Source organism: Salvia splendens, unplaced genomic scaffold (assembly GCF_004379255.2).
Source record: "Salvia splendens isolate huo1 unplaced genomic scaffold, SspV2 ctg232, whole genome shotgun sequence".
In the NCBI taxonomy this organism is placed as follows: Eukaryota; Viridiplantae; Streptophyta; class Magnoliopsida; order Lamiales; family Lamiaceae; genus Salvia; species Salvia splendens.
Window position 1 is genome coordinate 6,727 of NW_024598869.1, and position 72,089 is coordinate 78,815.

The window sequence follows — 72,089 nt, forward strand, 5'->3', positions numbered from 1 at the left end:
CTCTTTCGTGGTTCTCACCTTGATGACAAGGTGGATTTCAACGGCGGGGAATTGATACGTGTTAGAGTTTGTATACTATAAATCACCTTTCGAGTGATTGAATACTGTAAAACTTTATATCTTATTTTCCAATGGAATGAAACAGATTATTTTTGTCATAATGTTGTTATGTTTTACATTTAATGGATGTTTTATTGCATATTTAAATGTATAAGCAACATAACAAAATCTAAGTCTCTGTTTTAGTAGACCGGTTGTGGGCGTCGTCCACTTTAAGGTAACACGATCAGTTCTGAACAAAGAAAATAAGAATTCACAACCTAGATAGGCTAGACTACCTATCGTGAAAGGTTGCAATGTCAGTCCACATATTTCTAAGCCTTACTGAAATAAGATGACATTGGTGTGGTATAGCACTGAATTGGATCTAATGGCAAGACGAGTCTTTATGCTATCTACTGAAAGATGAGGTCTGATAATTAATTTCTTAATCAATGTACGTTAGCATTGAGCATACGATATTGATTATGCACTACTTTGACTTACCAATAGGTGCGGGTTTTTCGTAACCCAAGAATCCTGGTATATTGGGTAGTGGTGATTAATATCTAGCGGTGCTAGGATTGCTATTACATTGAATCGTGCACGAGGTGAGTCTCGTTCGATAACGTCCACAAGAGGGGCTCGAAACAAGGTTTTATTATTCGGAACCTAGCTAGTTGGAGTTTGATTACTCTATGAATAATAAATAAGCGTTTCTTGCTAAGTCCACTCTTGGAGTTAATGATATGTTAATTAATTAAGTCCACAGCAGACATTGATTAATTAATGGACGTTTCTATCTTAAGCGCGAGAAATAAATGACAAACAAATGGAAACCCGGAATACTTGTAATTTCGGATTTGATGGGCAGTGCAATATTACTTCTGTAGTGGCTGCTCGTAATATTCCAATATAAGCTTATATTTAAATCGGGTGGGTTTCAATTTAATTAGTAAAAAGCTAATTGGGGGAGGCCATATCCAATTCTTCCATAGATCTCAGACTGGGCCCAATATGTGACTAAATATAAATAGGAGAATAAAGGAGGACAGAAAATACACTTGTATTTTCTATCAAAATTTCGTCCCTCCCTTATCTCACATAGGGGACGATTTCTTCTCCGCCTCCGTGAGGGATTTTTGTCTTCTTTATTTAAGTCCTAGTATTCTGGTGAGATTAGCCCCCACTAATATCATATTACAATCCGGGAACCAGTCAGAAGATCCGTGGTTTAGTACTCAAGATCTTCACGAGGAGAAGACGCGAGTCCATCTTCGATTATTCAGTGAATCAACGAAGGTAAATTGGTATTATTTGAAACATGATCAATGTTCTTCATTGCAATCGCCTATGTTTATAAATTTTTCGCGGCTGAACAACTTAGGCAGTGACATGTTGAACCACTATCCTTGATGCTCAGATCCTTTCAATTTAATTGGACAACTTTACTGTCCTATTTGGCAGCCTACTATGAAAACTTACAGTTAATTCATTTCCATCCATTTTTCATGACCTATCGCATATTTTTCAAGCTCCCACCAGAAGCGCGTTCGCAAATTCTATGGGTCTAATTATTTGAAACCATTTGAACCATGTAGTTCTTTGAATGAACCCGATAAGTTCAATTGAATTTAGTAATTGCATTCAAAATCAATTGTCGTAAATTGATGATGAAAATTCAGAAGAGTCGAACAAGGGATGTTATTCTTGTCCCTTTGGATATTGTGGAGCCCTTCACATTTCCAGTCATGCTTCATTTGTGTGATGTCAATCCCTATCCAAGTTAAGACTGCTAGATTAATCTTCGAGTTCTCTATGTAAACTATCAGAAAAGATATAGTCTTAATCCCTTTCAGATACGCATGTTAGATAAGTCTTTTTTGGCACACGGGCAGAAAATGATACATCAACTAGAAGCGTCGACATAACCGACAACACGAAACGTTAAATATTTCATATCTACGTACCGCTTATAACAAGCTGGTAAAATATCGAATGTTATGCTATGTAGAAAGGTAACTAGCCTTAAGAAGAGAAATGTTAAGGAATATACATTGATCGAATGACTTTTGATGATATACAAGACTATATATATAAATGTTTGATCGATCGAAATGATTATTAAGAGTAAGTTAAGTGAGCCACAAGAAACGAAGACTAATCATTGAGAAAATGCGAGTACATTCGTAGAATGGCGAAACAAATTCCATCAACAAGTAGTATTCGTTTGAAAGGTGGCCAGCAAGAACCAAAGCTGAAGAGACATTCGGGAAAAGAACGCGTGATAGCATCGCTACCCTCACCATCCCTACTACGGAAGGAGAAATCGAAAAATCTTCTTTAAAGAGTTATCGCAAGAGAACGGATTTGGAGCCCTACAATATAGAGTAAGGACAGACGTTAACAACCAAATGTGAAGAAGTGTAGAGTTAGCAATGCCCGGAGAAAGAAGTCTACACATCCACATGCACTATTCTAGTATTCAAAGATAAACGCAAGTAGGACAAAATATGTGCAAAATCATGACAAAAAAGATCGCGGTGAGCACAAAAGTATCTTGAAAACTGTGAAAGTAGACCACCCCAGCTAAGCAAGAGATTCTGAGGTCAATCCGCTACCTCAATGGCTACAATTACGATCGATGCAAGCTTTAGAGCTCCATATCTGACGATAAAATCTAAGATAAGGAATGACTTCATCGGCCAGACGAAATAAGTTATTTAAATGGATGACTTGAATCAGTCATGTTATCTTAGTCACCATATAGAATGACGCTTAAGGGGTTTATTTTCTTCCTTTAATTAGCTCCCTTACTTTCTCTTGTACTTTAGTGATAAGTCCCTCCCCTTTTTGTGTCTAAATGCAGGTGGAAGCAACATGGGTTGCCAAAGCCACCCGCGAGACGGCTCGCTGCCTCGGCCCAGCGGCTGATCGGACCGTGGCTCGGTGTTGTGCGGTTTTTTTTTGGGCTCGGCAGGGGAGTCCAAAGTATAGCTTAGTAGTAACTTGTAGCTCTTAGCCTTTTTTGGATTTTTCTTGTAATAGAATACTATTCCATTTAGCAAAATTTCTATCATTCGAAAGGTGTACGAACATTTTAGTTTGGGATGAAGAAATCTTCTCTCACCGGTTCCCATATTTCAATAACATACTTTTGCGTGTTTTAGCTTGTTTGATTATTCTCCTTAAAATTTGTTTTGCGAACTAATAATGCTAAGCGTCGACAACAAGGTAACAAGTCCCATTAAAACATACGACGTAAATATTGACGGGAAGGGATAGGAAAGGAAGTGGGTATTACAGATCGTGAAGCTGGTCAGCATATTGGACACTCAGATTTTGTGGCACAATGGAGAGGCGGTGGAGCATGTTTTGGTCAAGTGGTCGGATAGGTCAGATTCGCCCTCGTGGGAGCCTCTATCAGAAGTTAAGCAACGGTTTCCGGACATTATCTTTGAGGACAAGGAGGTTACTATCCGGGGGGGAGTTGATACGAACCCACCAGCTCCATCAACAGAGAGTACTACCAGCCTACCCACGACACCGACAGAGAGCTCGGGAGATGATCAGGAGGAGCTATGCCAAGAAGAGTTGGGGACATCGGATAGGGACGAAGGAATAATGACGAGGACATTGAGACCAAGGGAGAACATCAAGCCGCCCGCACGTTATGGTGATCTCGCGTCCAAAATAGACGCGAGAACATTATTTAAATTTTAGTTAATTTCCTTTTATTAAGACTGATTTTTTCCTTTTGTCGAGTCTCTGTTTTATTTTTATTGCAAACATCATTAAGTTGGGCTTTTCTACGCCCCATTAAGTTTTCTTTGTTGGTTCTTTCCCGATGTCTAGGATAGGTTGAGCCAACCATAGAGTCCTTGGTTATATAAATAGGGCTATTCATTGATTTCGTTCTCAATTAATGAAGAAGTATTTGCCCACAATTCTTGTGTGAAACAAAAATAAACTTATTTTGTTGCCAACGGAACTTCAGCGCCAGCCGTCTTGTTAGCCGCCGACCCTTCCCGGGCAACGGTTTGCTTGTTTCTACAAACAGGGGACATATATTCGACATTAATTAAAGAGCGTTCTTAACATGGATAAACTCCTTCAACACAACATATGAAGCTGAAATCTTGCAATAGAGTTGTATTACTCCCTTCGTCCCCAATTAATTGTCACTCTTTGACCGGGCACCAGTTTTAAGAAATGTAAGAAATGAAAAAGTTAATGGAATGTGAGACTCACTTTTTTATATTGGTTTTATAATAAAATGTGAGTGGAGTGAGCTAGTGGAACGTGAAACTTATTTACCATTTATGGTAAAAATGAAGTGTGATAATTAGACATAATTTATTGATCACTTAAGGCGATCTTTATGCATTGAATCGTAGTACTAAATAAAATTGTGACACATAGATGGGTATTTATTATGCATGTCAAAAACAGAGAGACACGTCACTAAAATAGTGATATTTAAGGAGGTAGATAATTTTGTAGCACGTAAAAGTGTAATTATATTTGTAATATGTGAAAGTTTAGTTGTAACTAAAGGTATTACATGAGCAATAAAAAAGGCATAAGTTCAAAATTTTGTAGACATTAGAGGATGTGCATCTGATGTCGAGGCGACACTGTCACCACTTGTCCCAGTGTAATCAATGTTTGGAACCAAAACTGACTTCGCTTCATACATGTTTGCTTCTTCAATTTCATGTGTAACATTTGCAGAGAGTTGAGACGTAGACAAACTTTCCAATTCTCTTGCTACTTCCTTCATGTTTGGCCTCATTCTCCCTGTGATGTTCAAGCACCTTTTTGCAAGCCTTGCAACAGCAATCACCTCTTCATTCTTAGCTTGTTTGGAAACTTGGGTATCTATTATGGCATCAAGATTGTTTGCTTCCATACATGTAAGAAATCGTGTTGCTAGATTTCTATCTTCTTGTGATACATCTAACGATATGGCTCGTTGTCCTGATAGAAGCTCGACAAGAATTACTCCAAAGCTATAAACATCGCTCTTGTCTGTATATTGGCTCGTCTGGAAATACTCTGGGTCTAAATATCCGAATGTACCTTTCACCAGCGTGGTCAGGTGAGTTTGGTCTACTGCAACAAATTTGGATGTTCCAAAATCCGATACTTTGGCAACGTACTTTTCATCCATAAGGATGTTGGTGGACTTGATGTCTCTGTGATAGATGGGGACAGATGATGCAAAATGTAAGTAAGCCACTGCACCTGCTATATCGGCCGCAATTTTTATGCGCATGTTCCATGAGATTGGAAGTTCTGGTTGATGAATGAGATCAAAAAGTGTCCCATTAGGCACATACTCGTATACGAGGAGAGGAACCTCAAACGCCAAGCAACAGCCCAACAATTTGACGACATTCCTATGATTGATTTGTGATAATATCACAACCTCATTTATGAATTGCTCCACTTGATTCTCATCAACCTCCTTCAATTTCTTGATTGCTACAATTGTACCATTGGAAAGCATTCCTTTGTAGACTACACCTTGCCCTCCTCTTCCGAGAATTCGATTTTCGTTGAAGTTATCGGTAGCTTTCTCTAGCTCCTTGGCTAGAAAAAGCTTGGTTCTTCCAAATGTATCAGCATTGGTCTGATGTTGTAAGAGAAGGCTTTGGAAGAGATTTTCTTTGCGCCTTCTATTTTCTCTCTTTTTCAGCTCCTTGTGCAACCACAAACAAATTGGCAAGAGTAACAGAAATCCTAACCCACATGCCAGACCTGGGAATTAATGGGATACTCGTCAATTTCAGAAAATAACATCAAACTTATTACTACTCTCATTCCAATGTTTCTAATTCATTGTATTTCATTTCAAACTAAAAATCAAGATAGGGACTTGATGAAATTTTACCTATTAATAATTTGATGATCATTTCAGAAGGTGGCTCCCGAGTGCAGCCCTTACCATTGGACAATCCATCACCATGATATCCTTTTCGACACGTGCAATTAACAGAGCCACGAGTGTTTGTGCAAATTGAATTTGAATCGCATGGGTTAAGTGTATGATTTGAACATTCATCAATATCTGCCACAGAATCAAACATATAAAATAGAGTACTGATAGATATACATACGAAGTATTTTTATCACAAGCATAATGACAAACACATATATTATTTTAGATGAACGTGAAGCTTATCATTTTACTGCATAACGCAACTTGTGCTAACCTATTACTCCCTCCATCCCGGGCTACTCGCTCATTTCCTTTTCGGCTCGGAGATTAAGGAATGAGTGTATAGGAAAGTCAAAAATGACGGCTGTAGGTGAAATTTTTTACTAAAAATGGAAAGAGTGCAAGTAACTTGGGACGCCCAAAAAGGAAATAAGTGCGAGTAGTGCGGGACGGAGGGAGTACTACAAAAGATTTAAGTTTTAAAATGTTGAGACGGTGATGTGCTGAAAACCAAAATCATTTTACAAATATATCATTAAATAAAATAAGGGAGTATGGCAATTGAAGCAAAACGAATTAGGGAGTGTAGCAATTAAAACAAAACGCTGGCTTAAATGATAAAATAAGGGGAAGTAGCAATTGAATCAATACGGTGCCGTTTAACAGCCCAGCACCCCCTGTTGTGTTTCCACCACAGCAGGCGATCCACTCCCCAAAATGTTGTTCATGTTTGACTTGGCACATATTTTAAAAAATGTGAAGAAAAGTGAGTGAAAAAAGTTTGTGAAATGTAGGCCTCATATTTATATAATAGTTTTATAATAGAATGTGAATGTAATAAGTTAGTAGAAAGTTATGTCCATTTACCAAAAATGGGGGAAAAAAGTAAATGGACAACATTTCACGGACAGACCGAAATGGCAAAACTGGAAAATATTTCATGTACGAAGGGAATAAAAAAAACCTATTCACTATCCCAAATTATTATACTCGTAATGACTTTTGTATGTTTTATTTTTTTCAAAACTCTCGCTATGCATAGATATAGAAATGCAATTATGGGCGAAAAATGATGCACCAACCTTGACATCCAGGGGAGAGGTAAGGGTTGCCTTGAAATCCTTGTAAGCAGCGGCAGTTGTAGCCATCAGCATCAGAACCAAAATCAACACATTCGCTATTATCTGCACACACGTAAGTTGAACGACTCTGTTGTGCGCGGCTGCAACTCTCGCCTCCGATTCTCCAATCCAATACCACTCGTGGCGTATAATTCCCATACCAATTCTTACTCTCACCTCGTAATGACTTTGAATCATTCAGTTGGGTGAGGCGTCGATCTATGTCGCCCTTTTCTCCTAGAAACGCGTAGCTGCAGTTGAATAACTTTCTGTCTCGCCCCCATGTTTTGTGTAGATCAGTTAATATCAGTGTAACTCTAGTTGTGCCTGCAGTTATGTTTTATCTTCATTGCACAATAAAACTCTCCAGAGACAGATTTTAAGAAACGTATTCCATCCATTTAATTTCAATTCACTTTCTTTGAATAAAAAAGCATTTATGGCAGGGACGGAGCCAGGAATTCTATATAGGTGGGGCAAAAAATACATATAAAGATATTTTAAGAATTAGAGAAGGGGCCGATATAGAGGATATTTCAAAAAATTTAAAATTAATAATCAAAATAATATAAATAATTTTTTTCAGCTGGGGCAATTGGCCCCTGTGATGCTCATATGGATCCGTCCCTGATTTATGGGATTTCACCGAAAAATTGGTTAGTTTTTTGGGATGAGTCAAAAAGAAGTATGGTGCCGTAAATGTTACCTATATTTTTATTAAGTCCGATAAATGTTATTTTCATTATATTATTTTAATATTAAAATTCTGTAAATTTTATTTATATTTTTATTAACGTCCCATAAATTTTAATACTACTATATTAATTAAGTTAATTAGATTAACTATATATAATTAAGTGACTATTATATAATTAAATGCAAAACCCGTAGGCGACTTACCTTTAGGAATAGGCGTTTGGCAACAGCCGCTACCGAGCTCATTGGCGTCACTACCATCTGGACAAATCGCAGCTGAACCATTGTTGCTGTCACAAACAGCTGTGCACCCACCGGAGAAGTTCCGGCCGCTGGCTTTTCCGTTGAAGGCCACAGCGTCGTCGCAGCCGATAGCAATAACCCGGTTCCCATCAGAGAACGTGTACTGACCTTCACTAATATCGTAATTCACTATAAACCCTCCATCCAGCCAATCTATTCCAGTTTGGGTGTAGCAAGACCAAACCAGGTAGGCTAAATTAATCCGAACTTGAAATTCCTTTATTTCAATCAGCTCCGGCGGCCGTTCCGTGGGAAAACCAGTGAGGTAAGCTTTTGGAGAATTGGCAAGATTATCGCAACTTATGATGAATGATGGATCTAAAGAGCAATCCGACCCGACTCCGAACGGAAATGGTATCGGTAAATTTCCACACCGGTCGGGGCAGCCGGGCCGGCTGATTGAATTGGAAAGTGTGGGTTGTGGTGGAAGGAGGACCAAGATTATAGCCAGAGGGAGGACACAGACTTCACAAACCATACTTATCTTAAGCATTCAATTTGCTTGATTGCTTGCTTGCTTCAAGTATATATATTGCCATAGTGGTAGTACTACAGTAACGAAGGATTAATTAATCTTCACCAATTTTTCAACTGCAGTCTTCTATACGTAGTAGTTGTCCAGAGCGGTGTCCCATTATAAATAGTGGTGGGCCATACTAGTGTCCCACAAATTACACTAATACACTGTGTTATAGTATACTCTTCGTTCGCCGTTAAATGTTTCATTTTTCCTTTTTTGTCCGTCCGTCAATGAATGTCCTATTTCACTGGTAGATGATAGATCCCTTATTCTACAAACTCATTTCACTCACATTTTATTATAAAACTAATAAATAAAAGTAAGACTCATGTTCTACTAACTTTTCCATCCACTCCTCTTTTACAAAGTCAACCAATTTTTTAAAATTCTAAGTCCGTCAAATATGGAATATTTATGCATGGGCAGAGGGAGTAGCAATTTGAGAAATATGTTCGATTGTGAGAGAAAATTCATAAATGTTGTATGGACCTCTTGACCGGGTGTATCCCTTGAGTTGATTGAGTCAAAATACATTTATAAATGGGGAACGTGTCTCTTTACTTGGTGAATCCTTTGATCGGTTCAAAGTTTCTATGCTGTCGGTATATGGTGCCACGTAGTCGATGTATTAATAGAAATAATTATATATTGTACACCCTCCTATAATAAAAATAAAAACATTTTTCATTTTTAGATAATTGATAAAAATATTTCTTTTATTTTTAATAACTTTCTCCTCTAATAAGATGGGTCATATTCTTCCATAACAATACTATAAATACTTTTTATTTCTATTTGTCATATTTTACCAATTATCTATTAATTCTCGTGTCATCTCAAATGTTCATATTTTTATGGGAAGGGAGAAGTAATATTTATATCTCAAGTGTATAATAAGATTAAGAGTAGTTTGAATTGGGGTTCTCTTATAATGCTTATAGTATCATAATCCAAAACTAAGACTAAATCTACACCTTTAGAGTGTCCACAATAGGACCGTCGCGGCGGTCGCTGATACGTTTAATATTCATCCCTTCCATATCTTGCATTATTATTTATTTGCATTCTTTAGTTAGATAATATAGGGATTGTATATCTTTTCCATATCTTTTATCTTGCTCATTAAGTTAGTATTAGTATTATAAATAGGGCTATTGTTATTCTCTTCAATCAATCAATGAAATAATAATTATTTGTCTTTTATCTTTATTTAGATTTCTGTCTAGAATTCTAAAAGTATCGATTGTCGACAGAGCAACGTTTCTCCGCGACTTTCTTTATCTTCTTCACTTGATAAGGGTTTTTCCCTTATCAACTGGTGCTTTCATCGCGATCTCATCCTCCATCCATGACTTCCAACGAAGAAATCTATCTATTTTACCTATGTGACAGGATAATGGCTGTCTGCAACAGAATAAACAAGAAGTTGGACGTGATGGATGAACAACAACGCTTGTTCACCTACACGGATTCATAAGCACTGCCGCAATATTCGGCGCCAGCCTACGTTGTTGCACCCTACTTCCACAATCAGCCGCCGCCGTCGGCGCCTCTAAACACCTACCCGCCACCTCCACCGCCTCCAAATACCTGCCAGCAACATACCTTCAAGCAGCCGCCCTATCTGCTCGACACGGAGCCATACGGACAGTCACTGTATCCAACCTACACCGACCCATACAAGCAGTTGAAGTCTCAGCCTTACACTGATCCATGGCAGCAAGACCAGCTCGTCTACCGACCACCGCCCCCAACTGAATGGCCGTTGCCGCCACCGCAGCACCAACCCTGCTGGAGCTCGACGAGTCACTGCCGCACAGCAGCACCGCTGCCCGCAGCAGCTGTCGTCCAGCCTCTATAACTGCCTCCACGAGCCGAAAGCTCTCCACCATGCAGCCTAGCAACCTCAACCTTTGGATCTCCGCCAGACGCTGCATCGTATACCTACGGATCGTCGTTCAATTCACATCCAAGATTTCATCCTTGGCAGCCAAAAAACTAGGGGTGGGTAGGTACGGTATACCTTACCGAAACCATCATACTGTATACCTTACCGAAAATTCGGTATGAGAAAAAATCATACATTTACCTTACCAAAACTTTTAGTATACTGAACTTCGGTATACCTTATTTTCGGTATGACAAATTTTAATACCGATACCATACCTTATTTTCAGTATGGCATACCAAAATTCGGTATACCGTACTATACCAGAGTTTTACGGTATATCGGACTATGGTACGAGATACCAAAATATCATTATTTTGTAAATAACTCTCAATACAAAAACAATGAAAATAATATTTCAAAATACTTAGAAAACATGAAATTTAATCATACTCAAACATATTCAAATAATGTTAAAAAACACTGTAACAATTAAACTCCACGCAATCACACAATGTTCAACTATATTTGTTTGAAAATAATTTAACTAAAATCTTATATTTGTTTGAAACTAATTGATTCAACGATATCAAGTTTTCCTAATTGAGTTTACTTGATTTTATATTTACATGATTAGCCGACAACTATAATGAGGCAAGATTTGATTTCTACATGTAAATATTTATTTGTTTGGTAAAAAGTATGAATTTGCTGGATAAAATTTGGTATATATTGATATCGGTGTATATTAAAAATTACGATATATACCATATTTTCGGTATATACCTAAAATTACGGTATATATCATATTTTCGGTATATCCCGGTATACCTCGGTATATGAAAATTCATATTGTTAATAAATCGGTAAGGTATGATACCTTACCGAAAATTGCGGTATACCAAAAATTCGGTATTTTCGGTATTTTTTCGATACGATAAGGAAGGTATTTTTACTCAGCCCTACACAAAACTATGGGTGGTTCGGTACGGTATACCATACTTTGAGTGATATATTGTATACCATACCGAAAGTTACGGTATGACAAAACACCTTACCGATAAGGTACCAATTTTTTTGCATTACCGGAAATTTGGTATGGTAGTTTTTTATACCGTTACCATACCATATTTTCGGTATACCATACCGCATTCCGGTATACCGTACTTTTGCGGTATACCGAACTTCATTACGATATACCGTTATATGTGTTATACCTAAAAAATAATATATTTATACCCAAAATATTTAAAAAAATTATATTGTTCAATTACTTAAATTACAAAACATTTAAACTTCATACAATCATTCTAATATTCTAATTTATAAAAAACAAATTATAAAATCATGAACAACATTATCTTCATTTCTTGGAACCTTGTTGGTGAATTTGACAAAACACATTACCTATAGATATGATTTAAAATGGAGAATCCTATAAATATAAGGGTTTTATATATATAAAATAATTCTATAAATATAACATAAATATTATATACTCCGTTTATAGGTATAATGTATATATTTATATATTTAATAATCAACGGTATACCGGCATACCACGATATATCGAAGCGTCGATATATGCTGAATCTTCGGTATACCGCGGTATAGGAAATCTAACATTGTTATCGTACCGAATCTTTCCGTACGGTATGGTATACCAAAGAATCGGTATTTTCGGTATTTTTTCAGTACGGTGAGTCCGGTATTTCGATATTTCGGTATAATTCCCGACCCCTACACAAAACTGCCCCTCTCGACCGCTTCCACTGAATGAACGGTCGCCTTCCTACCAGCAATCAACCTCAATGTATACAACCTCGGCGAATTCCCCGACAACGACAACTCAAAGCCGCTCTTGCCATGAACAGCCTACTGTTGTGCTGTTGTTGTTGCTCCGTCCAAAGAGTCTCTGACACTCAGCAATACCGCCGATGGCCGCTTCTACTGTTGTCCCGCTGCCACCACAACCACCACCGTCCTCCTATAGGTGTCCTCTGCTCATCACGGACAAGAAAAATATTTGTGAAGTTCAGGTTCACGAATATGACGGTGTAAACATACACTACAAGGGAAAGTGGACAGATGGTACAATTTTCGATCCCATTTTTCAACGAGGGGATCCAATTGATATCGGAGTTGGTAGTGGACAAGTAATCAAACGATGGCTATGCTGGGGTTTGGAGCCCCTTGCACAGCGGAAGTCATGCATTCACAAATAAATCAGATCTACGGATCTATTTGACCGATTATGGGATTAATTAACTACATGTTAAACACAGAATTGCATCCAAGAACGCACATAATTCATGTAAAAGGAATTAAAACCTAAAACATGAATTCCTACGGTTTAGAATTACCGATCTGATTCTCCAAAGAATCGACGATTGCTTGCGCCTTCTCCACGTGATGTTCTTCGTACTCAACCACGAATCTTCTAATCTGTATCCCGAACTCAGAATCTGACCTTTGGGTGGGCAAAGCTTATCAGAATCGAAAAGGGCTTGATCAGAAAGAAGACAGAATATCAGTTTTCTCAAAAACCGATTTTTCGTCCACTCCCACAGGGGAGCACGAAAATTAATGATTAATTCACTAATAATCTCCTTTATAATCTCCTTTTATATTGAGTTATAATGAGCCAGATTAGGGATCCATGGAGGTTGGACTTGGGCCAAACCTGTTGGAGTTTTACTAATTAAATTGAGCCCCAATTTAATTTAAATCCAAACAGAATATTATTATCATCCACTATAGTATAATAATATTGACTGCCCGTCCAATCCCAAATTACGAGTAATCCGGGCTTTACCTCTTTAATTTATTATTTCCCGTGTTTAAGATATAAATATCCATTAATTAATTTAAGCCTGCTATTTGACTTTAATTAATTAATATCTTTTTCCAAGAGTTGTCTAGTTCAAAATCTTTATTTATTATTCTGGAATAAATTCCAACCGGCCGGGTTTCTGAATAATAAAACCTTTTTCGAACACCTCTTGAGGATATTATCAAACTGGACTCACCCAGCACACGATTCATTGCAATAACAATACTAGCACCTCTAGACATTAATCACCACTACCCAAGATATCAGGATTCTTGGATTGTGAAAAATCCGCACCATTTGATAAATCAAAGTAGTGCATAATCAATATCGTATGCTCAATGTTATATCAACAATGATTAAGAAATAACAATCACCGAGACCTCGTCTTTCAGTAAATAGCAAGAAAGACTTATCTCAACTGTTAGATCCTTCAGTGCTATACCACACCAGTGTCGTTTATTTCCTAAGGTAAGGAAACATGCGGACTGACACTGCAACCTTTCACGATAGGTAGCCGAAGCCTATCTAGGTTGTGAAATTCTATTTCTCTTCTACAAAGGACCGACTGCGTCACCTTCTGTGAACGTCGTTCACGACCAGTCTACTATGCAGAAGAATTAGGCTTATTTGCTTCTTATACATTTAAATGTTTGAGATACATCTTATAAATGCACAAGCAAACACCAATGCGATAAAATTAATTCTTCTCGCCTTGGGTTAAAAGTGGATTGTAGAGTTTATTGTATACAAGCAATTCTATCCGTGCAACATGCTCGAAATATGCTTTTCAGTATACCAATCCTAACAATCTCCCACTTATACTCAAAATCATGCTTTCGAGTATACCCACTGCCAAAACTCTCCCACTTATACTCTAAGCAGGTCTCGGGCCATGATACATCGAACTACCGTACTTTTCACCTCATGTGTAATACATGTTGCCATATAGGCTTTTTGTGAAAAGTTCTGCCAGGTTGTTCTCTGATGATATCTTGGAAACCATAACGTCTTGCTGCGCACTTAATCCTTAATTAATTTCATACTTCATCTCTATGTGATTGCTTAGCTTTATCAGATCGTGTTTCCCTCGAGTTAGACACTTGGCTAGAGTAATCATAACAAAATATAATACTCATAGGCATACTCGGATTCACGGTCAAAGCTATTAGGAAGTTACTGAGATTAACAACTACTTTAGTAGTTTATGATGAAACCACACTTGTAATTTTCATGATAGAGTCTGTGATGTAATCACACTCCTTCATGACTCAGTTTTCAACTCCTAACGTTAACACATAGTAAGAGGATAACTCGATCATCAATCAATTATAAAATCAAGTTGATGTAACCTAAAGGACATAACATGGATGTCTGGTAAACTAGAGCATACCATTTAGTCTTCTTCAAGTACTATAGTATATTCTTTACCCAATCCAATGTCCTTGGCCATGGTAAAAATGATATCATGCTTCTATGCCAACGGCAAAGCTAATATCTAACTTAATACACATCATAGCATATATGAGACTTCCAATTATGGAACTTGTCTCATTCTTCTTGATCTCATTCAATGTCGAAAAACACTTGACTAGAGACAAAATAATTCCATCTAGAAAAAGAAAAACCTTTTCTTAGGATTTTCAATGCTAAAGTGTTTAAGTATTGTGTAGATGTAGGATTATTTAAGAAAACATACATTCTTTTTCTAGCAATCTGATGACACAGATGCTTAGAATGTAACTAGATTATCTTAAATCCATCATCCTTAAACTGGGTTGACGACCAGTTTCCTACGCTAGATAACCCTCTTAGTTGTTTATCAACTTTTATAGATGTCGTCATCGTAGAGTACCATGAATACCAAATATAGGGCACTTTCAACTTTCTTGCCATGTATTACATAACCATTAAGATGTTCCATGCAGATGATCTCCTCAAGACTTCTACTTAAAGAAAACTGTCTTGACAATCATAGTACATACATCCTAATTTATGTAGGCTACAATAAACAATATACAGATCGACTTAGGCAAAAATGGCAGGCGAGAATATAATTCTCTCTGGGTATAACCCTTTGCCATTATTCTAGCCTTTTGAGATCCATGCTTACACTTGCAGGTACACTAGCTCCCACTGACTGAAATAGTCTATGGGTAGTATCGCAAGTCTTGCAAACATTCTTGTCTATTTAAGATTGTTATTCAGAATCTATCATCTTATCAAGAATGATTATCTGAAAAAGTCATTGCGTCCTTGTAGTTACAGGGATTATGTCCAAGTTGATCTAAGACTGAGTCTTAAGACTCTTTTAGACCCATGAACTTATTATGTTCGCTAAGAATGCTCCCACTACGACACGACTCTTACAATCTTAGGTACAAACGTTGATTTTCGTAGTGCATAAGTTTCTAATGGTATGACTTCTTGGTTAAGATGGAAAATAGATATTCTCATTATCTTGAGAATTATCATGTTTGTTAAGCTTGTAGTTCTCCTCATAATCTTCATCAAAGAATATAGTATTCGTGTAAACAAACACATATCTTGACGTGAAGATTATAGAACTTGTACCTTTTCTATCATTTGGGACAACCTTAAAACATACCTCAGTACACAACTCCAATTACTTGGATACCTTTTCCAAAACATGTCTTGGAATAACTCCACACCTTGAGATGTGTTGGACTAAACATACCTCTAGTCCACAACTCGTGTGTTGTAGAAGGTACTGATGTTATGGTAGTTTCTTTAAGGTATAACTCGTTGTTTCCAACGTATATCCCATCAATGATAAGGTGTTATTGAGTAAAACTGTTCACTTATCGAACTTGTCTTCGAGAGACTTCGATATCTTCTTATATGACTATCCCATTCTTTAGAAGAATGCTTGGAGTAGTCAACTAGGATTTAGCTCCCACTACTGATCTTAACTCATTGCTCGTCTCCTATGGTATAAACCATTAAGACTTGCTAGTCTTTCTATGTCGCACCTCTATAAGTATTCTGAATCCTTGATCCACCAAAAGATTCTAACTTATTGTGCATCAACCAGACTTACCTGACTTTCAAGCTATTTAACAAGTAAGTTGTTAAAATCTCGATAGTCACTTGAGTTAGACAAAATCAGTTTGAACAATTACTAAGTACTTTCTTGGGCTTATGATTAAGTACCATAAATACTTTATCATTCATTGTTTAAGAAGCTGAACTGTGGTGTTAAACTCAATCTTTTGCAATTATATTGTTTAGATACTATGATGTATAATTTGTTTTTCTATGGTACTATGATAGATATTCGATCCACATTTCTCAATAATGCACGCATTATCAAATGACATCGAACATCATTTAATCATTAACAAGTTTAGAAACTGAAACTGAATTCTTTCCAAACTAAACTGTACCAATAAAACAAAGTCTTATACATCAAAACAAAACAATAAAGTGAGCATAAAAAAATAGCTCCCACTGCAACAACTGCCAAACTGGATCTAGATCTCTCTTTTAGAAATTGCATTGTTATCTAAGTCATTGTCCTTCTATAGAAGAGGTCAATCCGACTTACAATGCATCTTCTCTTTGCTTTTTCACCAAATTTTTCTTGCCTTTCTTGCTTTCTAGCAGGCATTGATGACAATTCAGCTCTTCCCTCTTTCCATTGCTAGTCTTCTGTTCGATTGAACTAAGACATAGGAAAGATGCAGCCTTAATGAATTCGTCAACTATCATGTTATCTTCCTCCAAAAGTAATAAAGTGAATACAATGCTGAAGGTTTCCAATTTTTCAGTAACAACCTTCTTGTACTCACTTCTTATTACATTTGGCGATGAACTGAGTATAAAAACTATTTGAGTAACTGAATCAGAAGATTCTTCAAAATATTCTAACTCTTTTGGATGCTTCAACAGAATCTGGACAACGTCCTCATTGGATATCCCTCTTTCATCAATATAAACCAAGACGTGTCTTACTACTTAAAAGAAAGTAGTTTGACCTTCTATCTCAAAGAACTTGCCAAGTGCACGCATAAAATGCATTCTTAAACTTTCTTTGTAGAATTTTGTCAAGGAAATGGAGGACATGAATTGGTGAGTACAAACTTTAATTTTTCAGCAATGAGAATCTTATCCATTTTATATTTCCAGTCTACATAATTTTGGCCTTCGAGTTTGATTTCTTTAAGGTTCGCAGACATTATTAAGAATTTGGCTGAGAAGAAATAAAACTATTTATCGCATACTATGCTTGATACATAATTGCAAACAACCACAAAACAATTTATGTATCTCGCAACCGTGAAAACCAAAATAAGTACGTCTCTAGGGAGGTCATACAAATTCGGATTCCAACAATTTCCTGGTCACAATACCGACGGATAGTCCAGAGACCACTAAGGTGGCATGGCCGCCAAATATTGCCTAAGCTTTTACCCTAAATATTAGCATCTAGGAATTTCATTTCTGTTTGATACTCCTTCTAGGGAAGGTCGTACGCCACTAACAAAATTCCATAGCTATCTTATAAATATGTTTAAACACATGAACTTGCAATTTCACTGGATTATGGCTCCCACTAGGGTGGGTCGCGATAATATTAGAAACTCACTTCTAGTTTAAACAATTTACTATTAAGAAGTCTAATCTTATGAACTTGCTATTTCGTAGGATTATTGCTCCCACTAAGGTGGGTTGCGATAATATTATAAACGGCTTCATATATAGACCAATTTATGGAGACCATATACAACACACTTTTGTAATTATCGCTTAGTCATTTTAAACATGGTTTTTGCATAATTATCACATAAGCAGAAAAGGCAGATAATCCACTTAAACCAGATTAACACCAAATAAACAGATAAATCTATTTACTTTATGGTAATTAATCACACTGGATAATTATTGGAATTATTTAATAAATCTAGGGAGATTTAATTAAATAATTAATTCCTTATCTTATCCAAAATAGGAATTTCGGATTTGATACGATTTATTTGGATAATGACTATCCAAACTAATTTAGGATTTATCTAGATAGAATGAAATCTATCTAATTATTCTAGATTTTACATGGATAAAATCAAATCCTAAAATTCAAGATAAGACTGATCTTAGATTATCATTATCTAAATCATACTAGGATATTTCAGGATAGAAACAAATTTATCCAAATCCATAAGATGAAGATAAAATCCAATCACACTAAGATTTAAGAAAATCTTAGATTATTTGAATAAGAAACTAGAATATATCATACTATCTATTAGGATTTATTCTAGATAAAATTAACTTTATCAAAATCCAATTAGATAAGGATTATCTTGTATTATCTTAATCTAAATTTATCTAGGATATTTTCTAAATAGAAATAAATCTATTTATATCCATAAAATTAGGATAAACTAGAATTAATATTAATTAATTCAACTAGAATTTAACTAGATACAACTAAATCTATCTTAAATCCAAAAGATAATTACAATACTGGATTAACAATTATCTAAATCTTCTAAGATATATTCTAGATAGATATAAATCTATCAATATCTACAAGATAGAGATACATTTAATTATCTAAATCTACTAGGATATTTTCTAAATAGAATTAATTCTATAAATATCCACAAGATAAAGATAAACATGGATTTTTATTATCCAAATCTACTAAGATATATTCTAGATAGATATAGATCTATCAATATCTACAAGATATGCATAAACTTAATTAATATTTATCTTAGTCAATCAAGGATTCAACAAGATAGAATAAATCTATCTAAATCCATATGACAGAAATAAATTTAATTATTCATCCAAATTTATCTAGGATTTATCTAGATATAATTAAATATATCTAAATCCATAAAATAAGGATAAAAACCAAATATAATTAATTATTTATCTAGTCTATCTAGGATTTATTCACATAGAATTAAATCTATATAAATCCATAAGACAAAATAAAATTAATTATTATCCTAATTTATCTAGAATTTATTTAGATAGAATTTAATCTATCTAAATCCATAAAATAAGGATAAAAATCACATTAATCCATAATTTAATTAAAAAATTATATTTATAGATAATCCAATTAAATTGATATATTCAAAACTTATTCTAAATTATGTCTTGAAATATATTCAAAACTAATTCCTAGGATTATGAAATCCTAACTAATTTTGAATATTTCTCCGAAGTTAGTTCCTAGGGTTTAGGAAACCCCAACTAATTTCAGAAAGTTGCACCGCCCACACGAGCCCGGGAGACGCCACCAACGAGCTCCCACTCGGACCGCCACTGCTGCTGGAGTGCTGATCGGACCTACTGCTTCGCAGCTGCTGTGAAAACAGCCTCATCCGAGCCACGGAACTGCCCACGAAAGGCTCCCACTCAAACCGCCACCGCTGCTGTAACTTCTCCACAGCCGCCGCTGGGTTCGACGAGCCTGACGCCTCCGACGCTGCTGCGTCGACGTCGCTCGTCGTGCCTCGCCGGACTCCAGCCTGCGTGACGACGAGGCTGCCGTTGCTGCAGCGTCGTGCTCGTCACTGCTGCAATGCCTCCGGATTCTCGACCATGAACAGCCATCAAAAACAGCCGCCGCCATCGCGAATGAATCGCCGTCAATCCCGAACAGACGCGATCAATTCAATTGGACAGATCCATAAAGCGAATTCACGTTACCAAATCACAATTGAATTAAGTGATTGAAACAATCTTTCCATGTAATCATTACATTAAAAAGACAAATCAGTTAGATTACATATATGGGAATTAATTTCCCAAATAACCGAACGCGTACACACGGCAAATTGCAACTCTTCGTCATTCAATGTTCATTCAATCAAAATAAAAAAAACAACGAACACGCCACGAAGAAAATCAGGCATTCAAGCAATTCACATAATCAGAGCCAAAAATTGACTCTGATACCAATTGCTGGGGTTTGGAGCCCCTTGCACAGCGAAAGTCATGCATTCACAAATAAATCAGATCTACGGATCTATTTGACCGATTATGGGATTAATTAACTACATGTTAAACACAGAATTGCATCCAAGAACGCACATAATTCATGTAAAAGGAATTAAAACCTAAAACATGAATTCCTACGGTTTAGAATTACCGATCTGATTCTCCAAAGAATCGACGATTGCTTGCGCCTTCTCCACGTGATGTTCTTCGTACTCAACCACGAATCTTCTAATCTGTATCCCGAACTCAGAATCTGACCTTTGGGTGGGCAAAGCTTATCAGAATCGAAAAGGGCTTGATCAGAAAGAAGACAGAATATCAGTTTTCTCAAAAACCGATTTTTCGTCCACTCCCACAGGGGAGCACGAAAATTAATGATTAATTCACTAATAATCTCCTTTATAATCTCCTTTTATATTGAGTTATAATGAGCCAGATTAGGGATCCATGGAGGTTGGACTTGGGCCAAACCTGTTGGAGTTTTACTAATTAAATTGAGCCCCAATTTAATTTAAATCCAAACAGAATATTATTATCATCCACTATAGTATAATAATATTGACTGCCCGTCCAATCCCAAATTACGAGTAATCCGGGCTTTACCTCTTTAATTTATTATTTCCCGTGTTTAAGATATAAATATCCATTAATTAATTTAAGCCTGCTATTTGACTTTAATTAATTAATATCTTTTTCCAAGAGTTGTCTAGTTCAAAATCTTTATTTATTATTCTGGAATAAATTCCAACCGGCCGGGTTTCTGAATAATAAAACCTTTTTCGAACACCTCTTGAGGATATTATCAAACTGGACTCACCCAGCACACGATTCATTGCAATAACAATACTAGCACCTCTAGACATTAATCACCACTACCCAAGATATCAGGATTCTTGGATTGTGAAAAATCCGCACCATTTGATAAATCAAAGTAGTGCATAATCAATATCGTATGCTCAATGTTATATCAACAATGATTAAGAAATAACAATCACCGAGACCTCGTCTTTCAGTAAATAGCAAGAAAGACTTATCTCAACTGTTAGATCCTTCAGTGCTATACCACACCAGTGTCGTTTATTTCCTAAGGTAAGGAAACATGCGGACTGACACTGCAACCTTTCACGATAGGTAGCCGAAGCCTATCTAGGTTGTGAAATTCTATTTCTCTTCTACAAAGGACCGACTGCGTCACCTTCTGTGAACGTCGTTCACGACCAGTCTACTATGCAGAAGAATTAGGCTTATTTGCTTCTTATACATTTAAATGTTTGAGATACATCTTATAAATGCACAAGCAAACACCAATGCGATAAAATTAATTCTTCTCGCCTTGGGTTAAAAGTGGATTGTAGAGTTTATTGTATACAAGCAATTCTATCCGTGCAACATGCTCGAAATATGCTTTTCAGTATACCAATCCTAACAGGCTACTAGTATTGGCCATGAGCTTGGGTGAGAAAAGAAAGTTGAAAATCACTTCCAAACTCTATTATGGCGAGCTTGTTTTTGACCCTGGAGGATTCCTAGTTGTTGCTTCGTGGTTCCCACCTTGATGATAAGGTGGATTTCAACCGCAGGGGAGTTGATACGTGTTAGAGTTTGTATACTAGAAATCACCTTTCGAGTGATTGAGTACTGTAAAACTCTATATCTTATTTTCCTACGGAATGAAACAAATTATTTTTGTCATAATGTTGTTATGTTTTACATTTACTGAATGGTTATTGCATATTTAAATGTATAAGCAACATAACAAAGTCTAAGTCTTTGTTTTAGTAGATCGGTTGTGGGCGTCGTCCACTTTAAGGTTACGTGGCCAGTTTTGAACAAAGAAAAATAAGAATTTCACGACCTAGATAGGCCTAGACTACCTATCGTGAAAGGTTGCAATGTCAGTCCGCATATTTCTAAGCCTTACTGAAATAAGATGACATTGGTATGGTATAGCACTGAATTGGATCTAACGGCAAGACGAGTTTTTATGCTATCTACTGAAAGACGAGGTCTTGATAATTAATTTCTTAATCAATGTACGTTAGCATTGAGCATACGATATTGATTATGCACTACTTTTACTTAGCAATAGGTGCAGGTTTTTCGTAACCCAAGAATCTTGGTATATTTGGTAGTGGTGATTCATATCTAGCGTTTCTAGGATTGCTATTACATTTAATCGTGCGCGAGGTGAGTCTCGTTTGATAACGTCCACAAGAGGAGCTCGAAACAAGGTTTTATTATTCGGAACCTAGCTAGTTGGAGTTTGATTACTCTATCAATAATAAATAAGTATTTCTTCCTAAGTCCACTCTTCGAGTTAATGATATGCTAATTAATTAAGTCCATAGCAAACATTGATTAATTAATTGACGTTTCTATCTTGAGCGCGGGAAATAAATGACAAACAAATGGAAACCCGAAATACTTGTAATTTCAGATTTGGATGGGCAGTGCAATATTACTCCTGTAGTGGCTGCTCGTAATATTCCAATATAAGCTTATATTAAATTGTGAGTTCAATTTAATTAGTAAAAACCTAATTAGGGGAGGCCATATCCAAATTCTTCCATAAATCCCCCAATATGTGACTAAATATAAATAGGAGAATAAAGGAGACAGAAAATACACTTGTATTTTCTATCAAAATTTCGTCCCTCCCTTATCTCACATAGGGGACGATTTCTTCTCCTCCTCCGTGAGAGATTTCTTTCTTCTTTATTTATGTCCTATTATTCTGGTGAGATTAGCCCACATTAATATCAGATTACAGTTCGGGAACCAGTAAGAAGATCCGTGGTTTAGTACTCAAGATCTTCACGAGGAGAAGACGCGAGCCATCTTCGATTCTTTAGTGAATTAACGAGGTAAATTGGCTTACTCCGTAGCAAGCATGTTTTAGGTATTATTTGTGCTAAAACGTGTTTAAATTCAAGTTATGACTTATGAGCATGATACATGTGAGAATTACGTGAATAGAATTTGTCTAAATAATCTGCTAAATAGATCAGAATTTTATGTGATTCGTTAAAACGCACGCTTCCGCTGCCAACCCCTTCAATACTTTTAATATTCATATCTCTTCCATATCTTGCATTATTTAGTTAGATAATTTAGGGATTGCATATCTTTTTTCTTGCTCATTAACTTAGTATTACTATTATATATCTTCCATATCTTGCATTATATTTAGTTGCGTTATTTAGTTAGATAATTTAGGGATTGCATATCTTTTACATATCTTTTGTCTTGCTCATTAACTTAGTATTATGGAGTATTATAAATAGGGCTATTGTTATTCTCTTCAATCAATCAATGAAATCAAAATTATTTGTCTTTTATCTATTTTTAGTTTTCCGTCTAGAATCCTAAAACTATCGATTGTCGACTGAGCGACGTTTCTCTGCGACTTTCTTTATCTTCTTCACTTGATAAGGGTTTTTCCCTTATCAGCCGCCGTGTTGTGCTACTGCGCCCCACCGGTCTATTGTAAGCCGCAACGGCACCGCGACGGTTGTTCGACAACCGAGGACACGGTTTCGCTAGGTGGGAGGACGGTGGTCGCCACGACGGTCAAAATCTAATTTTTTTAATTCTTTAATTTTTATCTATAAAATACCTATTCTTAATTCAATTTTTTTTATTCCATTCTAATTTCAAATCTCAAATTTTTCTCAAATCCAATTAATTTTGTTCTAGTACAATTAAAATATACCAACAATTAAAAAAATGTGAAGCGTAGTTGTGGCGTGGTTGTGGCGTGGCTGAACAAGTTTTATGTGGCTGGGGCATGGCAGTGATGACTAGGCTGACAATTTTTTTTGTGGCTGAGGCGTGGCTGTTCCACTATTGTGGACACTCTTGGATTTATTTATTTTTTGCATTTGTTGAAAAAAAAATTTGTTTATCTACGTGTACGAAAGCAGAAATAAAAATTATATCAAATTTCATCATCCGAACATCGTTGGAACATATGCAGTTGAGGGTCTCGTTAAAATCCTTATAAAATTACCTTTAATTTGATATATTTTTGCAAAAAATAATTTAATTGAGAGAATTTCGTAAATTTAAAATTTTGAGTTGATTTTAATGATAGAGAATTGACATTAATACCCTTTATATTTATTTACAAATTATTTAAATTTAAAATATAATTTAATTGGTATTATTTTAATTTAGTAACTAAGAGTTGGTCTTAATTGGATTGCTATGTAGTTAGCAGAATTGAACCGCAATATATAAACAAACTGTTTTTTTTAATAAACTAATTTTTAATGGTCGTCCTGGCTGCATGGGTTTACTTTAACACTTTTATCTATTAAAAAAAACTAATAATGCTTTATGCATTTATATTCGCTAATTTATAATGTAGTACTCCATTTTTCCTATTGAAACCTGAAACTTTGAAACCAAGCCGTATTATACTATAAGCGATCATGATTCATGACGGCAGTCACAATACTCCTCTTCGAAACGACAGAAAATTGGATAATAGTCGATACCCTCTAGAAAATTGAGTTACACCAATGAAGATAATTAATTTTATAATGACGTTACAGTTGTAATATTTAATTAGCTAGGAATTAAGCGTAAATCACTATGAACATTATCATCATTAATTTTATAATGGAAATCAAATTTGCCGATCTCAGTTTGATCCTGATCCTATCTCGATGCAATCGATATAATTTCAGTTGTAGTCTATAAAGCCCAACAACGCCTTTTTCTCTCTCTTTTTTGCTACTTAATTAGTTGTTTCAATGGCTTTAACCTTCACTTTGCGCTGCAACCCGTAAGCCTTTTTTGTTCTCTGTTACTCTTACAGATAATATCGAAGACAGATGATTTAGTTACCTAATTAGTTTATAATTGCATTTGAATGTGTTTAGCCCACATATTGTGTTTTTGAATTTAACGAATTTTGAAAAATCTTTCTATTATATATACACTTTGAATAAAGTATAAGTAATATTGCAAGTTTGCAACGTACATAAAGAGTTGTTGAATAACAATCTCATGATTTTGATTCCATATTAGTATTAAAATTGTATTTTCAACTCAGGAAAACTGCATTATCTGAGGAGAGGTTGAACAATGTTAAAGAACATGTCCTAAAAAACCAACTTCTGCATTCGAGAAAATCCCAGTTCAAACATGAGTCCACGTTACGATTCCAGCATGGCGCGCTGTCTCCGTTGTTTGCCAACTCCAGCCAGAGTGTGTTGGAGGAGACCAACAAATCGTTCACTAATGATGTGAAGTTCAATCGCGTAAACTGCCTTGTATGGACACTGCATGTATCAGCTAGAAGCTTCTCTGCTGCAGCGAAGGATCTTGCGTTGGAAGGAACACGGCCTGCTCTGGCCATGGCGTGGATTGGCATCGACGTCCATGCCTGGCACAAAAACATGGCATATCAGGTCTAATGGGAACTTTTGTAATGAATTTTGACTAGTTAGTTGTGATTTGCATTGCATATTGAGAAGCTGGCTGTTATTTCAGGTTGCAGTTTATGCATTGCTGATGGCAGTAGCAGAGGTGGAGCTCTTTCTCTCTCACAATCGTAGCAACAACAATCCTTCCCCGGTTCTCAACATGTAAGTCGAACATGCTCGTCACTTCCATACGTATATGTTTAACTCTTGTGAAAGGCAGTATGAAGGGAAACAATCCCAATCGCGTTATGATTCTTCTTCCAATTGCGTACGTGTCAGTCTATCTCCGAAGGCAAACTTCTTAGGGGATCTCATAGAAAATCAGCTAAACATGAAGAACCCGAAGCTAGTGGAATGGCTCAAGATGGTGGAGCTTCCACGAATATCTGCCTCTTTCATGAAATTGTTCAAGAAATGGACTATGGAATACGCAGGGAGGTCAGTCGAATGAGTAAAAAGAGTGCTGTCTAATTGCAAACTCATAGTGTTTTCTTAGCTGGTTTGAGCTCTGAAGCACAAAGAATTCAGTGGTGTTGCAGGGACGGTCATGGCCATGACGTGCTGTGCAGGTATACGAAAGCTAGGATCAGAGAAACTTTCGTGTTGTATATTCTCAGATTCAATCGCGGAGGCCTTGTTCCAGCTTATGGATGCAACACACAGTTTAGTAACTCTTGATAAGCTGCATTCTCTAGCAACTGAGGCCGGGTTCGAGGAGGATTTTCTGTCCTATTTCGGAAGTAGGTTTCTGCCTCATAAAAATGTTGAAGATGTTGAGTTTTGGATCTGTCTGGTTCATAGAAAACTCTGCGCAGCATTCCATAGGGAAAGTGTCGCTAGCAAGACGCGCATTCTTACCAATGAGGTAACCTTAACTTTTTTTTGTTTGGAACTTTTCAATAATGTCTCATGTAGAGATGATGTTGGCAGGTTGGAGAAAACAGTTTGGCCACTCTCGCGTTGTTTGCTTATCTTGGAAGAGAAACGAGGCTGTTCTTGTCTAGGCATGGCATTCGGGTTCTTGACAAGCAAACAAGAGATTTTGTCAGGTACTTTGTGTTTTAGATGTCTATGGCTTGAGGATAGTGAGTTCGCCCCGTGTTCGTTTGCAGCTACTTGGAGTGCGGTGTCCTATTCGTATATCCAGAATTCTCAACACTATCTGAATATCAACTCTTAATGGAGGTCTGTTTGCATACATAGTTGATGATCAAATTAGTGATATAATATCACATCAGATGGCTTAGAGCTGTGTTCAAAAACAGGTGATACTCGATGAGATCGGATGGCTGAACTTTTACGCGGCATCTAACAATCAGCTGCATCAAGAGAGAAGGAGATCAAAGCACCCTCCAATTCAAGCTGAGAAGGAGATCATATTACACGCGGTTTTCACTGTGTGCTACGACGTGATTCTAGGCTATGCTCATTGCAGCAATTCTAAGCATCAAGCATTAGGTGCTGATCTGCTAGACTTTTTGCTTAGAAGGTGTTCAAAATGTTCCAATACTTACCAGTTCTGTTCTGACTAAGCCTCTTATTTTTAGTGTGTAATTTTTTTTCTCGGCTGTGAGCAGTCAAGCGTTACTGTCTACGTGTTTGGAGGATTACTGGGTGGCTTATGATGGAACAATGTAAGCTCTTTGACACGATCAGCTAATAAAAACGCGTCTATGAGCTGTGTGTGTGTGTGTGTGTTAAACTGCATTCTTCTGTTCATTTTCTTGCAGTGAAATGCTAAAGATTGTGGAGAAGAATGACCCTGACATGATGCCGCCTTTATGGATGAATGGCACGAAGAGCTCTTCTACAGTGGATACGCGTTATAGACCGGCTGGAATCAACAAAATTGAAAAGCATAGTCAAAATCAGGTAGGCCTCATTGATCAATCACTAGAAATTTTCATCAAACATGCTGAAACCATCGGCAGTTTATCTGTTTACGTAGGTGGTGTTCGGTTTGCAAGATTGTATCCGAGATTAAATTTGTAGTGTGTTTGGTTCATGAGATTCAGGCTCACAACTCAATCCTAGATTATATCTTGGTATTATTTTATCTTGGAAACTGAACACCACCGTATAGTTTTATGTGTACTTCTTGTGGATTATCGATTTAGAAGAAGAATTTTGACTTAAAGAAGAGAAGTTTTGCTGGAAATGGCAGGCTATTAGTTCTTCATCTTCATTTCAAGGTGAAAATGAAGCCTTCCTAACTTCATGGCATACTTCAAAACAAAAGGCGTTCCAACGCAATTTTCTCAAAAAGTACACGCGTGATCTTGTAGCTGCAAGCATCGTGAGTCGAATGAAACCATGTCAGAATTCAGATAGTTTATGTCAAAACTCTTATTAATGCATACAAACCTAAAATATTCTAGGATGTCTGGATGGGCACACAGCTGCTCTTCGTGGATATCTCGTACACCGTGAGGCTCGTGCAGAAGAGACTGCACGGCCATAGAGTGACGCAGAGGGAGAGGAAGAAGATTTATAGAACAACATCAGACATGTTCACACTCATTCCAGTAGCAATACTAATGCTACTTCCAGTAAGCTGGTTTTAGCGCAGTAGTTTTGATCAAAGATTTAACATTATCTTCGTGTTTAAGTCTCTTTCCGTACATGATTACGATCAAGATGAAAGGGGTTGTTCTGTTTGATCAGGTTTCTGCTGTAGGGCATGCAGCTATGTTTGCTGCAATCAAGAAATACATGCCTAATCTGGTATGCATATAATTTCTTGTTTTTCCAAGTTTTTGCCTTAATATTTTTGCGTTGTCTCCATTTAATAGATCCCGTCGCCCTACTTGGATGAACGGCTCGACTTGGTGAAGCAGCTGAAGAGAATAAAGAAGATGAAAGTTAGGCTGATTGGCATTGAAGATATTAAACATTAGCCTAATCTTAATTGATAAATTGATGTGATAATATTCCTAATGGGAGATTTACATTTGATCTATGTATGTACAGTGAAGAGTATGCAATATAGTACTCCTACATGACCTGTATATATTGATATGAGAATAATATTTATAGTATGATGATATTAGTAGATTATTTTACATTATGCTTCAAACTTAAGTTCCTATTTATTTTCATTTTTTTTTGTAGTTGGTTATTATGCTTTATGGAATATAGTTCCCGAGCATATATTAATTTGTATTTATAGTCTAGAATAAGAAGCAATAAGCTGGAATAGCTCAGTTGGTTAGAGCGTGTGGCTGTTAACCACAAGGTCGGAGGTTCAAGCCCTCCTTCTAGCGTTTTTATTAAATCACTTTTCTTTTTTATCCTTCACACTTATAGTATGTTTTTAATATTTAAGAATTTGTGCTACATTTTTATCTCTTTTTCCCTTTTTTTGGTTATTGTTATGTTGTTCATATATACTTTAAGGTTTTTTCAGATTTTATGTTCATCTTTCTATAAAATTTGTTATAAAATTGTGATTTCAGCTGCTAACTGTGTATTTCTCCAAAATATCATACTGGATGTAGAGACGAAGTCATGTTGGGGGCTAAAAGAACCATAACTTCCAAAAAAATTTATATTTTTTAATTATATTAAAAATTATTTTTTTATTATTAAATTAGCTATAATTGATTGGAAGAAAATTTCCTAGAGTAACAAAATTAAGTTTAGTTACTTGTGAGTATATAAATTATTTAATTTAGTATTTAACTAGTTTTATTAACAAATAGGTCCACTGAAGTTCGATGTAAAATTCAAATGTATCGTTGCAAAGCTCTTGATTATAATTTTCTAACATTGCCCATAATATTGGGTTTCGATAGCTAAAAGTGGTCAAAACAGCCAATAAAGTTGCTACTATGAAACTCTTTTTTTTTATTTTGATTTAAATTTGAATTTATATATAGGACATACCAATAGAAATGTACGTATGTCGAAAACATTTCAAAAGCACTTCTGAAATCCATATTAAAGTATAAAGAACTAAGTTTAAGTACTAGATATATACTATAATATATATACTCCAAGGGGAGTGATCAATTGCTAACTTATCATTTAATTAGTAACTACAACTAATTTAAGAACATAGGATTTTAAAAATCTTGTGGTCTAAAATTTGCCACGTGTAATTTTCGTTTTTATTAATTAAATCAAAAAGATAAAAAAAATTACCAAATTATGGTTTTAGATGAAAATGTCAATACAGTGTTTCAAAAATATCAACACAATGCTTTGAGAATGTCAACATAATGCTTTGAGAATGTTAACACATTGCTTATATTGACATTCTAAATGTATTATATTGACATATTTTATATATTATGTTGACATTTGTTGTAGTACGAAAAAATTAAAAATTTTCGAATTTTTTTTCAAATTTTGACATCGGAACATATGCAAGTGAGATCTCGTTAGAATCCTTATGAAATTATCTTTAATTTGATATATATTGTGCGAAAACATAATTTAAATCGAGAAAGTTATATGCGTTTTAAAGTTATGGGATATTTTTCAAAAGTTAGTTATAACTAATTTTTATAAATTGACCTTAATACCCTTATTGACCTTTTTTTTATCGTATTGACATTCCGGAGTTAATGATCTAAGCCCTTGATTTGAATATCTAATAACTTTTATTTAATTATAATTAATAATTAAGTATTGAGTTAGCAATATAACACTCTCATACTCTCATATACTCCAATGTATATACTTGGTATGTAGACACTTAATTCATAAAAATATAAATTTACGATATTAATAAAATAAATTGTGAGTTTAACTCATATTTTAATCAAGAGAAATTTTATCGATTTAAGGTAAAAACTGTAAAATAACTTATTGGATCTTCTTCCATCATAAAATGGAATCATCTATTCGTGCATGATATGCAATTGTGAATTAAGGATTTAAGGTGTTGCGTATAAAATGCATTTGGAAATGGAGAAAAGAAAACGAGATATATAACGTATTCAGAAAAAGTGATATTTGATGGGGCGGTTGTGTTACCGACCAAAATAAGTTAAAAACAATAACATAGGCTATCACGGTAGACCTCACATTTCAGATAAGCACTACAATTATTTTATAAATTTATTGCCACTACCCACCACTCCATATAATTGGCCAAAACGCAACCAGCCTAGTCAACGTTTATTCACATAAATTGTTTATTTTGTTTGTACAAATACTTTAATTTTGAAGATAATGTTTTCATATTGAATACACTATAATAAGCTCATTTTAAATTTTGTTTTTCCCGGATTTCACCCTTAAAACACGTAATCATAAGCCTCTAATCTACTCCAATACAACACTTTATCTTATTCAATTTTTTATTTTATTTTTTAAGACATAGTTGCGACATAATAATCGTGAATACCATCCATCTTCCATGATGAAAAGAATGTGCCAAGAAGACAAAATGGGATCAAACATGACATAATTAACAATTTCACTTCTCCCTTTTACCAGAAAAGCCAAACCCATTACACCAAGAAATTGCATTTACAGCTGCAAACACCCCACCACCAAAAAAAAGGAAAGAAAGAAACGGAAAATGAATTCCCATATCTTCCTTTTATTAGAAAAGAAATTTCACATCACAAACAAATGTGGGCAAATCTAGAAATCAGTAGCAAGTGGTGCATGCTCGTGGTGGATGTAAGTGTTGCTGTAGACGAGCCCGGCGAGGCCGCCTCCGATGAGTGGGCCCACCCAGTAGATCCAGTGGCCGGTGAAGTCGCCGCTGGCAACTGCTGGGCCGAAGGAGCGGGCCGGGTTCATGGAGCCTCCGGAGAATGGGCCGGCAGCCAAGATGTTGGCACCCACGACGAAACCGATGGCGATGGGGGCGATTGTTCCCAATGACCCCTTCTTCGGGTCCACTGCGGTCGCGTACACGGTGTACACCAGCCCGAATGTGATGATGATCTCGAACACCACTCCCTGGATCGCTCCCACTCCCGCTCCCACACCGTGGATCGGAATAGCCTTCATTTCCAACATATATCAATTCGTTCAGTAGCGGATCCAGGATTGGAAAATAAAATGACATAATTAAATGTTTAAGTAGTGGATCCAGAATTTAAAAATAAAAGGACATAATTAAATATTTAAGTGGCGGATCCAGAATTTAAAAAATAAAAAGACAATTAAATATTTAATAAATAATTGTGTATATTTTTAAAACAATCAACCATAATAGCAAATATATTCTCCAAATACCATCAATTGATTATCTTGTTAATTGAGATATATAAAAATGTACTACTAATAAGAGTTGACTTACCAAGCCACCGGTGACGAAAGAGAGGAGGTATGAACCAACAACGGCTCCCAAAAGCTGAGCAATCCAGTAGAAAAGTCCGGTGATGACGGTAAGCTGGCCGCCGACGACCAGGCCGAATGTGACGGCAGGGTTGACGTGTCCACCGGAGATGTTAGCGGCGATAGAGACTGCCACGAAGAGAGCGAATGCATGGGCCACAGCGATCGCCACAAGCCCAGCCGGGTCCAGGCCCGCGTTGGCCGTCAAACTGTCTGTTGAAAAGGCACCAATTTTATCACCCATCAGTAAAATGTAGTACTTGGATTACAGTTATAAAAAGGTACTCCATTTTTTTGTTTTAAAGCTAAATTAGTGCATGTGCATGCATGGCTCTATGTTAATATTAGTAATTTTTATTTTGTTAAAAGAGTTAAGGAAAATTAAAAATTCTTGAGAAAAAAATTAAAGTTGATGAGGGGTTGAGTACTAACTGAAAGCAATGGCAGAGCCAACGCCGGCGAAGACGAAGAGCAAGGTGGAGATAAACTCAGCGATGTACGCCTTGATGGTGGCGGCGCTGAACGAGTCATCGAAGCGGCCGATAGCTATTCCTGGCATTTTATAAAATTAATTCTTGAAAAAAAAAGAAAATAGAAAGAAGAGAGGATTATGGTTTGGGATGAGAAAAATAGCACTTTCTAAGTGGGTATATATACTGAGCCAAACACGACCTTAGCGAAATAGTTTAATATAGGCATCTATTGATTAGTATATACCAGATGCCAAGTCACAAAAGATAAGGGATAAATTAATCCATCCTACGTGGAATATTCTATCCTAAGATTATTTTATTTCAATTTTTTATTTTATAGCATCCTTCTAAGAAGTTTTGTAACTAATTGAGCTAGGGTCGACGTTTAGTAAACTCAATTACGATATAAAATTGGTTTAATTCGAAAATAAAATTGATAAAGTGTCGCAATGAACTCACACCCACTCTACTAGTTAATTAATTTGGTTATGTCATGGTCTAAGGTTGTAATGGGCTATTTTAGCAAATGATTAAGATGAACATATTTGAAATTAACAATATTGAGTTTATTTAAAATAAAATTTGTGTGTTAAGATATTACCGACGCGTATGACTTTAGATAACTCATGATTTGAAAAAATATAACTTGGACAAAAAATATGAAATTTGTGACGTGCTGATAATGTCACGATCTTGACAACTTGTGTATGAATAAACGCCAAACTGGTAAACAAGTAATTATTTAATTTTCAAATATATATGGATATTAATTTTGCTACTTTGTAATATTCTTCATATCTATCTTTATTTAAGAGTAAAATAGACGGAAGTTTAAAAATTAAGTAACGATGGAACTAGATTTTTAATTTAAATGCGAAAGTCGACCATTAAATGTCAATTAGGAGTAGTTATAACTAGCTTGTAGTATTTAATTCAATAATAGTTGGATAAAATGTGTAAATTTATCTACATAACCAGCCATAAGGAATAATTTAGAGAGAATGACTCATTCATAACCGCGATATGCTTATATCACATAAACCTATATACATAATCCTATTCAACTATTGGAGCTTGTTTCATAAATGACATAAAATGATAAACTTACATTAGTTACTAAATACTATGGAGTGTAAAACATATAGTATTACCTTATATGGTCTAATTAGGGATGTCAATCAGATCAATTCTATTTGGGTAGCATGCTAATCGAGCGTGAATTGAAATTTTATCAGATTAAAAACTACGGCCCTAACCTTAAATGTCCGGATTTCAGGTTAATCCAATAGGCCAATCGAGCTAAAAGCTAAATTTTTTACTTAATTTATTTTTATTTTTAGAATTTTGTGTTTATAAATTATAGATATTAATATATGACAGTGTTCGGTTTGCAAGATTGTATCCGGGATTAAATTTGTAGTGTGTTTGGTTCAAGAGATTCAATCTCACAACTCAATCCTAGATGAATAATCATGGGATAATTAGTCATAGCTAACCTCCTATGACTAAAATAATCTCACAACTCAATCCTAGATTGTATCTTGGTATTATTTTATCTTGAAAACCGAACACCACCGACAAGTATACATTCATACTATGCTTACATTCTACTGGTATAAAATTACAAAAAATATTTCATTAGATAAAAGTGACGTTTAATAAATCTTGAGTTGTTGAACAATTTCACATATAATGATTTATTATTTATATGCGTATATATAAATATAAAATATAAATTGAAGGTAAATTATTTGCGTGTAGTTATTTATTTTATCAAAAGTTATCATTAAAATGTAAAATAAATTTAGCCAAACTCATTAAATATAGCAGTTTATAAATTTTGGGCTTCATTGATATTCCTATTTTTAATGCAGAAAAGGGGGAAAATAATACTATAGACAAAGGAATAAATTTGAGTTGGCAATGGCACTAAGTCCATTCACATCCAATCAAAAACCTTGGGTGCTCGCCTAGTTGTCAATAACGTGCAGATTTGAAATTGTCTGGAAAATGATCACGATTGGTCCATGTGAGATTATTAATATTTGATGCCAAAAATATAAAAAATATATATATAAATACTATTTCAGATTTGAGATAACCATAAGATGGTGCTGCGACTATGTGCAATCTGGGCCACACATTGCGCCGACCAGGTTCTTAATCTTAATTTAACTCTTGTGGGTTAGTGGGGAAATTTTTTTATTATTATCTGAATAGGATTAAACTGGTGATGATTGATAATTGGGGATTAGCAATTTGTTAGTGGAATCTTGATTTGAAATAAGTGGTCTTTTGTCCATCTAATTAATTTGAACTTTTGTGATTAAAAGATGGAATTTTGTCATTTGTTTCATTGGGATACATAGTAATTTGGTAATTATTTATAGATCCCACGTAAAATTACACTAAAGAGAAAGAATATGAGATTGATTGGTTTATTTTGGAAGTGTTTCATTTTAGATTTATTCTCGTTTCAAAATGTGAAGAATACAATTATAACACTCTTTTTTTTCATGGATAAATGAATATAAATTTAAAGATCGCACCATAGAGGATTCAAATCCGAAATCTTTGACCTAGGACATTAACATTTGGTCAATTCACGCACACAATTATAACACTTTCTGATTTCTTATTCAATCAGTTGTATGTTTGCACTTTTTATGATAATTGAAAAAGGTATAGGATAAGTGTAATTTGAGGATAGATGACGTTTAAAAAACGGAAGGAAGTGTACAAAACAAGGCATGATAGAGTTAAAATGCAGTGGTCTAAGTCACGATTTTCATATTGTGGATTCCAATTATATTTCATAATTTTAGGGTATTTTTTTAAGTGTAATCTTATGCAGATGCGCATGAGAAGAATAAATAAGATGGGAAATAAATAGATAATAAGAGAGAAATAATAAGACGATGAGTTAAAGAAACACCTACAACGGGTGTTGTAAAAAGCAACATCGGCGTAAAAAAGAGTCCACATTATATCGTAAAAAGTAATATCGTAACCCCTATTTATAACATTGTTGGTTTGTTGCTTGACAATTATATTGTATCGTAAAATCAAATAAACTACTATAGAAGTAGTAATATTTTTGCTTTTTCCAATTCCACTATATTGATTATTTGAAATATTTCAATTTTTTCAATAATTTTTCTATGCATCATTAATCAAATATCTTCACGATAAAATTCAATATAGAAGACAAAGAACTGAAAAAAAAAATTAAGTGAAGAGTATAATTTTGAAATTAAATTTAACTATACAGTATTATGATATTTATATATTTAAAATATTGGCATAATACTAATTAATACTTATCATCAATTATCAAAGTATTTGCAAATAATAAATGAAAATTGAGTTTAACTCGTGAGGTATAAAAAGCAATGGGGTCTAATCTTGTGAAATTTACTACTCCTAGTTAGTATCAAAGTGAATGGTGTGTGTATGTGTGAAACAAAGTTTTATAATACTTAATGTAAAAACTGAAAAAAAAAAATACTCCATCCCATTATATGTGATGAGGAGTTTTTTTTTGGATACAGTATTTGAGAAAATGAATTTATTAATATACGCACTAATTAACATTTTTTAATTGACATAATTAAATATCATATGGGCGTGAATATATATACAACGTATTTTATTTTTCTATTGAAATAGAATATCAAAATGCTTGTTTATATATATATATATAAAGAATAAAGAATAGAGAATAAAGAATTGAAGCGGCTAGCCCGGTGACCGTGAAGATGTTTTCCGTGGAAAAAATACTGTTAAGAACTTATACAAATATAATAATAACCAACAAATAATGATAATACTTTCGACATGCGACTCTATTCATGAAACTTGGCAGTTGGCATCACTTAATTGAACTGAAAAATCGAATGGTGATAAGTATATTAAATCAAATTAGGGTGGGTTGGTATACGAAAGGAAAAAGTTATATTTTCTATTTTAAATATTGTTCATAATTTTGATTAATAAAATAATTCGAGTATGTAGCGTAAAATATTTATGACAGGCTACTTTCTTCTTTTCGAGCAGAGTTTAATTTCGTATATAAGGAAAGGAGTTATAATTTCACATTTATCTCTTCGGCTAATTAAAATACTTTTGTATTTCTAATTTATCTAATATACATACACCCCTAGATACACATACAATAAAGGTTATTTTGACATTTCATATATTTTCCCTCATATCATACAAAACGAATAAAAACATTAATAAGGCGTTAATTGGGAGTTACTGTAGTTCATAAATTAATGAAGTTTAATAATTCTTGATTAGTTAGGGTGGCCGCACTATGCAAGCATCCGCACGTCTGAAAAAGCTTAATTAATATGGATAAAATTTAATAATTCATGATTATATAATCACCTTCTTAATTCACTCATAAATGAATAATTGAAATACGTCTGTCGTTTTCAGCCCAGCTAGTCATGATGAGAATCTAAGAATTATTTTATGGAGTACAAATAATGATTGTGAACTGTCAAGTATTATGGCTATATAGTTGCCCAGGTTCATTTCTTGTATTCTCATTAATTGGGGGAGACGATTAATATTGTATTGTTTTGAGATGATCATATACTAGTATGTTTAGGGAAAATTATAATATTTTGAGAAGTGAAATAAAATATCTGATGTTACATTTTTGTTAAGAATTCATGTTGTCATTTAATGATATGCAACGGAAAATATAGACAAGAAATGAATCTTGATTCATAATTAATATTGTACGTCGAATTAAATTTAGATTCATAATTAATATTGTACGTAGAGTGTTTAAACAAAAAACTTAGAGATACTTATATATGTGTAGTTTGTTTTCCGCAATTGATTGTATCCTACAAAATAAATTCACTACTTTATATATTTATGTGCATTGACAAGTTGATACAAGATTAATTCATTGGTTGACAGTTCAATCAGATAGAAAGTTCGGTAATTTCCAATTAAACGTACATAATATTTTGTCTGGAAAAATAATTTTCTACGTTCTAAACGTTAAAAAACTTTTGTTATAATCTCTACAATAGTCTCCACTATTAACTCTTGCATTAGTAATTAATTAGTTTGACAAAATGCCTCTTAATGACAGAAGGGCATTTTGGTTAAAAAAAACTCAAAAATTGCAAAATTCAAGCCAGCGATATTACATCAAAATTCTAATATGTGAGACGATATATTTTAATAATAGGGGCAGTAAATCATTTTATAGCAAAGTTCAGGGACTATCTCTATTGTTTAACTACCCTTTTTTTTTTGTCTTTTTGCAGAATAATAAATGGGCATGGCGCCTAATATCACAAATTTTTTTCTAAAAATTTGTTTTGTTTACAAACTTTGAACTTGGCAATATTACGAACTTAAATAGTGATTTAATTCCCACCAACGACAAAATTCGACAACGATTCATTTTATTACATCAAATAAGATATGAATACCACATAAAAATGATAGTGATATGAATACAAAGTACGTAAAAAACAGATATGGTTATCTATCTCATTTTAATGTAGTTGAATTTTGTCGCTGATGGGAAAAATTAAAAAACTACTGCCTCCCTCCACAAAAAATAGTCTTATTTGTGAACGGCACGGTTTTAATGAAAAATTGGTAAAGTAAGAGAAAATGAGAAAACGTAGGTAAAGTAAGAGAGCTATGAAGAAAAAATGGATAAAATATGAGAGAGAAACTTCTCATTTCTAGAATTGGGACTATTTTTTGTGGACATTCCAAAATGACAAAATGAGACTATTTTTTTATGGACGGAGGGAGTTCTATATAAGTTTGTGATATAATATGTCAAGTTCAAAGTTCGTAAGAAAAAAATAAATTTTTTAAAAGTTTCGTGATATTAAGCGTAAATATCTCTAATAAATTCGAAAACTATATGCATTATTGGATTGATTAGTTTGAAAGTTAATTCCTTCGTTCCTTAAAATAGACCATATCTGTCATTTTTAAGGATGTCCCTTAAAAATAGACTAATTCTATTTAAGGAAATTTGATTTGAGTCTCATTCTCCATTTACAATACTCCAATAACTTTTTCTTTCTATCTCTCTCTTGTTTTACTAATTGTGCATTAAAACACGTGTCATTTTAAATATTGTCTATTTTTTAAAGACAGATGGAGTATATGGCTATGAGGAAATAAAATGAAATTTTTGACATAAACAAAAAGATATCGTTGTTTTTTAAAAAAAGAAAAAAAATTGTATTGTCAATCAAAAAGGAAAGAAAGAAATGTTTAATATTTAATTTTAGTATTATACTCCCTCCGTCCCCTAATAGGAGTCGCTCTTTGACCGGACACGAGTTTTAAGAAATGTAGAGAAAAGTTGGTTGAAAAAGTTAGTGGAATGTGAGACCCATATTTTTATATTGGTTTTATAATAAAATGTGAGTGAATTGAGTCAGTGGAATGTGGGGCCTACTACCATTTATGGTAAAAATGAAGAGTGACTCTTAATGGGGGACGGCCCAAAATGGAAATTAACGACTCTTATTCGGGGACGGAGGGAGTATTAAATGATACTTTAAATACACAAAAATAGCTAAAATAAATAGTACTACGAATTTTATTAACATAAATAAACAATTCCCAACTTTTATTTTTCCCCTTATTTACATAAAGTGATAAAACTAGACTAACTTGCAATTCTCATATACAGCCCATACACTTCGTAGGCTTGTGTACATGTTTGAGCCCAATTTAAGAATGGCAACTCTGTTATTTAATAGTATACCACATTATCACATACGTATAAAAACAAAAGTTAATAGAGTGGGATTACCTCTTAGTATTATTTATACAAATAATTTCACCATTAATTTTCATAATAGATAAATAATTATGCACGTAATATATTTCGTAAAGTGGTAAATTAATAGGCGCACCAATGAACTAAAAATATTTTTAGGATTGTTAATCGTCTCAAGAGTTCACGATATGGACTCAGATTTCACAAAAAATATACTTTGTCAGTATTGTTCTCTATAAAAAAATATTTGGAAACCAAATTATTTATAAGTCTAAATTTATTTCATATTCTTTGATGTAAACCATATACGACAATATTATAATGCATCAATGTATAATATATAGAGAATGGTAATACTATACAAAATGGAAAACACTATTGAGACAAAAAAATTAGGGGATAAAATTTCAATATCAAAGCATAGTAATTAATTTGAATTCCAATTGGTATTGAGTTTTAACTACCTCAAACCTCATCTTGCAGAGACAGGATTTGGTTAATAAATGCACCCTCAACCACAAATGGAGCACCATTTATTGGAAAAAAAGTGTTAGGTTTAGCATTTAAGATTATATGTAGAACAAGATTAAAAAATTTCCTTATCAAATATTGATATAGGACTAAAATCCCTAAGAATATAAACTGAAAACTACAACATGAAAGCAAAGTTGTTAGCTTCTATTTTGAGCAGAGAATTAAATTAAAGAGGTATGGGGATCAATTCATCATATTTTGGGCTAATCTTACTTGATTTGTGGAGTAATTGTATTTAAATTCTGTTGGACAAGAAATTTTTATGTACAACCCCGTTCAAGCTAGTTGGAATAAGAGGTGCCCAAAAGAATTAACATGTGTATTTTTTATTTTATGAATCATACATTTATAATAATGTGATCAAATATTAACTAATTTCTAATCCAGAACTACGAACTTCAATATAGTATATCAATAATATCAACATAAAGATATAATTTTATCTATAAAACATGTAATACAGTCTTATGTTGATTTACTTATATCTTTGTGATAATTTTAACATACAAACTTGAGATTAGGATTGGAAATTAGTTAGCATTTCAAAAAATTAAAGATGTGAATCACAAGGCAAAAATTAAAATCAAAGTAAAGATTACACAAAATAAAATTAACAACTAATTATTCAATATAAGTGTAGTCTAATACAACCAGTGTGTCTTCTTAAATCTAAACACTTGCATAACATTCTTTTTTCTACATTCATAATCTTTGGAACTTCCACTTCATCATTCACTTCGAGCTCATGATCTTTGAACTTGTCACCATCAATTAAATAAACTATAATTAGCCATCATAATATACATGCAATCAAAATTGATCAGACCAATCTAAAACCAATTGGTTCGATTTGATTTAAGTTGATTCATTGGGTTTCAGGTCGTAATGATCACCCCTAATTGTAGGTGAACACATTGGGGGGATCAGAGGAGGAAAACATGACAATTCCTTCAATCAATTAACATAATATAAAATAATCACACGTATTACCTTATAAAACCTATAGCAATTAAATCATCTAGACCTATCTATGTCTATAACCGTTATAAACCTAGATATTAAATCACCTAGTCCTATCCATGTATATATCATTGTTCATTAAAATGTCGAAATATCTATGCATAACTTAATAAGTTACAACGAAAAACTAGATACAAACTTTAATTCCATAAAGAAATTTTTTTAGAGTGTCCACAATGGGGGAGCCGCGGCCCGCGGCTCGGTGCGCGGCCCCCCATTGCAGAGAGCCGAGAGGCGGGGCGCAGGGCCGAGAGCCGAGGGCGAGCCGCGGCCGCGGCCTTCACTGCAGCGGGCCGCGTTTCGCGGCTGGGCTGCCGAATTTTTATTTTTATTTTTTTCGAAATTTTTTTATAAATATGAACTTCCATTTCCATTTTTTTCACTTCTTTCTATACTTTCAATCCCTTCATTACACTTCCAATCCCTACAAAAAATGCAAGGTGGAGATGGTGATTCCCTAGGATACGGAGACTCGGGGCCGACGGAACCTACAGCAGTGGTAGCGACTCACGTGCATTCGACCTGAATGACGATGTGAGGGATGAGCCCCCCTCGACAATGTCGAGGCGCCAGCGCCCGCAGGGCCAGCAAGCCGCCATCCAGGAAGCTAGAACCGCTTCCCAAGTCTCTCGGGCGAGCGCGGCGGCACCGCGCCCTTCACCGACCGCGGCGTTGGCTCAAACACTGGAGGTGCAGATGATTGAAGCAACTTGCGGATAACTTGTCCTTGTACGAGAAGTCGACGGACCCTATCATGCCAAAGATGTACTACGACCTCATTCTTAGATTGAGGTCGAAGTTGGGCTTCTCCGATGGGTCGGAGACGGGCGAAGCTAGCAGCAGTGGGGGCGGTGGCGGCGGGCGAGAAGGTGGTGAAGAAGATGTGCCGGATTCCGATGACGCCACCGAGTGATTCCGATGACGCCACCGAGTAGGAAGCGGTGGTGTTTTTTTATCTTTTTATGTTGTGTTTTTTAAAAAATTTCGTTGTAGAATTTTCCCCTATCAATAGTACGACGAAAATTTGACTCTAATTCGTACTTTATTAAATTATGTTTATTTCCCAAATTATTAGTCTACTAAAATTTAACATAGTTAATTAAAAATAACAATAAAAAAAGAAAACAAATTAAATTTTTTTTATAAAGGGCCACGTTTGGTGGCCCTTGTTAATTTTGTTAATATTGTTACTTTACCATTGCGGAGGGCCACATGAGAGCCACGAATAGTGGCCGGGTCACATTTTGGGCCACCATTGTGGACACCCTTAGGAACCTTTTGCACATATAATTTCCATGGAAAGGTAGATAAATTCATTAATACTATGGAAAGCCTTACGTCTCACAAATAAATGCACTAATTGTATCAGTCACCAACCTTACTTGAATACTAATAAATCCTACAAAACCCAATCTGCACTATAACATTTAATTTTTGCCCACTAAAGTGATTTCAAATGCCAACCTTCTATCCTACCCAACCCCTTCAAATTAATAGCCTCCGATTTTGAGCGCTAATATATTGTATTATCATACACATTATTGTGTGCATTTTCAAAGTGCAAATTAGTTACATTGTGACCAATTGTTAATGAAAGCTAAATTAGTTATTTTCAATGGAGTGGCTAAAACTTATAAATTATAATAGTACAAGGTAGGTTTTGAAGGGATTTGGTTCTTAATTTAAATACTATCTAAAATGTTTTTATGATGCAACTATTGTTACCATGTTAGTGGACTAATTATTTATCCATTGAAAAGTACTAGTATTCTTATTGTAGCAAAAATCCTAACCTAACAAAATCTGAATGATTTGTTAGTTTAAATATGATATTGATATAAATGAATCGATTTATTCATTAGTGATTTGAGCTGGAGTTTGCAACTTCTTGGGTAGTGAACTTGAGACAAAGTTCATTATTGGAATTAGCAAGTTATAATACTTTAATAAAAGAAGGAATATTTTTTTATTCCACCAACTTTGCTAATGTATCAATTTTCAAAAAAAATAGTATGAGAAATAAATTAAATACTTTAATAAATAAGAGAGAATAAATACACTGAAATTGCCTTAATGGGCTTGAGGGTATTTTCATCCAAATTTTTTTGAAATAATGAAAAAGCAGTTCAAACGATATTACATCGAAGTTAATGAACCACATAAGATATTTTCAAATGTTGTGGACTAAAATTGATACATTGGTAAAGTTAGTGGATAAAAAAAATGTTCCCTCCTAATAAAAATAAATATAGATTTTATGAAAATACAATACTACCTCAATCCACAAAATAGTCATATTATATTTTTTGATTGTCCATGAAAATTAGTCTCTATCTTTTTGTGATAAGTTTTTACACTAATAAGATAGATCTCATTTTCAATTAATAATATTAAAACCATATTTTCTCTTGATCTTTCTTACGTTACCAATTTTATATTCCGTCGAGATTATTTTTGTGTATGGATATACTAGTAGTATTTATTTAAAAATAGAATGATGAATGATAATAGTACTTCAACCATTCATCCCATCTTGAGAGTTGTTTTCCATATATAATTTTTAAAAATAATATTTATTAAATTATCGTTTATAATAGGACAAATGATATGAAAAGAAAACTATATCCACACTAGATGAGCAAATGAAGTAATCCATCATTTGAAAAAAGAAAAAAAGAAAACACAAATGCATGTTTCATAAGCATTGAGATTTGAGCATCATCTTCGATGGAGCTCTACTCCGACGAGAATGTATGGCAGTTCGTCGACGAGGAGAGGAAAAACATAAACCTCCCACGAAGATTCTCCTTCGGCGGCGGCGCCAACAATGCCGAATTCCCCGATTCCCACCTCTCCTCCGCCCGCACCTCCTGCGCCTCCGCCGCCTCTCTCCCCCTCTGGAAAATGAGCCCCGAAACCCCCTGGACCCGCTCCCCTCTCCCCTCCTCCCCCTCCCCTCCCCTCCTCTACCACTGCCTCGCCTCCCTCCACCGCAGCGAGGGCGACATCTTCTCCATCACCGTCACCAACGACTTCATCTTCACCGGCTCCTCCAGCTCCCGCATCCACGCCTGGAAGCAACCCGACTGCACACAAACTGTTTGCTTAAAAGCCTCAACGGGACAAGTCCGCTCCATCCTCGCCTCCGGCAACCTCCTCTTCACCACCCCACTCCGACTTCCGCATCCGCCTCTGGGACCTCTCCCTGATGCACCACTTCCGCCCCAAGAAGCTCGCCACCATCCCGCGCCGCCCCTCCCTCTTCTCCTACCACACCAACCGCAAGAGCCACCACAAGAACACCATCTCCTGCCTCGCCTACAACGCCGCGGAGAAAATCCTCTACACAGGCTCCCACGACCACACCGTGAAGGTGTGGAGCGTCTCCGAGAGACGCTGCGTGGAGTCTCTCACCGCCCACGAGGGGCAGGTGAACGCGGTGGTCGTCAACGAGGACGACGGCTGCGTGTTCACCTGCTCCTCAGACGGGACGGTGAAGATATGGAGGAGTGTCTCTAAAGAGACTCCACACATCCTCACCATGACTCTCAAGTTCCAGCCGTCGCCTGTCAACGCGCTCGCGCTGAGCAGATGTGGCGACGACTGCTTCCTCTACTCAGGGTCGTCGGACGGGCTGATAAACTTCTGGGAGAAGGAGAGGATCTCGGGGCGGTACAACCACGCGGGGTTCTTGCAGGGCCACCATTTCTCGGTGCTGTGTTTGGTGGCGGTGGAAGATTTGATCCTTAGCGGCTCAGAGGATGCGACGATAAGGATATGGAAGAGGGAGGAGGGGAATTCGTTCCATTCTTGCTTGGCGGTGATCGATGGCCATCACGGGCCGGTGAGGTTGTCTGGCGGCCGCGATGGAGAGTGATGAGACTGTGAAAGGGCTGCTGGTTTACAGTGCTAGTTTGGATCAGACGATGAAGGTGTGGAGAGTGAAGGTTTATCCATGGGAGAAAGGGGAGGATGGGGAGAATGCCTGCAAGATTAGCCCTGTTTTGTCGCCTTCATGGGTGGAGAGGAAGATTCAAGCCACTGATTACTAGATCATCATCTCCTTTAAATCCATCTTTCTCATTTTGATTTTGTCACTAGTGTTGTAGTAGAGATGAATGAGTCAATAAATTAGTTATGTTATGTTTATAGATTGTTGTATATATGTTTAATTCCACTTCATCATCGTTAGCCTAGGAGAATTCATTGTTTTAGTTGCAACAAGAGTGTTGTGCTACTAAAGCTCTGCCCCCATTGATATGTTCTGGATCCGTCACTGGTCATAACTTAAAATGATACTCTGCTTTTAACACAGAGAGAAAAATTATCAAAAAATGTGGAACTATAATGAAAAAGAATGAAACATTTGTATAAACTAGAAACGCTTGCGAAACAGCCAGAAACTAATAGATCTCCACTAGTACTATTTTACAATAATAATTTGCAGAGATTCCCTTTCTATTTGAATTTTTGTAGTAATAAATATTTATGTCCAATTAATTGTGTATCGTCATTTTATTATGCAAATACAATAATAGAAGACACTTCCTTTTCTTGTAAGGAAAAGAAACAGGAAAAAGAAACCTGTGATTGTCTTGCATATGAAAATTCAGATATTAAAAACATCAGAATTGCTTAGCATCTGTATAGGATATTCAAATATATCATTTAAAGAGAATAGAATAAATCTTTCTCCCATTAAAGAAGATTCCTTATGATATGCAAGAATGTGCATCATGATTCTGGAATCAATCCCATTTAGAAAATACAATATCAGGTTCAATTTGTATGTAAATTCATAAAGAATTGTAACAAAAGGTAGTAGTATTACACAATCGACGATCCACCTTGATCTACCACAACCTTAATTATTTGAACATATGAGATAGAACAACACATAACATCTCATAAAATCAAAGAATAATCTATTTATTGCAATAAAACAAGCAACATGGAAGTAAAAGTAAAACAGCCAAAGAAGTGATGCACCCTTTTGCCTTTTTCCATTGTCTTTTCCACTCTTTGGAAAAAACACACAACTATACCATACTTCACACATTGGGTGACCACCAAAAACCAGGTGAAAGAAATATTCCATAGTTTTCCTCAAAGTCATAAATTATGAGGATTAATTTATCCTTCTCCATTTCTTTCATATCATAATGGTATGCCTTGGAATCCTGTTTGGCTGCCAGCCCCATTCTCCCAAGTCGTACGTATTATCAGCCCTCATCATCATCGCCATTCTCGTTTGCCTCAGATTACTATGCTTTTCTATTATCCGCCTCTGGAAAGGGGACAGTGCAGGAGACCGAGATTCTGAATCCCAAGCCCGATACGCGAGCTAGCTAGTGCATTCAGGGGTGGCTTCTTCTTGTGAGACTAGCCGGATTGATAACCTCTTCTTATTTACTGCCTTCCTAATATTGTATAGCTTGTATGAAAATCAATTGATTACTTTTTTTTTGCGGCGGTTTCAGGTTTTCTTCATGTTTATGTGATTGATGAAGCATGAAATAATTGGTTTGTTATTCACATATATGCATGTAATGGACCTTAGGCAGTAATCCTGCTAGCCTCTTCAATCTTGGTTTAGTAATGACATCTGCAAACTGCAGAATATGGTATTGTGTCATTATTGAGCGTACACTATATAATGGTTTCACTTTAGTAATATCATTTTCTGTATTTTTGAATATCAATTCTTATTCAATATCATAATTCATAAGTACTCCCAAAACAACATCATTCTCAGATGCAGTCTAATTGTCCAGCCCATACAATATTCTTCTCTAGTTTAAACTGTACGTATCATTTTCCATTTGTTTGGTCCTATCATTTTTTCGGTATTTTGAATATAAATTCTTATTCAGTATCACAATCCATACAAAAACAATATCATTCTCTCGTCCATATATATTTTAACATTTACTTTGTTTAGCAATATCATTATTTTTTAGCCCATGTAATATCATTCTCTAGTTTAAACTTTATCATTTTTTACGTTTGTTATATCATTTTCTCTCAAATACTATATCATTTTACATCCAACACCGTATCATCCTATATCTATTCGACTATATAATTCATTTTAAATACAATGATATATTGAAGGAAAATTGAATGTATTACCTACATTTTTTGCTTCCAAATCCATAATTTCAACAATGTTTTAATAATTAATAAATTGGTACCTACTTATTTGGATAGTAAATTAGCCCCTAAATCATTTATTTGCGTTCAATTATGACTAGTTAAAGAGGGGTGTGTACGAGGGTAGCATCGTAAATTGATGAACTATATTTTTCATAATTATTATTATTTAGCTGACAATATCTAATTTATTTTAATGTCAAATACAAGAATAGTACTCCTTACGACCCCTTCTGTAATTTTATGGTTAATAAGAGGTGAATCTTTAATTAGCATGTAGTTTGGGGGCAAAAATATCATATGTGGAAAACTTAAACCAGATAGATCCACTCATTTAGTTTGAAGCTCGTCGCTTTCCCACACAGTAGGCGCACGCAGTGAGCGTGAAAATGAAGACAACGCACAATCTGCTCGAAGGAACGGTCTCCACTCGCCGTCCGCCTCACACCTCCGAGAACGGCCGCGGAGGTGAAGAATTCGCCGATGAGTCCAAGACCCGCAAACACATGTCCATCGCAATTCGGATCACAAATTACTTGACTCGAACGGGCTACCTCTGGCCCATTCTCGTCTCGGCTTTCGTAGTCGTCATTATCTATTCTCTAGTTTCCCGCTCCCTCGATTTTGTGCCAGCGTCCTCCTCCTCCGGCATCTCGCGGCTCTTCTTCCCGGTCGATGCAGTCGAATCGGATTTCGGAGCGCTCGGCGTTCCTTGGTGTAAGTTTTCATATTTTATGGATCATTAGGTTTAGGGATGCGGTGACAATTGAGGTCTGATTTTTTATGTAAATGTCAATTTATTATTAGTTCGAAAGGTTAAGTGTATATCTTGTTAAGAATCGTAAGAATTTAGGTTTTGTTAATGGTTATTACTGTTGATTTTCGATTATTTGGTGTAATGCTTGGGAGTTCTGGCTTAGATTAACTGAGAGCTTTCTTTCACGGTGATGTCGATCTGTGTTAAACTGAAATATGAGAGATTCGGAATGAAGTTGCAGTAATACAATGTTGATGAATTAGGGCAAAAAAACTGAAATCGGATTGAATGTTCGTTATCATAGTTAATATTTGCTAGTTTTTTGTTGAAGATCGGATTTAGCAACTTTTCATTATTTAATTGTAGATATACTTAGATTGCTGGTGCAGCTAATTGCTTCAGCTGAGATTATTAGGCAGTGTTGCAAGTAGGTTTCAATGTTGCTTAGTTAATTGTATAATCAGCACATTGAGTGTTCTTTTATCATAAGTTGAGAACCATTTGGAGGTAATAGAGATGTATTTGGAAAATGCTAAGATATAATTCTTTCGTTATGTTGTCATTCTCCAGTGCGATGATCTTATTTTCATGTTTACCATATTGATTCTTGAATTTAATATTCTGGAAGAACATAATGTTTCATTAAGTTGTATATGCATATAATTGTTATCCTTGTCAAAAGGCAGATCAAAACATGGAAAAACTGTGGAATGGACACCAAAGGATTTGCTCCTTGGGCTTGAGGAATTTGTGTCAATCTACGAGACCCGGCCAATCAAGAACAACATGTATGGCATGGGTTTTGATCACAGTTTTGGACTTTGGTTTATCACAAGATGGATGAAACCAGATTTGATGATTGAGAGTGGCGCCTTTAAGGGGCATTCGACATGGGTTTTGAGGCAAGCCATGCCTGATACACCTATTTTGTCTATTACACCTCGTCATCCAGAGAAGTACCTGAAGAAGGGGCCTGCTTATGTTGATGGAAACTGCACTTACTTTGCTGGGAAAGACTTTGTCGACTTTGGGAGCATGGACTGGGAACGAGTGTTGGGGAAGCATGGGATTCAAGATCCTACACGTGTCCTTGTGTTCTTTGATGACCATCAAAATGAACTTAAGAGGTAAGTATAGATTAATCAAACTCAGTAACACACAATGTCCATGAATCCTATGTCATGTTCTGATTTATAAATCCCTATCTTGACTTAATAATTACTAGATTAAAGCAAGCAGTGAAAGCCGGCTTCAAACATCTAGTTTTCGAGGACAATTATGATACTGGAACTGGAGATCATTATTCCTTAAGGCAAATATGTGATCAACCGTACATTAGAGGTATTTCGTTTATGTCATAAATTTCTTGGCAGTATTACATTCATATTTTCTGGTGCATGCATGAACATGGAGTTGTCTTGTTTCATTCAGGTGGTGGGCATAGCTGCTTCAGAGACAGTGATGAAGCCAGGATAAGGTATAGAAGGAGGAAATTCTGGGAGAAAGCAGTTGATACGGACGAGTTGTGTGGACCGGGAGAAGCATGGTGGGGTGTGAGAGGATACATGCGCGACGACTTTAACCACAGCAACAAGGCAATCACCTACGATGAGCATTTCCAAAATAGCAGATTTGTGGAGTCAGTGTTGGATGTCTACTGGGAGGTGCCCCCAGTTGCTGGCCCTTCACTTACTCATCAGACAAGATATGAACCCGCACGGGCGCCTAGCCCTATTGTCAAAGATGGTCGATTTGCCTTGTTTCAACGGCTGGGCTTAACACGATTCGAGCCCTCTGTGTTCAACGGGTACACTCAAATGGTGTATGTTCAGGTATCTGAACTGGAAACATAATCCTTGCTACTTATACCGCGCTTATATCTTAATTTGTTTGTCTTAATGCCTATGTGGCTTATAACTTGAGTTTGTCGATACTTGCCCGATCCGTCTCTCTTGAGAACTTTTTCATTTTTGTTGTTTGTAACAGATTAGTTTTCAGGCTATGAATACCTTCCACAATATATTTGTTATAGAATCTCAGTGCCTTAGTATTTATTTGAACCTCTGGAAATCGTATATTTGCTTGATTTGTTTTATTCGTTGGTTCACGTCGTATTCTATTTATTTATGCCGTTGTGTTCTCTCTTTCTCGCTTCACTTTCGATTTGCAATTTTCTCCAAAATTCGTGTGTAAATTACACATTGAATGCCGTTTGTAAATTACAAATAGAGAATATTGCTATAAATAATAATCACACATTGAATGCCGTTGTAAATTACTCCATCCATCCCGCAATTGGAGTCCTATTTAGTTATGACATGCGTTTTAAAAAATGTAAACAAAAGTGGATTGAATAAGTTAGTGGAATATGAATTCTACTTATATTTATTAATTTTATAAGAAAATGTGAGTGAAATAAGTTGGTGGAATATGGGGCCTACTTACCATTTATGGTAAAAGTGAAATATGACTCTTATTATGGGACAAATCGAAATGGTAAAATAAAACTCTTATTGTGGGACGAAGGAAGTATTAAATAAACAATATCGTGCTATCTATTGCTACGTGTGTACAAATGGAGAATCAAGTGGTATTGGATGGATGATGAAAGAAAATGTATCAATGGAAATTAAAAAAATCTATATACGTTCGCTATTAATGTATTCACACCTTGCAATAGTATTGAGCGTTTCTTTTAACATGGAAATTAAAAAAAATATTTAGTAAGTAAAATGGAATGAGAATAAAGTAGATGAATAATGAGAGAAAATAAAGTATGAAAGTATAAAGTACCAAATATTAAACTTTTGGATTTATCCAAAATGGAAATTACTCAACACTAATAAGACGATTCAAAAATTAATACAACTCAACAATAATGCGGCAAAGGGAGTATGGTATTCTCACAAAATTCTGCAATTGTATATGTTCATACTACTAGACTGTAAATTCATGAGAAACAAATATTTTCCTTACTTTGATCACTACTATCACTTGTTTGGAATAAAGATATAGCCATTGGATTATATTCTGAAGCTCCATAAGATATAGTGGAGGAGTTAGAAAAAATCAAAATGTAGATGAAGGATCGGATTAAGATGGTGTGCCTTAAGTAACTACACCTCGAGAGAAATTAATTTCAAAAAAACTTGAGGAAGAGAAAAAGGTACAGATGGTTTGGATATCAAGTTTAAAAAGCAATGAGATTTGTTCCGAATTAGTAAAACTTTTAAATCACTCTTCCTCATTCTACACATTTTTTTATAATCTAAGCTAAAATTTCAGCAGTCGATATGTCCGAGTGGTTAAGGAGACAGACTCGAAATCTGTTGGGCTTTGCCTGCGCAGGTTCGAATCCTGCTGTCGACGGTTTATATTTCATTAATTTTTTTATCGTCTATTTTTTTAAAAAATTTAAAATTAGTTCTTAATTCGTTTTATGCAGAGGGAAAATTCCGTCATTTGCATCTAAGCCTCTTATCCTAGTTTTTATCCGATTCACAAGCGACCAATCCTCCATCAAATGGCCGCCTACGCAAACTCAAACCTCGCTCTCTTCTCCGCCTCATCCTCCTCCGCCGCCGGCGCCGCCACCATCCGCCGCGTGGCCACCGTGCGCTGCGGTCCGCGCGACAACCGCGGCCCGCTTCTCAAAGGTCGAATCCTCAGCACCGAAGCCATCCAAGCAATCCAAGCCCTAAAGCGCGCCTACCGATCCGATCCGAAGAGCCTCCCCACGCACGCCCTCCGCCGTCTCATAAAATCCGACCTCACCGCCGCGCTGAAGGAGCTGCTCCGCCAGGACCAGTGCGCCATCGCCGCCGTGGTCTTCTCCGTCATCCAGTCCGAGTACGGCGCCGACATCAACGCGTACTCCGAGATGGTGGTGGCGCTGGCGCGGAAGGGAATGACGGCGGAGATCGACGCGCTGGTCGATCGGATGGAGGAGGAGGCGCCGGAGGGAATCGTGCGCGGTGAGAGCAGGGGGCTGCTGAGGATGGTGAAGCCATTGATCGGCGCGGAGAGGAAGGAATCGACGGTCAGGATTTACGAGATGATGAAGAGGAGTGGGATGGGGTCCACGTGGGAGGTGGATGAGTATTTGGGGAGGGTTTTGAGCAAAGGGCTGAGGAGATTTGGGGAGGGAAAATTGGCCGATGAGATTGATTCAGAATTAGGGAGGTTGTACAAGGGGGGCATTTTTGTCAAATCATGACTTCTGTTACTCCCTCCGTCCCACATAATTCGTCCCAGTTTTTCATTTTGGTCCGTCCCACATAATTTGTCTCACTTCAAACTTTCCATTTATGGCAAAAAAATCATACCAATGCTAATTACAATAAGGGAACTCAAATCACACAATTAATGCAATTAAGTGTTTAATTAGCCTTTGATTCTGTATCCCATATTTCGAATGACCCATTCATTTCGTCTTCCTTATTCTTCCCCTTCAATTCTCCTCTGGTGGAATTTACTCCTCCCACCTTCCCCCCTTCAATTCGGCTACCCCATTCAATTCTCTCCCATTGAAGACACCTCCCACCGGCTCACTCATTCAATTCGCCTCCCAACCGTCTCCCCCATTCAATTCGGCTCTCATTGCAATTTACTCCTTCCCACCGTCTATAAACCCTAGATCTACACTCATTCTCCCCTCAAATCCCATCGTCTCCACATACCTCGCCTCCTCATCCACTCCAAGTACTCGCTGTGAAAACCCTAGATCTACACGGGTTCCTCCACAAATTCGACCGCCTCCACACAAATCGATGGATGCTTATCCCGACTCTCCAACTCGTTTTTTATCGATGGATCTGGACGATCTCGTCGTCCCAGACACCCCAGATCATCTATGGGGTTCTGAGTTCGCCTTCGACGCCGGAGATCAAGTTGACACCGTTGTCCCCGAAACCCCAGCTGATCTCTTCATACCCGTAGACGTGTGGCCTTCTCACTGTGGCATCGTGTACGATGACCGTGGTTGCCCCTACTACGGGCCACCACCACCAGCCACCCCCTACGCCGGGCCACCACCACCAGCCACCCCCTACAATGGGCAACCATCCTCCACCAACGTCCAAGCTACAGCCGCCCCCATCGTGTATTCCGACTTCGAGAGGCAGATTCTTGCTATTTTGCTGCCTGGGTTTTTAGATTTAATCTAAGTATGTTGTCCCTCAATTTGGTTGTGTTGTTGATTGTGTCATTGGGTTGGAGGCAGTTGTGTTTGATGTGTTTGTTTGGGTTGGAGGCTGTGGTTGTGTCATTTGGGTTGGAGGCTGTGGTTGTGTCATTTGGGTTGGAGGCTGTGGTTGGGTCAGTTTGGGTTGGATGCTGTGTTAATTTGTTTAGGGGATGGGAGTATGGTTGTTGGAGTTATTGTGTGGGTTGGAGGCTGTGGTTATTTGTTTGGGGGAGGGGAGTTTGGTTGTTGGAGTGATTGTGTGGGTTGGAGGTTGGTTGGAGGCTGTGTTAATTTGTTTGGGGGTTCTCTGGTTGTTGGATTAATTGATGGTTGTATATTGTTCCTTGTGATGTGTTGCATGCTGATACTCTTTGGCCCTGTGATGATTTGTTGTGTGTTGATATTACTGATACTTTATGCATGATAAAGTCACCCCTCTAGTTAGGTATGGAGGCTTATTTGTGAGTTCATATAAACACTAAGATCTGAGGGATTACAAAAGCCATACACTGACATTACAAAAGCCACCCCTTTACAAGGTTTGGAGGCTGCCCTATGATGACAATTTTCTGAGGGATTAGGTTTCAGAAGCCACCCCTTTACAAGGTTAGGAGGCTGCCCTATGATGATAATTTTCTGAGGGATTAGGATTTTAGAAGCCACCCCTATACATGTAGGTTTGGAGGCTGTACAAAAGATGTCAAAAAACAGTTGATAGCATAAGCCACACCTAATCTTGAGGCTTACACACCCAACTGCCAAAAAATGCTTCCTAATGACTGAAATTATAAACCTACAGCCCTACATATATGTGAGATGTCATATGCTGTGCCAGCATCATTTTCACTCTGTTGGAGGTATGCCACTGCAGCCTTGACAACATGTTCTTCAACCTCTAGAGTGTGTGGAAGTATGCCCATCCTTGACAATCTATCTTTGTTGATGTGTGGAGTTTTGTAGCCATTTCCCCCTTCCACTTTCAAGATCTCTGTTAAACAAGTTTGAAGAGTTAGAAATACTTTGTTGAGTGTTTGTGCACTAAGTTCTTCAAATGAGCTTTGCACATTGCTCAACAAGTCATCCACTCCCCTAGCCAGCTTGTCATCTTGTATAGACTGTATTGCTCTGAAAAAACCTAAATCCAAGACATTACAATCTGGGGAATTGGGTGGTTGACAAATGATATGGAATGTGAAGCCATCTGTGTTTGCAATTGCCTGAAATTCTGCATCATTATGCATGATGTGGGGTCTTGCATTGTCTTATTGTATGAATATGTCCTTGCTTATGTTATCTGGCCATTTAGCCTTGATTGTTGGTATGATCTGCATAAGGGGTGCTTATGTGAGTTCTGGATTATGAAAAGGGAACAAAAATAGTGTACCTTTTGAATAAGGCAGTCTCTCATGACTTCCTTGTTCACTGATTGAATTGGCTTTGTCTCTAAGGTGCCCTTTGCTCTGTTCTTGGATTTTCTCTGTGCTGGCTCTTTTGTTGTGAATGGAAAGATGCCTATTTTTCCATCAAATATGACATCCCCATCTTCTCCAAAGTATGGTCTGCAAACAGCACACATAAACATCACCTTTGTTATAAACCGCTTTGACTTACATGACCTATATGGTTCTTCCTCATCTGGCAGCAGGTAGTATCTATCCGTAGTCTTTGTCATGAAAAACCATTTTTCATCTAGTGCACTACATTGTGCATTGTGTGGTATTTGAGCATACCATTGTGCACCTGAGGCTGAACATGAATGAGACCCCATTTCATTCTTGCTAACTTGTTTGCGGCAGTAAGTTGGGGTTTCACAGCATTTGTGTGTGGCCTCAGTTCCCCTGCTTTCACTTTTCTGCCCACTGCACTCTTACTTAACTCCAGTTTGGCAGCCAACTTGCGGATGGTTGATCTTTCAAGGAATGAAAGAGCTCTTACTCTGTTTGAATCAAGCTGAATTCTATCTTTGCGCTTGAATCCTTTAACACGATCTTGTATGCTCACAGGTACTCCAAGCTGGATTTGGTGGCTTGCCTCTGCCCAGATTCTGTGCACAGTCTTCGTGCTCACTCCAAAGTCCTTTGTTGTCTTCACAAAACCTCCATATGCTACTTTACCTTCATGGCTCAGTTGTAGCAGCCTTTGAGCTATCAGATTTTTGGTGTCCACTCCTACAATGCGTGAGTTTTTGTCGCCGGTGATATCTCCGTCACTGTCTCCGGCACTGCCTCCAGCAGCATACTCCATTGCCCAATGATGAAAATTTTCTGAGGGCAATACTTCTATTAATCTCATTTTGTTTAGTAGGTATGCATTTGTAGCTAGTGATAGTTGGCCATACCCTACTACATTCCCTCCAAAAAAAATTTGTTTTAAGTTTAGTTTGATTTTAGATTTCCCTCCAAGCAGTTGTAATCATCAGTAGACATACATTGAGAAGTTGTAGTGTGTGGAGTTTAATAGAAGAGGCAATTTGGTTTGAAAAAGCAGTGAATGTGTATAATCTGGAGCATTGTCAATTGAGGACTTTGAATTTCAATTTATGCACACTAAAACACTCCTACAATTAACAAAACTTAATTTTCCAAATTTAATTATCCTCAATTCATCACTAATGCAAGATATTCATCAAAATACAAGATAAATACACAAGGTGGGACCCACTTTTCACTACCTACATTCATTTAAATCAAAGTCAAACAACATTTCTTAAAACCCGTGCCCGGTCAAACTGACCCGAATTATGTGGGACGGAGGGAGTATTTCTTTTCTACACTTCTTTTCATCCAAAAATAGAAATATTATGCTGCCCATGTTTATTTCTGACCTTTTCTTCACATAAACAAAAAGATATTTTTAAGGCTATCGGTGAAACCTGCAAACAATACAAAAGCAAAAATTTCAACAATTTTAAATGTTACTCCAGATATTAAAAATTAAGTGTAATTTTTGTTGGAAAAACAGTATACGTTGTCACAAATTTTAGATATAATTAGGCGCTACTTAGCTCTTTAATAGTTTGATACTGCATAAATGCTAGAACTAATCAACAATTATAAAATATTTTGGTCTTGTTTTTATTTAATATACTAGTACTATTTAATTTAGGCAATCAGTCTTATAGTTTACTCATATTTTGTTATAATATTAATATATAAAAATTGAATTCATAATTTTTTAATCTATGTTTTCTTACCTATTTCATAAAACCCAAACGAATCAGAATTGGAGATTTAATCCAAGAAAGAGTGAATTAATAGATTATAAACTCATGGCCGTTTATACTATAGGATTCATAAGGGAATGGTATCTTTTAATCAATGATACTCTATGTTTTCAATAGCTACTCATCTTGTAATGCTTATTAATATAAATTATTTTGTGCAAATGGGATACGATAATCCATCTACCACTGTAAGAACTAAGAACTGATAGAAGCAAAGCTGAAAATGTTCAGATTTTACTATAGAAGCAAAGTTGAACATCATAATATAAATTCGAAAACAAAAGGAAAGTGAAAAAATTGGGTAAAGTATACATGCTGAAAGCCTTCAACATAAAACCGGCTCTTTCTTCTGTCGAGGAGACATTATCAAATTGTATGTGAGTTGTAGAAATCTTTACAATGCAGCCGGTTGAACAAATCAATGATTATATAAACGGGGCAGATCTCTGCCCCAACCTCAAAGGGCTTGTAAAACATTACAAGACCATCGACATGCGGGAGTTTTGACACAAGACAACTAATCTTAAGAGGTGATTTTCTGATGCAAAATCGAACAATGCGCTAGTGACTGCAGCGAGTATTGATTTCCCAAGCAAGCCGAAGCACAGCTTTCTATGTTGAGTATCATGACATACCTTCGAGTCTAGTAGCCAGACGAGACAAGGATGTTGTGCTCCTTCAAGCGTTTCTGGAAATGAGCCAAGCGGTTTTGTAACTGGAGGATGCCAGCAGCCTTCTGAGATAGGATTGAGTTCAATCTTGAGATGTAATCATCTAGCCGGTTTCCAGGTTGATCAGCCTCGACCAACAGATTCATCTCCTACAAAGAGCAAACAGAAGGGATTAACAAAATTCACGTGCTTGAGGAGGGAGAAAAACCAGACATCAAAAGAAAATTTTATAAACCTCTCTAACAATCTCCATAGTCTCCTCCACCTGTTTTCTGTGGGCATGAACAAGATCTTCCTCTTCCTAAACACAGACAGCACAAATTGATTAATGCCATCATAGCAATATCTATGCCTTATTTATATCATCAAATTAGGTGCTCCTGATATTCCCTTACCTTCAATAAAGCAGTCAAATCATCATCTGAATTTGAATATTTTATTTCTGATTTAGGAGGCTCCTTCCACTTGGATTGGATATTGTCTCTCTTCATTTTCTCTTCAGGAATTGGGAGGCTGTGCAGTTCAACTCCTGAGTTTTTCTTCCAAGCTGATTTTTCTTGCTCATAGAAATCCTCGTCATAGTCTTCCCTATCAGTTTGTTCGGGCCATGAATTGCCTGTATCATCCTCAAAAGTCGTAGCAGGTGGAAGGACTGACGACAAAGGTTGTGCAATTGACTCTTTCAGGTTTGAGGTCGAGGACATCACATCTTTTTTGGTGTTGCCTCTTGAAAGGCTCTTTACCCTACAACAGAAACATATTGCTCAAGACTTAAAAATAAGTGTTTGCTGAATGAATAATTACTCATTACAAGATAGACATACCTATCAGCGTATCTTAAAGTGTTTAAGGTATGCTCACAAGATCCTGAGTTTGGTGAAATACATGATATCATAACAGTGCGAGAATTCCCGACGAAGGAATCTCGTAAAACTTCGGTTAATTTACTGCCTCTAAACGGAATGTGCCCTTGGTCATTGTCAAGTGCTCTAATACATTCCTTCAGTGCAAGCAAACTTTTGTTGATCTCCGCCCCTTCCATTCTGCATAATCCGGAAATTGGATAAGAGAGACAAATTCTTGTAATAGTCATATTTTCTTCTCTCAAACAACAGGTGAAGCCAACGAGCAATGATTTGCATTACCAAGTGTGAGAATGTCCCATGGCATAATATAGTTGTATTAAAACACTAGTAAGAAATTATGTACCTTGTTTGCTTGTCATTGTCTGTCGTATCTGCCCCACGTTCACTTCCAGCAAGGTCTATGAAGGAGAGTTTACCAACAAGTCGTGCAGGTTTAGATTCACTTCCATCCACAGACCGCTTAACAGAAAGTTGAAGAATCGCATGTGACCGAGATGATTCTTCATTTGCACCAGTGGTTCCAGTACTTCTTGTCGCATTTCCTCTCTCAATGAGCTCCTTAACTGTCTCCACATCCACTACTCGATACTCTTGCAAGCCCACAATACAAACTTGCTGCTTCCCATCCTCTCTCATACAGAGTTTCCTACAAGTACAGAAATTGAAAACTGTGAGCATGCTACTAATGGGTGAAAGCCAACTAAAGAACCCAGAGAACAAGCTTACTTTCTATCACTGAGCAGATCAAAGAGTTTTCCTCCATATATCTCAAAGAAGCTGAAAAACAATTGAAACCCTTGGTTCCTGTAGGTGTGATGAATGAGCCTCACGATATCTCTCACTGCTCTGAGGGGCAGTGGTTTCATGGTATATGTTTTGCCACTTCCTGATGAATTAGAGATTGATGAAATTGATGAACTAGTGATGACATCAAAGAAAAGGAAAAGGGTTTAAAGAGTTTTCTTTTTGGGATATGGTTGAATCATCAGAAAAGTTGAGTTAAGATACTAAAATCATTTCAGGATTGATACTCCTCTACTTAAAAGAATTATACAACATGCAGTGCCACCTGATTACAGGATAGCATGTTATTACCTGTTTGCCCATAAGCGAAGCAAGTTGCTTTTGTACGTTGGAAAATTATGGGAATGATAGGTTCTACGGTTTCACGATATACCTGGAGAAATGAAAAAAAATGAACCAGAATTAAGCAGACATCAAGATTACAGTACCAGATTCACTTCAGGTTTATATAGATTCATTTCATGTGATATAATTACCTCATCATTTGACACTTCTTCATTTAGTACAGCATCAAAAACAAATTCATGTTTCTCCTGATATTCTGTCAGGTCAACCTGTAGCACATTAAGAGTCATATAAAATGGGTATTTGGAATATACCAGATGAACAGGCATTGCCATTTCTAATTAACATTTGATTGGAGAAAGAGACATTTTAAAGAACGATTTTCCCAGAGAGTTAAGAAAGGAAAACTTGAGACGCGGTTACAACCATAACAACAAGAAAATTTGTTCTTAAAAGCTTTAAAATTTCCAAGCCAAGTTCATTACATTGCAAAAGTTACTTGTAAGATATAACTAGCAGAGATGACTTTTTCAATTTTTGAAGGTAGCTTCAAGAGTACACCCTTGAATAAAAGATGTGAATTTTACTAGAAAACAATTTTATAGGAGAGCAAAACATAACTTAATTTTAAGGAAGCAATAATCATGGACAGAGGGACGCATAACACAAAGTACTAAATGTTGATAACAATTCTATCAATTGAATTGAGAGCAACGGAATTCATAACAAGTTCTACAGACCTTGAGTTTTGTCTCATGGACAACAAGACAGTTTGAAGAGGTTTCTATGATATCTTCATCATTCTTTGCCAGTTCCCTTTTATTTAGTGGTCGTTTCCTTACCTGGTATAAATAAAATGTTTGTCAATCATATTAGGAAACAACAGTGTTGAAGTTTTACTTATATGGTCACTGCAAGAGAAATGTTGGGTAAGAAAGTGCATGCCAAAGAAAATATAACTTATGAGACCGTGAATTGATTAGTCATAAGAAGTAATAATACTAATTTACAGAAAAGTAATGCATGTTTTCGTCCTGCTGAAATGTTTAGAGTAGAACAGCTACTTGAAAAGAATAAAATACATACCACTACTTTAATCTTTGCAACGTTGCTAGCCTTCACATTGTCCGCAGTGATGCTTTTTATGACATTAGTATCAGGTAAGCCACGTGCTTTGCCAGTTTGTTTATTGATCCCCACGTATGGGTCGGAATCATCAAAACTTCTTCCTCTTGAAAAATTATTTATTGGAGGGGCATCATACAGAGAGGGAACTGACATCTATCCTCAACAATCACACCCAAATAGCCAAAAGGGAAAAGAATACAAAAAAAGAGTTAGGCAATCTCAGACAATGTAACTTGATATCTTAAATAAAACACTGATGGGGAAAGAAATTCAAGACACGTAATATGAAACATTCTGCCTTAAATCTAAATATCAAATGTATATTAACATATCAGGCGTAACTCGCGTAAAATCCATATAGCATCAATGTAGCATCAAATGCACAGAATACAAAGGGTTCAATTGTATATTGCTGCAAACCCACACGATGGAATTGTCTTGTCTGACACCCTCTATTCCCAACAAAGCCATCGAATAAGACGATGTCTAATGCTACTACTACTTTATCCACAATATACGATAGAGTTCATTTCCTGCCACATAAACTACAACTACATCCCATAAAACCAACACCCACAATATAGTGATCAACAAAAAGTCGAAAATGACTGCTCAACTTCATAAAACAAAAAATCTACCTCCGGAAGTAGCTCAGTATCGAACGAATGCAGATCTAACAGCCCCGGGCTACTCTCATTTGGATCATCGCCGTTCTTCCGCCGTGAATGCCCCGGCGGCGTCAACGGCTCCGCAAACAAATCGCTTCCACTGTACATCCTCTGAGTCTGCAAACTCCCGTACATTCTAGAACCCTGACCGCCTCCATTGTAATATCCAAAATCCTAATTTCAAATCAAACAAACAAAATAAAAAGGAAATCAAATTTCTCGGTTTCAGCTCATGGAATCAGATCTGAAAAAGTTCAAATCCACCAAAAAAAAAATTTTTAAAAAAGCAGAAAATTTACCTGAACTGGAGGAGCCGCATTGTTCGATGACTGTAGATGCTGCAGGCCAGCTGATTGCAACCATCGGCCATTCGATGAAGCTTCCATGAATTGGTCGGAGTACTGCCGCTGATGGTGCGCCGCCGCCGCCGCCGCCGCGCCGGATCTCTGCCTTCCCACCGCATTCATCTTCTCTCACCAACCACGGTTAAAAAAATAAGAAGATGGAAATCCAACAGCGCTCTCACTCAATCTCTCAAAGCAATCGCCTCTGTTCAAATACTACCAAAAATACCTCCAATCCAACACAAGGAGTGGAATTTTTCTAGAGAGAGAAACTCCAGTTGTAGCAACCGCGCTTTAAAAACTGCGACATAGATTGAAGAGTTGCAGAGAAGAAAACAGTGAGGGCTGAGTTTTTCCTCTGTGTTTTTTTCAAAATAAAATGTTTAATTTAAATGTTTAAAAAGTGATTAATTGATTAATTATATTGAATAGTTTATTAGTAGTAGCGGAAATGGTGAGTGAGAATTTGAATTTTGAAGTGGCACGTGTGAAGACGACGACGCACACATACGAAGCATGTGATTGGTTGACGGTGGATGGGCCTACTAATTTTTGAATTTGTTTAGGCTACCATTGTCGTTTCACATGGTGGGGCTATGTCGTTTAGCGTCTCGCTATCCATTGCTTAATTATATATTTTCAATTTTTATATACTGTAATTTTCTAATTAAATGATCAAACCTTGATACAACCGACTGAACGAGTGTTATAACAACTCAATTAATACATAATTAATCTCTGATAAATATGAGTGCAATATGTGATAAAGCTCTTAAACATAATTATTTCATCGGAAATACTATAAAATATTAAAAATGAAATTTTCATGGTTCGCTTTTACAACTTCAAGAACGTTAACAAGTTAAATAAAATTTTTATTCACATAGATTTTATAAATTCATTAATTCTTATAACAATTTTATGGGGCATTAACATAATAAACATTGAGTTAAATATAGTCTATATCCAATGTAATCAAATACTACAATATTCTAATATTTCTAAAATTTTAATGTACTTCATGACTACATTATGATTTATTTAGAATATTTGTAACAAGTTTTCCAAGAGTCATGGTGTGACTGGAGATGAAAAATCAAGGTTACCCGAACTTCCATTTTTCGTCGAGGATCGATGTTACGTAAAAAGTAGATAGTCATATATTATCATATAGACTTAAAAAAAACATGACAAACTGGAATTGCTTCTACTGATGCTAGACTGGATGTGGTTCATCTATATTTCACTTTGTTACTTAGTACTCCGTATTTTAGCCTCTAATATACTTCAACAGATGCATAAATCCAAGAATATACGAAGAATAGTCTGATTTTGTCATTTTGGGATGTCCATAAAAAATAGTCTCATTTCTAAAAATTGAAAGTTTCTCTTTTATACTTTTTCAACTTTATGTTATCTTTCTCTTAATTACCCACTTTTTCTCCACATTTATCTTACTTTATCCACTTTTCTCATATTCTCTCTTACTTTACTAATTTCTAAAATACGCGTCGTCCATAAAGGGACTATTTTTTCCTGACGGAGAGAGTAGTACAATCCAAATAAAACGTGGTGCCACAATGCATATTTTTATATACTCCTTATCAAGCTTTCGCCATTTGCACTCGAATTTAATTAAAGAATTTCATACGTCTATAATCACTAAATCTAACGCAAGCTTTAAATGAGAACAAATTATTGAGCCACCTCCGGTGTTGACAAATAAGGATTCGTGTGACATATGGAATTGGAATTAGAATTAGAATTGGAATTGGAATTAGAATTGGAATTAAAATTTTTAATTTTTAATTAAATATTTAATATTGTAAAAATATTTGATTTTGCAATTGAGTTCAATTCCTTCATTTTCAAATCTTTTAATTTCATAATTTGATTTCAATATTTTAAAAAGATAATTGAAATTTCGAATAGTTATTACTCCCTCCGTCCCGCTTTAGGAGTCCCGGTTGATCAATTTCGGGTGTCCCGCTTTAGGAGTCCCGGTTGGGATAAACTAATAAAAATGCTTACAAAGTAAGTAAAAAAGTATTAAAAGTGGGTCTCAACATCCACTACAACATTTATTTATTACACACTCAATTAAAAGTGGGTCTCAACATCCACTACAACATTTATTTATTACAAATTCAAACACTTTCTTAAAACATGTGTCCGACCCAACCGGGACTCTTAAAGCAGAACGGAGGGAGTATAAGTTAAATACATTCACTATATATATCCATCACACACACACACGACATACACACATACACAAAATACACATATTGCACACACTGCACACACATCACACAATTAGACTGTCGTACGTCTTGTTGAAATGGTCCTGTGGGCCGTTGTCAGCCCAAACGAAGTATGCCTAGCGGTGCAGCCCAAACTAGTCTACTACCGAATTAGGGCTGCACACATTTTCCGTCTTGTTAAAATCCTCATCATCAACCTGCGGAACCTTTTTTCCATCTTCTCTACTCCAGCAGCTTCTACTTGTGTTTTTCACGGATTTCTACCAATTTTAAACTAAAAGTCTCATCTACACATGCAAATATACTCCAATATATTATAAAAGTGATGGATAACATGAGACATAAATCAACCTATTAGAGGAGTATATGAATACTTTGTGAATGTTGATTATAGTGATAGTAAATCTTGGTTTCAAATTTCACTATACTTTGTGGTACTAGAATTGTGGCATTTCATATTCAGTCGGTCGTCGGTTATGTAGGGGGTGTTACATAAATGATCCAATCACAATCTTCATTCGCCGGTGAATTCTGTAATCTGTGATGGAAGAAGAATAACGTGGTATGACCTAATTCTATGGTATAAAAGTGGGTAAATAAAGTAGATAAAGTAAGAGTGAGAAAAAAGTAGAGAGAATAAAATAGAAAAGTGAATTCCCTAGAAGGAGTATCAAAACAGAAATGAAATTCCTAGATGCAAACATTTATGGTAAATGCTTAGGAAATATTTGGCGGCCATGCCACCTTAGTGGTCTCTGGACTATCCGTCGGTATTGTGACCAGGAAATTGTTGGAATCCGAATCTGTATGACCTCCCTAGAGGCGTACTTATTTTGGTTTTCACAGTTGTGAGATACATAAATTGTTTTGTGGTTGTTTGCAATTATGTATCAAGCATAGTATGTGATAAATAGATTTATTTCTTCTCAGCCAAATTCTTAATAATGTCTGCGAACCTTAATGAAATCAAACTCGAAGGCCAAAATTATGTAGACTGGAAATATAAAATGGATAAGATTCTCGTTGCTGAAAACTTAAAGTTTGTATTCACCAATTCATGTCCTCTATTTCCTTGACAAAATTCTATAAAGAAAGTTTAAGAATGCATTTCATGCATGTGCCTGACAAGTTCTTTGAGATAGAAGGTCAAACTACTTTCTTTTAAGTAGTAAGACACGTCTTGGTTTATATTGATGAAACAGGAATATCCAATAAGGACGATGCCCAAATTCTATTGGAATATCCACAAGAGATAGAATGTTTTGAGGAATCTTCTGATTCAGTTACTCAAATAGTTTCTACACTCAGTTCATCGCCAAATATAGTAGGAAGTGATTATATGAAGGTTGTTACTTAAAAGTTGGAAACCTTCTACATGATATTCACTTTATTACTTTTGGAGGAAGATAACATGATAGTTGACGAATTCATTAAGGCTGCATCTTTCCTATGTCTTAGTTCAATCGAATAGAAGACTAGCAATGGAAAGAAGGAAGAGCTGAACTGTCATCAATGAAAGCTATAAAGGCACGAAAAATTAGGTTAAAAGGCAAAAGAGAAGATGCATTGTGAGTCGGATTGACCTCTTCTACAGAAGGACAATGACTTAGATAACAATGCAATTTCTAAAAGAGAATCTAGATCCAGTTGGGCAGTTGTTGCAGTGGGAACTATTTTTTTATGCTCACTTTATTGTTTTGTTGTGATGTATAAGACTTTGTTTTATTGGTACAGTTTAGTTTGGAAAGAATTCAGTTTCAGTTTCTAAACTTGTTAATGATTAAATGATGTTCAATGTCATTTGATAATGCGTGCATTATTGAGAAATGTGGATCGAATATCTATCAAAGTACCATAGAAAAACAAATTATACATCATAGTATCTAAACAATATAATTGCAAAAAGATTGAGTTTAACACGACAGTTCAACTTCTTAAACAATGAATGATAAAGTATTTATGGTACTTAAACATAAGGCCAAGAAAATACTTAGTAATTGTTCAAACTAATTTTGTGTAACTCAAGTGACTATCAAGATTTTATCAACTTGTTTGTTAAATAGCTTAAAGGTCAAGTAAGTCTGGTTGATGCACTATAAGTTAGAATCCTTTGGTGGTTCAAGGGATTCAGAATACTTATAGAGATGCAACATAGAAAGACTAGTAAGTCTCAATGGTTTACACCATAGGAGACGAGCAAATGAGTTAAGATCAGTAGTGGGAGTTAAATCCTAGTTGACTACTCCAAGCATTCTTCTAAAGAATGGGATAGTCATATAAGAAGATATCGAAGTCTCTCGAAGACAAGTTCAATAAGTGAACAGTTTTACTCAATAACATCTTATCATTGGTGGGATATACGTTGGAAACAACGAGTTATACCTTAAAGAAACTATCATAACATCAGTACCTTCTACAACACACGAGTTGTGGACTAGAGGCAAGTTTAGTCCAGCACATCTCAAGGTGTGGAGTTATTCCAACACATGTTTTGGAAAAGGTATCCAAGTAATTGGAGTTGTGTACTGAGGTATGTTTTAAGGTTGTCCCAAATGATAGAAAAGGTACAGGTTCTATAATCTTCACGGCAAGATATGTGTTTGTTTACACGAATACTAGATTCTTTGATGAAGATTATGAGGAGAAATACAAGCCTAACAAACATGATAATTCTCAAGATAATGAGAATATCTATTTTCCATCTTAACCAAGAAGTCATATCATTAGAAACTTATGCACTAAGAAAATCATCGTTTGTACCTAAGATTGTAAGAGTTGTATCGTAGTGGGAGCGTTCTTTGCGAACATAATAAGTTCATGGGTCTAAAAGAGTCTTAAGACTCAGTCTTAGATCAACTTGAACATAATACCTGTAACTACAAGGACGCAATGACTTATTCAGATAATCATTCTTGATAAGATGATAGATTCTGAATAACAATCTTAAATAGACAAGAATGTTTGCAAGACTTGCGATACTACCCATAGACTATTTCAGTCAGTGGGAGCTAGTGGACCTGCAAGTGTAAGCATGGATCTCAAAAGGCTAGAATAATGGCAAAGGGTTATACCCAGAGAGAATTATATTCTCGCCTGCCATTTTTGCCTAAGTCGATCTGTATATTGTCTATTGTAGCCTACATAAATTAGGATGTATGTACTATGATTGTCAAGACAGTTTTCTTTAAGTAGAAGTCTTGAGGAGATCATCTGCATGGAACATCTTAATGGTTATGTAATACATGGCAAGAAAGTTGAAAGTGCACTATATTTAATATTCTTGGTACTCTACGATGATGACATCTATAAAAGTTGATAAACAACTAAGAGGGTTATCTAGCGTAGGAAACTGGTCGTCTACCCAGTTTAAGGATGATGGATTTAAGATAATCTAGTTACATTCTAAGCATCTGTGTCATTAGATTGCTAGAAAAAGAATGTATGTTTTCTTAAAGAATCCTACGTCTACACAATACTTAGACACTTTAGCATTGAAAATTCCAAGAAAAAGTTTTTCTTTTTCTAGACGGAATTATTTTGTCTCTAGTCAAGTGTTTTTCGACATTGAATGAGATCAAGAAGAATGAGTCAAGTTCCATAATTGGAAGTCTTATATATGCTATGAAGTGTATTAAGTTAGATATTAGCTTTGCCGTTGGCATAGAAGCATGATATCATTTTAACCATGGCCAAGGACATTGGATTGGGTAAAGAATATACTATAGTACTTGAAGAAGACTAAACAGTATGGTCTAGTTTACCAGACATCCATGTTATGTCCTTTAGGTTACATCGACTCGATTTTATAATTGATCGGTGATCGAGTCATCCTCTGACCATGTGTTCACTTTAGGAGTTGAATACTGAGACATGAAGGAGTGTTGATCAAATCATAGACTCCATCATGAAAATTACAAGTGTTGTTTCATCGGAAACTACTAAGGTAGTTGTTCATCTCAGTAACATCCTAATAGCTTTGACCGTGATTCTGAGTATGTGTATGAGTATTATATTTTGTTATAATTGCTCTAGTCATATGTCTAACTCGAGGGAAACACGATCTGATAAACTAAGCAATCACATAGAGATGAAGCATGAAATTAATTAAGGATTAAGTGCGCAACAAGACGTTATGGTTTCCAAGATATCATCAGAGAACAACCTGGCAGAACTTTTCACAAAATGCCTGTATGGCAACATGTTTTACACATGAGGTGAAAAGTACGGTAGTTCGATGTATCATGGCCCGAGACCTGCTTAGAGTATAAGTGGGAGAGTTTTGGCAATGGGTATACTTGAAAGCATGATTTTGAGTATAAGTGGGAGATTGTTAGGATTGGTATACTGAAAAGCATATTTCAAGCATGTTCCACGGATAGAATTGCTTGTATACAATAAACTCTACAATCCACTTTTAACCCAAGGCGAGAATAATTAATTTTATCGCATTGGTGTTTGCTTATGCATTTATAAGATGTTTCTCAAACATTTAAATGTATAAGAAGCAAATAAGTCTAATTCTTCTGCATAGTAGACTGGTCGTGAACGACGTTCACAGAAGGTGACGCAGTCGGTCCTTTGTAGAAGAGAAATAAAATTTCACAACCCAGATAGGCTTTGGCTACCTATCGTGAAAGGTTGCAGTGTCAGTCCGCATGTTTCCTTACCTTAGGAAATAAATGACACTGGTGTGGTATAGCACTGAAGGATCTAACAGTTGAGATAAGTCTTTCTTGTTATTTACTGAAAGACGAGGTCTCGGTGATTGTTATTTCTTAATCATTGTTGACATAATATTGAGCATACGATATTGATTATGCACTACTTTGATTTATCAAATGGTGCGGATTTTTCACAATCCAAGAATCCTGATATCTTGGGTAGTGGTGATTAATGTCTAGAGGTGCTAGTATTGTTATTGCAATGAATCGTGTGCTGGGTGAGTCCAGTTTGATAATATCCTCAAGAGGTGTTCGAAAAAGGTTTTATTATTCAGAAACCGGCCGGTTGGAATTTATTCCAGAATAATAAATAAAGATTTTGAACTAGACAACTCTTGGAAAAAGATATTAATTAATTAAAGTCAAATAGCAGGCTTAAATTAATTAATGGATATTTATATCTTAAACACGGGAAATAATAAATTAAAGAGGTAAAGCCCGGATTACTCGTAATTTGGGATTGGATGGGCAGTCAATATTATTATACTATAGTGGATGATAATAATATTCTATTGGACTTGTATTAAATTGGGGCTCAATTTAATTAGTAAAAGTCCAACAGGTTTGGCCCAAGTCCAACCTCCATGGATCCCTAATCTGGCCCATCATAACTCTATATAAAAGGAGATTAGAAAGGAGATTCAATGACAATTTAAGAGTTAATTTTCATGCTCCCCTCTGGGAGTGGATGAAAAAATCGGTTTTTGACAAAACTGATATTCAGTCTCCGTTCTAATCAAGTCCTTTTCGATTCTGACAAGCTTTGCCCACCCAAAGGTCATTATCTGAGTTCGGGATACAGATTAGAAGATTCGTGGTTGAGTACAAAGATCATTACGTGGAGAAGGCGCAAGCAATCGTCGATTCTTTGGAGAATCAGATCGGTAATCCTAAACCGTAGAATATCATGTATTAGGATTTTAATTCCTTAAGCATGATTTTTGTGCGTTCTTGTGTGCAATTCAATGTTTAACATGTGAATCAATTAATCCATAATCGGTCAAATAGATCCATATGTATGATTCTAATTGTGAAGATGATCTTTTTGTAGTATTTTTCTACTCCTATATAATATAAGCTTATATTGGAATATTACAAGCAGCCACTACAGAAGTAATATTGTACTGCCTTCCAAATCCGAAATTACAAGTATTCCGGGTTTCCTTTAATTGCATTTAATTTATTTCCCGCGCTTAAGATAGAAACATCCATTAATTAATATTGTCTGCTATGGACTTAATTAATTAACATATTTTAATCTCCAAGAGTGGACTTAGCAAGAAACTCTTATTTATTATTCTTGGAGTAATTAAACTCCAACTAGCTAGGTTCTGAATAACAAAACCTTGTTTCGAGCCTCTTGTGGATGTTATCAAACGAGACTCCCCTCGCGCACGATTCAACGTAATAGCAATCCTAGCACCGCTAGATAATGATCGTAACTACCCAATATACCTGGATCGTTGGGTGACGAAAAACCTGCACCTTTGGTAAGTCAAAGTAGTAGATACTCAATATCGTATGCTCAATTGTAACGTACATTGATTAAGAAATTAATTATCAAGACCTCGTCTTTCAGTAGATAGCATAAAGACTCGTCTTGCTGTTAGATCCATTCAGTGCTATACCACACCAACGTCATCTTATTTCAATAAGGCTTAGAAATAATCGGACTGACATTGCAACCTTTCACGATAGGTAGTCTAGGCTAGAGGTCACCAATCCGAACCGAACCGGACGAACCGGCCCGGAACCGTCACCGGCAGTTCTGAACCGAAACCGGAACCGTCGGCGGCGGTTCGAACCGGTACCGGAACCGCCGGTTCCGCCGGGTCGGTTCCAGGTCCCATATTTCGCGAACCGTACTCGGCGGTTCCGAAACACCGGTTTCGCCGGAACCGCCGGTTCGGCGGTTCCCGACACCTTTTCAGACCTACTTCTTAGCCTTTTCAGAAACCGCTCCCCCGGCCGCCGGTTTGGTCAGAAACCGTTGACGGAAACCGCCGGTTTCGGTGAATTTCTCTCTCAATCTCAATTTCTCTATTCTCCATCCTCATTCTCTCAAGTTGTTTACGTTATTTGCGCTCATAATTTACTCACGTTGTTCACGTTATCATATTCACACAATCACACTACTCTCTACTCTCCACTTTGAATTTCCATAAATATCATGTCTTCATCTCGTCGTGGCGGTGATCGAGGAAAGGGACTTGCCCAAGATCAAAGTGATACTCGTCGTCGCCGTGCCCCTATTAGAGCACAAGTTGCGGAGGAGGTGGGAAGGCGAGCCGCTCTTCGAGCACAAGTAAGTTCTAATGTGTTTTATTTTTATGTTAGTATTAAATTCATTTGTGTTAGTATTTTTACTTAGTCGTATCGTATAATTTTCGTAGGAGGAAGAAGATAGAAATGCGGCCTTGTTACTTGCCCTCGGCGGGCCCGACGACGACGACCAATAAGGGGGGCATTCACATTCGGCTTCGCGGTTCGAGTACGATGTGAATCTATCGTCGGACGAAGACGATGATGGATCGCATCAATTTCCCCTTCTAGCACCGGCCAAGTAAGCGAAAATGATGATGAGGAGGCCGATGCTCCTCCTCCTTCCGCAGGACGACAAAAGAAGAAGATGCCTCCCAAGTTGAAATCTGATATCTTCACCAAACATTACAAGAAGGTACCGGTTGTAATTTCAAATCCTAATGATCCGACCACTACCGTGGAGACAAGTGAGTTCAAAGCATATTGCAACTATTGCGATAAAGTCTATCCCTTTGGAACCGGTGGGGGATATGGTACTCTCCATAAGCATTTGAAGACAAAACACCCCGTGGAATATGGGCATACTAAGTCTCAAACCCAAATCAACTTCCCCTCCGGCTTATCGTCTCAAACAGGTACGCCACTATTTAAATATGATCCTAAAAATGTTACCGATACCATGGTAAGATGGGCGGCAATGAAACATTTGCCGTTCAATTTTTTTAATGATAGAAAATATGAAATTACTATGCAACAAGCTTTTAATGTTGCTGCAAAAAGAATTCCCCCCTCTACTGCTCAAAGATCTAACAACCGTCAGTTTTTTGACAAAAAATGGAGATTGGAAAATTTCTATCCACCTTGGGGCACAAAGTTAATATTTGCTCCGATGTGTGGACTGATTCTTTCCAACGAAATTCCTACATGGGAATTTCATGTCATTTTATAGACAATAGTTGGTCTTTAAATAAACGTTTAATTGGTTTTAGACAATTTCCTTCCCCACACACCGCACAAGCAATTGCATCTCTAATTATTCAAGTTTTGAATGAGTATGAGTTATGCAACAAGATATTTTCGGTTGGTTTTGATAACGCAACCGCCAACACCGCAAGTATATCCGATTTAATTGCGGCTTGTTCCCCGGTGATAAGTGGTAAGTATTTTCACCAACGATGTATTTGTCATATTTTAAACTTATGTGTACAAGATGCTTTGTCTTTATGGCAAAGACATATTCAACCTATTACTACAGCTGTATCCTTGATCCACTGGAAGCCTCAAATTGGCAAGGCGTGGAAGAAGTATTGCCACTCGAAGAAAATAAGGTACACAAAGTTTACTTTAGACGTGTCTACTAGATGGAACTCTACATATGACATGTTGCAATCTACATTGGAGCATATAGATTATTTAGTTGATTTTTATAGAACTTACCCTCTTGATGATTTGTATCTAACATCTTCTTGTTGGGAACAAAGCATGAGCTTATTTAAATTATTCAAAGGTTTTCGAAATGCCACTATGGAGTTATCGGGTGTGTATTATTGCACATCTGTTCGTGTTTTAGAACATTGCATTATCATATCACTTGGTTTTAAAACTGCAATGAAAAATTCCACAAACAATCTTGAGCTAATGTGTGTTTTATATTACATGGTTGAAAAATGACTCAAGTATTTCAATGAGATCCCAACTGTTTTTTTGCTTGCCAAAGTTTTGGATCCAAAGTGGAAACTAGTTGGTACTTTCAAAATTTTAGAATTTTATTACAACAATTTGGCTTCTATTGATCTTGAACCACTACGAGCTTTGCAAACTGACGAAGACGACGACAACTACATAAACCTTGCCCAAACATTCCAAATAAACCTCCCCCACCTCCCAAGCCTCCAA

At 36.1% G+C, this 72,089-nt stretch overlaps 6 protein-coding genes, 2 non-coding genes and 1 pseudogene across 8 annotated transcripts; 5 read left to right on the plus strand and 4 right to left on the minus strand.

Moving 5' to 3' along the window:
• Positions 1-4,548: 4,548 nt before the first annotated feature.
• LOC121789411 (wall-associated receptor kinase 2-like) lies at positions 4,549-8,581 on the minus strand. The gene is made up of 4 exons (XM_042187884.1): positions 8,005-8,581; positions 7,066-7,431; positions 5,936-6,112; positions 4,549-5,802 (listed from the first exon to the last, which is right to left on the minus strand). Exons 1-4 carry the CDS (start codon positions 8,579-8,581, stop codon positions 4,628-4,630), a joined length of 2,295 nt encoding a protein of 764 aa, XP_042043818.1. The 3' UTR covers positions 4,549-4,627.
• Positions 8,582-28,943: 20,362 nt separating this feature from the next.
• On the plus strand, positions 28,944-29,017 carry TRNAN-GUU. Its single transcript has one exon. It is a non-coding gene; the product is annotated as a tRNA-Asn (tRNA).
• A 2,135-nt stretch (positions 29,018-31,152) lies between these two features.
• Positions 31,153-32,685, minus strand: LOC121789409 (aquaporin TIP2-1-like). Its single transcript, XM_042187883.1, has 3 exons — positions 32,487-32,685; positions 32,017-32,267; positions 31,153-31,718 (listed from the first exon to the last, which is right to left on the minus strand). The coding sequence occupies exons 1-3, from the start codon at positions 32,611-32,613 to the stop codon at positions 31,350-31,352; spliced, it is 747 nt and encodes a 248-aa protein (XP_042043817.1). The 5' UTR covers positions 32,614-32,685; the 3' UTR covers positions 31,153-31,349.
• Positions 32,686-43,487: 10,802 nt separating this feature from the next.
• Positions 43,488-45,014, plus strand: LOC121789416 (annotated as a pseudogene).
• A 2,351-nt stretch (positions 45,015-47,365) lies between these two features.
• Positions 47,366-49,870, plus strand: LOC121789422. Its single transcript, XM_042187896.1, has 4 exons — positions 47,366-47,735; positions 48,458-48,902; positions 49,001-49,116; positions 49,207-49,870. The coding sequence occupies exons 1-4, from the start codon at positions 47,408-47,410 to the stop codon at positions 49,626-49,628; spliced, it is 1,311 nt and encodes a 436-aa protein (XP_042043830.1). The 5' UTR covers positions 47,366-47,407; the 3' UTR covers positions 49,629-49,870.
• A 1,192-nt stretch (positions 49,871-51,062) lies between these two features.
• Positions 51,063-51,144, plus strand: TRNAS-CGA. The gene has a single exon. It is a non-coding gene; the product is annotated as a tRNA-Ser (tRNA).
• A 63-nt stretch (positions 51,145-51,207) lies between these two features.
• LOC121789420 (protein THYLAKOID ASSEMBLY 8, chloroplastic-like) lies at positions 51,208-55,443 on the plus strand. The gene is made up of 2 exons (XM_042187894.1): positions 51,208-52,940; positions 54,964-55,443. Exon 1 carries the CDS (start codon positions 51,299-51,301, stop codon positions 51,989-51,991), a length of 693 nt encoding a protein of 230 aa, XP_042043828.1. The 5' UTR covers positions 51,208-51,298; the 3' UTR covers positions 51,992-52,940; positions 54,964-55,443.
• On the minus strand, positions 52,934-55,252 carry LOC121789421. Its single transcript, XM_042187895.1, has 2 exons — positions 54,722-55,252; positions 52,934-53,776 (listed from the first exon to the last, which is right to left on the minus strand). The coding sequence occupies exons 1-2, from the start codon at positions 55,250-55,252 to the stop codon at positions 53,762-53,764; spliced, it is 546 nt and encodes a 181-aa protein (XP_042043829.1). The 3' UTR covers positions 52,934-53,761.
• A 943-nt stretch (positions 55,444-56,386) lies between the features above and the next one.
• On the minus strand, positions 56,387-61,306 carry LOC121789414 (kinesin-like protein KIN-13B). Its single transcript, XM_042187889.1, has 13 exons — positions 61,179-61,306; positions 60,905-61,072; positions 60,576-60,779; positions 59,896-60,090; positions 59,550-59,651; positions 59,001-59,078; positions 58,816-58,897; positions 58,447-58,606; positions 58,064-58,366; positions 57,679-57,897; positions 57,250-57,598; positions 57,090-57,155; positions 56,387-57,003 (listed from the first exon to the last, which is right to left on the minus strand). The coding sequence occupies exons 2-13, from the start codon at positions 61,070-61,072 to the stop codon at positions 56,827-56,829; spliced, it is 2,103 nt and encodes a 700-aa protein (XP_042043823.1). The 5' UTR covers positions 61,179-61,306; the 3' UTR covers positions 56,387-56,826.
• Positions 61,307-72,089: the final 10,783 nt, after the last annotated feature.

Excerpts from the sequence above, each read along its gene's own strand:
- LOC121789411 (XM_042187884.1), bottom strand. The coding sequence starts at position 8,581 with ATGGTTTGTGAAGTCTGTGTCCTCCCTCTGGCTATAATCTTGGTCCTC. Across the intron at positions 7,432-8,004 it reads CCAAACGCCTATTCCTAAAG|GCACAACTAGAGTTACACTG; the intron begins GTAAGTCGCCTA and ends ACATAACTGCAG. Across the intron at positions 5,803-5,935 it reads GATCATCAAATTATTAATAG|GTCTGGCATGTGGGTTAGGA; the intron begins GTAAAATTTCAT and ends ATTAATTCCCAG.
- LOC121789409 (XM_042187883.1), bottom strand. The coding sequence starts at position 32,613 with ATGCCAGGAATAGCTATCGGCCGCTTCGATGACTCGTTCAGCGCCGCC. Across the intron at positions 32,268-32,486 it reads TGGCTCTGCCATTGCTTTCA|ACAGTTTGACGGCCAACGCG; the intron begins GTTAGTACTCAA and ends CCTTTTCAACAG. Across the intron at positions 31,719-32,016 it reads CTTTCGTCACCGGTGGCTTG|GCTATTCCGATCCACGGTGT; the intron begins GTAAGTCAACTC and ends TTGGAAATGAAG.
- LOC121789422 (XM_042187896.1), top strand. The coding sequence starts at position 47,408 with ATGAAGACAACGCACAATCTGCTCGAAGGAACGGTCTCCACTCGCCGT. Across the intron at positions 48,903-49,000 it reads CATCAAAATGAACTTAAGAG|ATTAAAGCAAGCAGTGAAAG; the intron begins GTAAGTATAGAT and ends AATAATTACTAG. Across the intron at positions 49,117-49,206 it reads TGATCAACCGTACATTAGAG|GTGGTGGGCATAGCTGCTTC; the intron begins GTATTTCGTTTA and ends TGTTTCATTCAG.
- LOC121789420 (XM_042187894.1), top strand. The coding sequence starts at position 51,299 with ATGGCCGCCTACGCAAACTCAAACCTCGCTCTCTTCTCCGCCTCATCC.
- LOC121789421 (XM_042187895.1), bottom strand. The coding sequence starts at position 55,252 with ATGAGATTAATAGAAGTATTGCCCTCAGAAAATTTTCATCATTGGGCA.
- LOC121789414 (XM_042187889.1), bottom strand. The coding sequence starts at position 61,072 with ATGAATGCGGTGGGAAGGCAGAGATCCGGCGCGGCGGCGGCGGCGGCG. Across the intron at positions 60,091-60,575 it reads ATACTGAGCTACTTCCGGAG|ATGTCAGTTCCCTCTCTGTA; the intron begins GTAGATTTTTTG and ends TGTTGAGGATAG. Across the intron at positions 58,898-59,000 it reads AAGAAGTGTCAAATGATGAG|GTATATCGTGAAACCGTAGA; the intron begins GTAATTATATCA and ends TCATTTCTCCAG.